General features: G+C 39.5%; 1 protein-coding gene across 2 annotated transcripts; it reads left to right on the top strand.

Moving 5' to 3' along the window:
* Positions 1–27426: 27426 nt before the first annotated feature.
* Positions 27427–70208, top strand: LOC111150110 (kelch like family member 24). Of its 2 annotated transcripts, none has more exons than XM_022507468.1 (9): positions 27427–27486; positions 32147–32277; positions 33790–33852; positions 41664–42640; positions 54915–55099; positions 56453–56571; positions 60136–60324; positions 61819–62007; positions 69810–70208. In XM_022507468.1, exons 4-9 carry the CDS (start codon positions 41721–41723, stop codon positions 70008–70010), a joined length of 1803 nt encoding a protein of 600 aa, XP_022363176.1. In that variant the 5' UTR covers positions 27427–27486; positions 32147–32277; positions 33790–33852; positions 41664–41720; the 3' UTR covers positions 70011–70208. The 2 variants fall into 2 exon arrangements, with proteins under 2 accessions (XP_022363176.1, XP_022363187.1); XM_022507479.1 differs by lacking the exon at positions 27427–27486 and adding an exon at positions 67250–67325 and having other exon boundaries at positions 31960–32277; positions 69810–69893.
* Positions 70209–72089: the final 1881 nt, after the last annotated feature.

The following is a 72089-nucleotide window of genomic DNA, read 5'->3' as shown; positions in this document are numbered from 1 at the left end:
CTCCAGAGTTGGGAAAGAAAATTCTAAACTGTTGAAACAAGTGGTCCTAAAAGCTCATTCCTGAGTGCTAAATAGAGCAGAAAGATTCTGAAGAAGGTGAATCCTGCAACTTCAGGAGACCACTTCCCAGAGAGGAGACTGAAGTCCAAGGAGCAGCCACACCAGGAGTGATCAGAGGAATGATATATAATAAATTTAATTTTTCTCTACTGAAATACAATAAATATATGGTTTCCAGGAGTTTTATTTTATTTTACAAATCCTGAGATAAATGTAGAAATATCAATATTGCCATCATGCTGTCACTAACGTGTACATGTGTTGCTGATTAATGTAATTGCATCACCAATTACAAAGGGGCCCAGGATGCCTTCACTACATGGAAGGCATGAATTTAAAATGCAACTGATGGGAGAAGAACTCTAGATTTTTAAACAGTGTCATCAGGAAAAGCCTCACATGCAGAATACTTCAGTGATTGATAATGCAAGAGAAAGGAGAGAATCTACCTACATTTACGTAGGACTCTTCACAAGACAGAGACAGGACTTGGTGACTTCAAATCTCTGGAAAAGTGTACCTTATAGAGGAGAAATTCACACTCTCTCACACCCCAGAAGAAGCAAAGGGCACCCACCCACACACACACCCACACACACACACACACACACACACACTGGACAATACTCAAGAGATAGAAACAGGAAATGGCTTTGTCTCCTAACAGCGTCTTTTAACCTTGCCTTTTTACTACCCTAGACAACCAACATCCCAGGATGATCTTGAAGCTTTCCAGGGCCTCCAAAGCTTATAGAATAGCTTCATCTGGGGCCATTAAAGAAACAAAACAAAAACAGTCCATAGTGAACAACAACAACAAGAAAACAAAAAGCCTCACATCCGATTCAATACTTCCCACACCTCAGGCCCGATCTGTGGCATATGTAGTCTGCCGTTCCTCTGGCTCCCTCGTCCACCCCTCCTGGCTCCTGCGGGATTGGGTCAGGGGGAAGGGAAAGGTCTTTTAACCTAGGCTGGTACAGTCTGTGATCTCTTGACTATAGGTGGACCGATGTTCAAGGGTTAGGTCTTTTTTCCTTGCCTTTTCTTTCTTTTTTCAGGCCAAGAACAGCGCTGGGCCCCACCTGGCAGGAGGACTCCTCAGCGGAAGCTAGGGGCTCGGCCCACAGCCAAGGGGTAGTGGTGGGTGGCGATATCCACGTAGGAGGGGCGGCGCTGGGGAGTCTGGCACCCCGGGGCATGCATGCCATGCCGTTAGGTCCTCAGAGAAGACTTTCTCAGAGGGCATGTCACTGCCACCGACTGTCCCGACCGGCGGGAAGGCATTCAGAGGCGCCGGGGCATGGGGCGAGGGAGCGGTATGGGCAAGCCTAGGGCCTAGCCCTGTGCTGCCACAGTCTCGTCCACTTGCCTCCCTCGGCCCCTCGAAGTCCCACTGAGCATCCCGTGTCGCCTGGAAGTTCGCTTTTCGGGCAGGAAGAGAACCCAAGCGTACACACACATAGGCCACAGGGTAGCTCTCAAAGATGGCCAAAGCGCCGCGTGGCTGGCTCTGCTCGCCATCATCACTCACGCGGCCGCAGGCAACGCGGCAAGGGCGACACGCGGTGCGCCCGGGAACAGCAGGACCACGAGGCAGCTCCCAGAATACGACCGGTGTGCCACCCTTACCTACTCCACCCGGCTCCTCCGTCGCTCCACCACCGCCGCCGCCTCAGCCGGTAGCGGGAAAGCAGAAACCACGCCTCCGCTCAGCCTCCCTCACCTGGGCGCCCCCCAGGCTTCTAGCGCCAGAGGGCCACCACAGAGGGCCAGGACAGACACGCGCCTGCGCCAAGGCTGCGCGTGCAGCTGCACAGCCCTCGCCGCCACACACCTCCCGGAGGGCGACGCGCGGTGCGGAGGCCCAGAGAGAGCGCTGCGAACGAGGAGGCCACGGAGGCAGAGGGCGCCCGACTCACCACCCCCACTCGCTGCCTGTACCCGAAGCCCCACCTCCTCCTTCCACAGGCTACCAGCATGGGTAGCATAAGGGAGGAGTGGTGGGCAGAGCGGGAAGAGCAGCACCATTGGCCTGAATGCCGGTGCCAACAGTGGTGTGGCTTAGGCCCAGCAGAGGAGAGTGTCATGACATCCATGAGTACTTTATGAGTACCCTAAATGCTAGGTCTTCAGAAGGGAAGCATTTGTGGGTTCGACAGAGGGCCCCCTGGTACGTTTGTAGTGCATGGTACCCCGATGTGGGTGATGTATTCTCTCACTAATTTATTATAATCCATCCTCTTGGCTCCTAACCCCTAGAGGGAACCCGCACCTTGTCATACTGCTAGAGTCCTGGCAGATAACCCTGTGGGACAGGATCCCATCAAGGCGCATCCCTTACTGCACAGTCCACTTCAGTGAGGAGCTCACATATACTTACCCTACCAAACTGTTGCCCTCTCTCATTGACCCTCCATCAAGGTCTGCTCTAGCCTGCTTTCTTCTTTCAGAATTCTCCAAGCAAGAAGAAAATACCAATGTTTATTTCATTAGGACCAGCCCTAACCCCACCACCACCTTCCGCCTCACTTCAGGGTCTGTATTTCAGGCTTCCCCAAAACTCTCCTAGCCCATAGCTCTGTCTCCGTGGAAGCACAGGAGCTGTGATTACTTGTCAGCCCATCACTGAATCACATCACATCCTTATTTCAGATTCTGAAATAAGCCACCTTTGAAATTCTAGTTTCCTATGAGGCTGGAGGTAAATGGCAGGCTGATAGCCAAAGGCCAGCTCTGTCATCTTTTTAGGAACCCCTGAAGGTATGTATAATGACATTCTTTAGAAAAGGAGAGGTACTTATCCTTATCACCAGCTTTGAGAATTCAGCCACAATTCTGAGACACTAGAAAAATTCCATTCCATATCCTTTTACATTAACAACAATTCAGTTCTGTTTCTTGACGCAGTTGCTGGTTACTTGGGTGTGTTCACATTGGGAAAAATTCATTGAGCTCTGTGTTTATGCTCTGTGCACTTGTCTTTATGTAGGTTATACTTGCATAAGAAGTTTACTTACAGGAAACAATTCTGAATCCATTGTGCATTGAATTCTTGGCCAGGTGTTTTGCATATCTTATTTAATCATTTATTATAAAATAAATTTAATATTTATTAAATACCAACTATATGTCAGCATTTTGTTACATTCTTTCTTTAAATTTGTATTGTGATAATGTAACATAAACCCAGAATATGTCCAGTTTAACAAATAGTTATAAAGTAAAAATATAACCATTACCCAAATCAAAAAATATATTTGCCAAAGCTCCAGAAGTCCCTCATGACCTCCTGATCATAACCTCCTGCAATATTCTGATCGTATGCATTATTTAATTTAATCCTCATAACAATCTTTGGAAATTATAATCAATGACTGCCACCTGAATAACTCCCAAAGCTTACCTAGATCTGGGACACATTTGAGTTTTGATCAGTCAGAGTGCAGAAACCACACAGAGCACCTGAGACATTCAGGAAAAACCCCAAAGAGTTACATCCCACTAACAGGACATCAGTCTGTGAATAAAGGCTACTCTAGACCTATAATAACAAAACTTTAAAATAAGCTTCAAGGGGTGGCTGGGTGGCTTAGTCAGTTGAGCAACCAATTTGATTTCAGCTCTGCTCATAATCACAAGGTAGTGAAATCAGGCCCCACCAGACTTTTTGCTGGGCACAGAGCTTGCTTAAAATTCTGTCTCTCCCTCTCCCTCCAGCCCTCTCTTCCTCCACTCATGCATGAGTTCTCGCTCTCTCTCTCTCTCAAATAATAAAAATAACAATAGAATAAGCTTCAAAAAATCAAACTGATCTTCTATTAATTCTACTCCTGCTAGAACAAAGGTCAACATTCTTTAAAGGAAGAAAGGAAACTCCTGTGCTCAACAAAAGTCAAAATACCCAACATCCAATCATATATTACAAGATAGGCAAAGAAACCAATAAAAGAAAATTAAACCATGGGCCATCTGGCTGGCTTAGTCAGTAGAGTGGGTGAGTTTTGATCTCACGGTTGTAGGTTCAAGCCCCACGTTAGGTGAGAGATTACTTAAAACAAATAAAATCTTTAAAAAACAAAATTGAACCATGACAAGAAGAAAAATTAGTTAAAAACAATTTAGAAATAACAACGGTAATGGAATTAACCAAAAATGTATGCTAAAACAGCCATTATAGAGGCATCTGGGTGGCACAGTGGGTTAAGCCTCTGCCTTCGGCTCAGGTCATGATCTCAGGGTCCTGGGATGGAGACCCACATCGGGCTCTCTGCTCAGCGGAGTCCCTGCTTCCCATCCCCTCTCTCTCTGCCTGCCTCTCTGCCTACTTGTGATCCCTGTCTGTCAAATAAATAAGTAAAATCTTTTTAAAAAAAAAATAAATAAAATAAATTTTTAAATGACCATTATAGTATTTAAAAGAAGAATGAACATGATACAGAGAGAAATGGAATATATAAACAAAACCAGATGGAAATTCTAGAGATAAAAAACACAATGTCTGAAAGAAAATTTAATAAACATCCGAAAGGGATTAGCAAAAGGGGGCACCTGGGGTCCTCCGTCTGTTAAGCATCCAATTTTTTATTTCAGCTCAGGTCATGATCTCAGGGTTGTGAGATCCAGCCTTGAGTAGTTCTCCCCACTCAGCAAGGAGTCTGCTTGAGATTCTGCCTCTCTCTCTACCCTCCTTCCCCTGCTTGCTCTCTCCAAAATAAATAAATAAATGTTTTTTTTAAAAAGGATTAGGCAGTATGGAAAAAAAGATCAGTGACCTTGGAGACATAATAATGAAAGCTATCTAAACTACAGCACACAGAGAGAAAAAGGCTAGAAAAAACTGAACAGAGCCTCAGTGACCTATAGTAGCAAGTAGTCTAACATAAATATAATAGTAGTACAAGAGGAAAAAGTGGGGGAGTGACAGAAAAAATATTAAATGGAAAAATTGGTGAAATTTTCCAAATTTAATGAAAACTCTAAACCCATAGATCCAGGAATCCCAACAAACCCCCATGCAGGATAAATGCACACACACAGATGCCCCACACACACACATCTAAAAAAATAAAAAATAAAAAGCAAGGCATACCATAATCAAGTTAATGAAAAAAAGAAGAAGAAGAGGATATTAGAAGTAGACAAAGAGGGGCACCTGGTTGGCTCAGTCAGTGGAGAATGAGACTCTTGATTTCAGGTTTGTGAGTTCAAGCCCCACATTAGGTGTAGCACTTATATAAATGAATGAATGAATGAATGAAAAAACAGATATTCTTTAGGCAAAAGGAAATTATATCATATGGAAATTCGGATTGACATAAAGAATGAAGAGTGCCAATAATGGTAAATATGTGGGTAAATACAAAAGACTTTTTTTCTCATGTTTTCTTATAAAAGATAAATAACTATTTAAAGCAAAAATCCACAAGTTATTGTAGACTTTATAATATGTAGAAGTACAGTGTATGACAACAGTAGCACAAATGACAAAAGGGGGGAATGGAAGTATACTCTTTTAAGCTTCTTACATTATACATGGAGCAGTACAATATAATTTGAAAATAGACTGTTCTAAATCAAAGATGGATATTATATATCTTATAGCAACCACTAAAAAATAAGCCAAAGAGATATAGATAGCAAGCTTATTGTGGAAATAAAATACTCAATTAATCCAAAAGGAAAGAGGAAAAGACGGGGAAATGAGCAAAGAAAATGGGACAAACAGGAAATGAATGGCATATTGGTAGATTAAAACACAACTGTATCAAATATTACATTAAACGCAAATTATCTACCACTGTACTTAAAGGAATAGAGATTATCACACTGATAAAAAAGCAAGACTCAACTCTCAACTATATGCTGCCTATAAGAAACTGACTTTAAATATAAGGATACAAGGATGTCTGGCTGCCTCAGTCGGTGGAGCATGCAACTTCTGATCTCTGGGTTGTGAGTTCAAGCCCATTGGGTATAGAGATTACTTCAAAAGAAAATCTTTTTTAAAAAATAAATAAATAGGGATGCCTGGGTGGCTCACTCCATTAAGCATCTGCCTTTGGCTCAGGTCACGATGCCAGCGTCCTAGGATTGAGTCCTGCCTGCATCAGGCTCCTTGCTCAGTGGGGAGCCTGCCTCTTCCTCTGCCTGCTGCCACCACCGCCCCCCTCCCCGGCTTGTACTCTCTCTGACAAATAAATAAATAAAATCTTATTTTAGAAAGTTTTTAAAAATGCTACTTGAATGTTTAAATAAATGAATAAATATAAGGAGACAGAATGATTATAAGTAAAAGGATGTATCTCAATAAAGCTGTTTTTTAAGAAAATCAAAGGTAAAAACATTATGCCATAAAACACTAACCAAAAGAAAGTTGGACAATGGAATGTCCTAAAATTGGGTTTTATTGATGATTGCACAATCTAAATACACTAAAAAGCATCAACTGTACATTTTAAGTGGGTAAATTGTATGGTATATGAACTATATCTCCTTGAAGCTGTGGTTTTTTTAAAGATTTATTTATTTGAGAGAGAGAGTGTGTGTGCCCTGGGGGGAGGGCAGAGGGAGAGAGAGAATCTCAAGCACACTCCCTGCTGACCATGGAACCCTGCTCAGGGCTCCATTTCAGGACCCTGAGATCACAACCTCAGCCCAAATTAAGAGTCTGATGCTTAACTGACTGAGCCACCCAGGAGCCACTCAATAAAGCTGTTTTTTTAAAAGAAACTCAGAGAGACTATGTTAATATCAGATATAATACACCTCAGAACAGAGGAACATTTCATACTCATAAAGAGATCGATTTGTCAAAAATACATAACAAGCCTTGATATGTGTGCAGCTAACATAGCTTCAAAACACATGAAGCAATGGGCTGCGTGGCTGGCTCAATCAGTTAAGCGTCCACCTTCCGTTCTGGTGATGATCCCAGGGTCCTGTGAGTCCATCAGGCTCCTTGCTCAGCGGGGAGCCTGCTTCTCCCTCTGCCTGCTCTGCCTGTCGCTCCCCCCTGCTTGTTCTCTCTCTCTTTCTGACGAATAAATAAATAAAATCTTCAGAAAAAAATACCTGAAGCAAAACTAATTGAACTGAAAGAAGAAAGACAAATCTATAATTATACCTGGAGTTATAAATACTTGTCACTCATATAATTACAGAACAAATAAACAAAATCAGGAAGGACATCAACAATTTCAACAACTCTATTGATTAACTTAGCCTAATTGACATTTATAGAACATGCCACTCAACAATGGAAGATACCGTCCTTTCAAGTGTACATGAAATAGTAATCAAGAGAGACCATATATTTGGGTCATCAAACAAGAATGGGACCAATAATGTTTTAAATCCTATTTTTTGGATCAAGCATCTTTTTTAGGGGGGGAGCTCCATGGTTTAATGGGGTGTATATTGTATCTCTCTATACAGCAGAAAATGGAAATGCCAAATACTACAAATTTTTAAATATTTAAAGGTAAATGAAAATCCTCTCAAATGATGTTAAACACAAAAGACACCACAAATATCCTTTACTCAAATCAATGGGAAGTCCCAAGTCCCAGATAACAATGTCCAAACTTAGTGACATATTATATATAGTATATATAATATATATATTTTTTTTTCTTTTTATCTTTTGACCTCCTTTACCCATTTCTCCCACATCACCTCCACCTCCCAGTAACCACTAATCTGTTCTTTGTACCTATATACCTGGGGGTTTTGTTGTTGTTGTTTATTTTTGTGTTTTTCATTTTTTAGATTCCACATATAAGAGAGATTATATAGTATTTGTCTTTCTGCATTTGACTTACATCATTTCATATAATGCCCTTGAGGACCATCTATAGATCAACTGTCTTAATCAGAAATGGAGTCTTAAGTGCCTGCTCAGTTTCTATCATACTGGGTTCTGCCCTGTTCTCCATAGCCCAGAGGGTGGACCAAGCTCCTAAGGTCCTAACCCCTGCAATGCTCTGCTTATCTCCCGGATACTGAATTCCTAGATTGCATGACCATTGGCCACTAGAACTTATTCCCATTACCTACTTCACCCTCATGAGTCCCTAGGCTCTGGTTCCAATTACCCAGATTCACACTCACTCATTTATTCAACAAGCATTTATTGAGCACCTACTATGCACCAGATACTGAGGAAGGTCCTGGAGATACAACCATGAACAGGGCAGATATAGTCACTTTTCCAAAGTATTTAGTGTCTAGTGGGAGATACAGACAAGCAGTAAGACAATGACAGAACATTGTGATAAGTCTTATGAGCTAGCAAGCCCAGGGAGCTTTGAAAAGACAGAAGATAAATGCCTAAATTGGACTTTAAATTTAAGAAAGACTTTCTAGGGGGGGTGCCTGGGTTGCTCAGTCAATTAAGCGTCTGACTTCAGCTCAGGTCATGATCTCAGGGTCTTGGAGTGGAGCTCCGTGTTGGGCTCCCTGCTCAGCAGAGAGTCTGCTTGTCCCTCTCCTTCTGCCCATCCCTCCTGCTCATGTGTGAGCTCTTTCTCTCTCTCTCAAATAAATAAAATATGAAAGAAAGAAAGAGAGGAAAAAAAGGCTTTTTAGGGGCACCTGGCTAGCTCAGTTGATAGAGCATGTGAGTCTTGATCTTGGGGCCATGAGTTGGAGTGTTGGATGTAGAGATAACTTAAAAAATAAAGCATTAAAAAGAAGACTTTCTAAAGGTAATAAAATCAAAGCTGAGACCTAAAGGATGAGTAGGAGTTAGCCAGAAGGATAGGAAGAGTAATAAAATGTTTTATGCCAGCACTTCTCAGACTGTGTTTCCAGACCAGCAACAGCATCAGCTGAGAAACTGTTAGAAACACAAGTTCCCAGACCCTTCCCCAGACCTACAGAATCAGAAATTCTGTATACTGGGCCCACCAATATTTGTTTTAACAAATCCTCCCGGCGATTGTGGTACCTGGTAAAGTTTGAGAGTCACTATTCTAGGCTGAGGAACAAAATGTACAAAAGCCTGGAAAAAATGTGTCCTTCTTGTTGCACAAGTCAAACTCCAGTTGTGAGAATGTAATTCCAGGGCCTCATCTGAAATGGTAACTCCAGGCCCAACCTAGTCCCTTCATAACAGAAAAAAGAATGGGGAAGGACTACTATTTGTTAAATACATCATGTATACCAGGCTCTATACTTCATATTGTTTCTTTTATATAATCCTCGCTACATCCCTATTATTGTGACCGATTCACAGATATGGAACCTGAGGTTCAAACACATCAAAGAACTTTCATCAACATCACTCTGCCAGTTAAGTACCAGAACTGGGACTTGAATCCAGTTCTCTCTGACTCCAGAACCCAAAGATTTTTCTACAGCCCACACTTCCAGGGAAAAGAACTTAAGTTTAAGGGGTTAGGATAAGATCAGAACACGGGCTGGCCTCTTGACCAAACAGTACCAGCTAGGGTGGAGAAAGGAAATTCCAGTTGCTCCCTATGTTCCCATCTCTCAGACTCTCTACTCCACAGAAAGGAGATAACCAGTAGGCAAGAGCAAGGAGGTCAAGAGGAGCCTAGCTGGCTCAGTCAGAGGAGCGTGCGACTCTTGATCTTGGAGTCATGAGCTCTAGATCAAGAGTCTTACACCCCACCGACTAAGCCAGTCAGGCATCCCTTACACACAGTATTTTTGTGACCACAAGAATAATCATGATATAGGGACGCCTGGGTGGCTCAGTTGGTTGGACGACTGCCTTCGGCTCAGGTCATGATCCCGGAGTTCCCAGATCGAGTCCCGCATCGGGCTCCCAGCTCCATGGGGAGTCTGCTTCTCCCTCTGACCTTCTCCTTGCTCATGCTCTCTCTCATTGTCTCTTTCTCAAATAAATAAATAAAATCTTAAAAAAAAAAAAAAGAATAATCATGATATATTATTAAGGAAAAGAGTGGTATAAAAGTTATATATACAGTATGATTCCAATCATGTTAACATGCTTAACAAAAACACTAGAAAGAGGGGCACCTGGGCGGTTCAGTCTGTTAAGCATTCAACTCTTGATTTCAGCTCAGGTTGTGATCTCAGTGTCCTGAGACTGAACCCCCACGTCAAGGAGTCTGCCTGAGATTCTCTCTCCATCTCCCTCCTCCGCACTCATGCATGCATGCATGCTCTCTCAAATAAATAAATAAATCTTAAACAAACACAAAAACAAACAAACAAAAAGACTAGAAAAAAATGTACCAAAATGTTAAGGGGCGCCTTTGCTAAGGGGTGGCTCAGTCAGTTAATCTGCCTTTGGCTCAGGTCATGATCCCAGGGATGCAGGGGTCATGATCCCATGGGGCTCTCTGCTCAGCCAGGAGCCTGCTTTTCCCTCTGCCTGCCGCCCTGCCTGCTGGTGCTTTCTCTGTCAAATAAATAAATAAAATCTTTCCAAAAAATGTCAAAATAGCATCTTCCTCATCTGATATGACAATCCTATTATAATAATCATGTCCACGCTACAGATGCAGAAATAGAGTGATTGCCTCTGAAGAATAGACTTGTGGTTGGCTTATTCTACTTCTTTACCACCTCTTTCGACATTTTCTCTAATTCCACCCCTTGTACCTATTCTGAGTGGTAGGAGGCAGGGTCTGAAGGAAAAATCCAGTGATGATCCCTAAGGTTCAAATGAATCCCTTCTGCCCAATGACACAGCCTGTCGTCTGTCATGAACCTCTAGGGAAGTGAATGGAGGTGGGCATTTGGCTTCCCTGAGACATCTAGTCCCTAGAAGTTCTAGAAAGACTATCTTGTGGATGCAGTTGTGCATAAAATTTAATTTAAAATTTAAAAGCCCAAGCCATCCCTGATTAATTAAAATTAACTTGATTTCATTTTTTTTTTAAACCCTATCTAAGGCTATAGGGCTGTGACCTCCTCTCAGGGAAATTTGAAAATTTCCTGATGCCATCTCTGCTCCCCAGCCTCCATTTCTGTCTTACCCACTCCCCTGGTTCAGAATCTCTTTGTAAGCCAGAGAACCTACCTGGCTTCCCTCTGATTGTTTACTTATCTGATACCACTTTAGGCCCCAAGCTTGCCCGGATCCTGTCTGAACCTCTTGGAGACCCAGCCCTTGGCTTCCACAATGCCCCTGACTCCCTGTTCTCTGTCCCTACTGGCCACCCACCCAGCCAGCACCTTTGCAGCAGCACTTGGTCATGTCTTCATTACACTTTTATAGACACAACATTTGTTAGCAAAGGTAGCGATCCAGAGAAGAAGTCAGATTTTATTTCTGGTGGTGACATCAGCAGGCATTAGAGTAGCTCCTGGCTGTAGTGAACAACACAGAAACTAGCTCAGACAATACGAGTGCTCTCTATTTTTGCCATTTCTCTTTATCTGTACTTGCTGCTGCCTCTTTTCCCACCAAGCTTTGCTGTTACCATTAAATTTGTTTCAGGGGCGCCTGGGTGGCTCAGTGGGTTAAAGCCTCTGCCTTCTGCTCAGGTCATGATCCCAGGGTCCTGGGATTGAGCCCCGAATTGGGCTCTCTGCTCAGCAGGGAGCCTGTTTCCCCCTCTCTCTCTGCCTGCTTCTCTACCTACTTGTGATCTCCGTCTGATAAATAAATACATAAATTTTTTTAATTTTGTTTCAAAAAGAAGTTATCTGAAAAAAAAAAAAGTTCTCTGATTCTGAACAAAGTCAGATCCATCAACTGGACCTTAAGTGCCTAAGCTTCCAATGGTTCTTTTGATAAAATTTCAGTGCTCATGAAATAAGCGGAAGGAAATATCTCCAGCAGCACTACCCTGCTCCCTGTTCTGCAGTGCTTTAAATTTTTACCTCTCTAGGCTATGGCTTCAGCCTAACCTTGCACTACTGGGCAAATTTCATTCCTGGACAACTTGAGACACCTGGACCAGTAATTCAGCCCTCTGTATCCTATTCTGGTGGCCGATTCCATTCTGAACCTGCTCAAAGAATAGGAATAGCTTGTAACTTAGTCCCTGTCTTGAAACCTCAGGTGACCTTGATCTCCTGTCTGGGTCTCCAAGGCAAAGCCAGCCTGGCATCCCAGGAACATGAAGCCAGTTCTCTTGTAGGAAAACATTGTCCTCCTCAGCTACAATCTCAGGTGCAGTGATCGGTGCTGTTGTGAAATGTTGTGAGCAGAGGTTAAAGGACACAACCTGGGCTCTTGGCTCAGCTCAAGGCAAAAAGGATGGAATTTGGGTACGAACCAAGGGGTGTCAACCAGACCTCAGGGGGAAAGAAGCCTTAGAAGTTGATCCCAAGCCACCAGCTGCTGGCACTGTGCCCTTTTCCTGTCAGACTCTGAGATGGCTCCTAAATTAGCTTGGGATTAGTCAGCAGAGGACATCTAACATGACAGGAGAGATGGGATCAACCAAAGCCAGACTTTCTTCCCCTGTGTTACAGCCTGGTTTCCCATAGAACCAATGGGAGATGATAGATGATAGATAGAAAGATAGATGATAGATAATAAAAAATCAACTCACACTATTATGGAAGCTGAGAAGCCCCAATATTTGCACTTGGCAAGCTGGAGACCCAGGAGACCCAATGGTACAGTTCCAGTCTGAGTCTGACCCAATGGCAGGAGAAGACCAATATCCCAGCTCAAAGACAATCAGACAGGGAATTTTCTTTTACTTCATCTTTTGTTCTATTTAAGCATCCAACTGATTGAATGAAGCCTACCCACATTGAAGGGAGCACTCTGCTTCACTCAGTATACAGACTCAAATGTTAATCTCATCCAGTAACACCCTCACTGACACACCCAGAAATAATGTTTGACCAAATATCTGTCCACCCCATGGCCCAATCCAACTGACACTGAAAACTAATGATCAGACCCTCACTGGGCTTCGGTTTCCTCAATTTTACAATGAGAAGACTGGTTATGATGATCTTCAGTTTTATTGCTGGTTCTATGAACTTATCAGAAGACCTAGCCCATTCTGTAATCAGACAGGATAATATTACCTAAACATGTGTGTTGTAAAAAGCAAATTAGATAATATGTATGCAAGTGTAAAGCAGTGACATTGTTATTATTTACTGAGATTATTAAAGTGCTCTATAAGTTTATTAAATTATCGTTTCTATTATCTATCATAATTATCATGCCCTCGCCCTGGCTGTTACCCATTGTACCTTATAATTAATGCCACTATTCCTGTCAGTTACAACAGCCCTGCTGTTCCCCTCTGTTGTCACATATTTCAGCCACCATTATCTTTGTCATTGTCAACTTAAGTACCCTGTCTGAAAATGCAGTGGCTCAAAGGTGAGCGCCCGATAAGCCAGGTGATGGGGATATGGTCTTAGATTGGCTGGTTTACAAATGAAAAATACTCTCCCAGAGGAGTTGTTTGCTATCTGTAGGAATCTGTAGGCATTTACTAGCCCTGGGAGGGACAGCACCTTCTAGTAGGCAAGGCCCCCCAAAGCATCAAGATAGAAAGATTTAATACACACCTCAATACTTAATACATACCCTAGGAGGTATTGATCTTTACTATCATAGTTAATTTCATTGAAACAGGCTTCGCAGTTAAGAGAAATCCTTTCTCTCTCTATCCTTCATTTGTTCACTCAACAAGAATCTATTAAGTACTTACTATGCATTAGATATTATGTTAAGTTCTGGGTTCAAAGGAGGAAAACTGTCCTTTTCTTTAAGTGAGGGAAACATAATGAAATGTTAAAATGCTTGTGACAAATGCTATGATAATAGAAGTCCAGAGCTCCGTAACATGAGAGGCACCAAACACAGTCTGAATGGGATGAGATTCCTCAGTGCCATCTCCCTCCCCCACACTATAAAGTTGAGGGGCTCAGGGTCAGAGCCTGTGGCGAAAGAACTGAATAAATTCCCCTTGTCTTCTCTCAACAGCTCCTCCAATAAGGTCTTTTGGAACAATATTTTTGAGGAAAATTATTTTCCTTTTCCATTTCTGAGAACTAAGCATAAGGAAATCATGCAATAGAAGTAAAAATCTATATGCAGAAAGATGTCCATTGCAGAGTTATCAAAATTGGAGGAAAAAAAAAAAACTAGATGCAGTAAAAGTATCCAAAACCAGTGGAGTAGTTGAACGAAATGTAGAACATCTACCAATGCACATTATGAAGCAAAAAGAACTATAATGGTTCAGAAGGAGCTCAGACCCTGGAGTCAGATTTTCTAAGCTTCATTCTTTGGGCCAAGTACTTAGTGTACCTGAGTATCTGGGGCACCTGGGTGGCTCAGTCAGTTAAGTGTCTGACTCATGATTTAGGTTCAGGTCATGATCTCAGGGTCATGAGATGGGAGTCCGTGCTCAGCAGGGAGTCTTCCTGAGATTCTCTATCCCTCTCCCTCTGTCCCTCCCCCTACCTAAAATAAATAAATCTTTTTTTAAAAAAGGTAATTAGTGTACCTGAGTCTCAGCTTTCCCATTAAAAAATATTTTTTTAATTTCCCATTTAAAAAAGCTAAATGGGGCACCTGGGTGGCTCAGTCAGTCGAGCCTCTGACTCTTGATTTTGGCTCCAGTCATGATCTCAGGGTCGTGAGATCGAGCCCTATGTTGGGATCTGTGTTCACAAGGAGTATGCTTGAGATTCTTTCCCTCTCCCTCTGCCCTTCCCTCCTGCTCATGTGCACTCTCTCTTTCTAAAAACTAAATTTAGAAGATGGGGCTAGCTAATAATAGTTGCTATCTTACAGTGCTGTTGTGGAAACTAAATAGGATACTTCAGGTAAAGCACTTAACAAACACCCAGAGTAGTGCTCAGAAAATGTTGCTATTATTATCATTATTAATGTGAAGTTAATTGGGAGTACTTAATAAAGTGTAGAAAATGTTCCCAGTACAGTTTTAAGTGACAAAAATATTAAAATAGCATGTAAACAAATTCTGAGCCTATGAAAAATGCATATGAAATAGTTGTATTGACAGCATGACATTGTGAATTGTATTTTAATGAAAGATCTATTTTAATATTATTGCAAATTTCTCTCTTACTAGAAAGCGAAAGGGAGGAATATAAAAGTAAAATTTTAAATGTGATGACGGGGCCCGTGGATGGCTCAGTCAGTTAAGCATTTGATTCTTGATTTCCAATAAGGTCATCATCTCCGGCTTGTGAGATAAGCCCTGTGGCAAGCTCAGCACCCAGCGCAGAGTCGACTTCAGATCCTCTCCCCCCTCTCCCCTTCCCCACCCCTCCGCTTGCCTGTGTGAATGTGCAAAAGCTGTCTCAATGAATAAATAAATAAATAAATAAAACCTTTAAAAAATTCTCTTTAAAAAATCAAAAATAAATTTTTCCTGGGATTCATGTCTGCAGAGTTGATGAGCCTATATGACCTTCAGCTTGGGGAGAGACACCTTTCTTTTTGCACATAAAACTCCAATTGATCTCAGTATTTCATAATAACATACTGATGAAAGCTACATTCAAGCTATAGGTCAGCATCGTTGGGACTGTCAAGAGGTAGATTGAAACAGAGCAGAGAGAAGAAAATAGAAAGCCACATATTAAATGTTAATATATGAGTTTCTTTTGTATGTATAGCATTAATTCAAATATGCAAAAAATATGTATAAATAGCTACAGATATATTAATATAAACATAAAGAAGTAAAAGATTGGAAGTATATTGCTAAGAGTAGCTATCCTTGGGCTGGAAGATCACAAATAATACCCAATTTCTTCTTTGTCCTTTCTGAAGTTTTCTACTTGGCATTTAATACTTTTGGGGGGAAGGGAACTTTAAAAACTATTTGTTTCTTCTTTTTATAGCAAGGGACTCTTAATGAGAAGGTAAGAAGGGGCACGCAAGTCAGTAATGTCGTAAATTCCCTAGTGCATGTGATTGTTTACTCTAAAAAGTCCCCGAGTTGGGAGCTAAAAATAATAAGAGCTGGGGGCTGAATTTGGAAGAGACAACAAGTCCCAAAAGAAAGGCTGTGAGCAGGGCAAACTGGGGTTCAGCACAGGAACAGGGTGACTGGGAGAGGGCAGGTTGACTCAGGGCTCCCCATTAGGAGTGGGGACTATATGGGGAGGAGGTGCTCAGTCAGGGATGCATCTGGGAGAGGCTGTGTGGAGTGCACTCCTTCACCAATGGGAGTTGTTTCAAAGGTTCAAAGGAGGAACCAAGTTCAGTGTGATCCTCCCCAGTCTCATTAGCCTGTCAACCAAGTTTTCCACTCCCAGACCTGCAACCTGATTTTTGGTCACATGTATATGTCTGGTCATGTGTCTTATATTCATCCACTAGCTTCCCAAAGAATTTTTTATATCCCCAGGTATGTCCTGATATGGGTGCTTCTTGAACTAAAAGGACTAAAAGAACTTTACCTGGGTGGCTCAGTCCGTTAAGTGGCTGCCTTCGGCTCAGGTCATGATCCCAGGGTCCTGAGATCGAGCCCCACATCAGGCTTTCTGCTCAGTGGAGAGCCTGCTTCTCCCCCTCCGTCTCCCTGCTGTTCTGTCTACTTGTGCTCTATCTCTCTGTCAAACAAATAAATAAAATCTTTAAAAAAAATAATAAAAGAACTTTTCCAGTGAAGTCTTTTCAATAAAGAAATATGCAGACTTCCTGTACTTCTAAAACTAGACAGGCCTTTGAAAACACTTTAGCCAAATGCCCTCAGGGACTCAAGCTACTTTGCTCCTTTTAGAAATGAGGAAACCAGGGCCTGAGGGGTTTAGGTGATTTGTCCAGGGCGGCTGAATAAGCTATGGCAGGACCGCCCCAGGATCCCTCTTTTTTCTGTTATTTTTTTTTTTCCATTACTCCATGTTGTTCCTTGTTAAACAGGAAGAATCTTCCTTTCCTGGGATACATCAATACATTAGCTCCTGTCATATTGGTACTTATTATATCTTGACAAATAATACTTACCATTATGTCCTAACTGAATAACACTTACCATTTATTGAGCCCTATGTGTTCCTTTTATAAACTGTCATTTAATTCCCATAATAAAAAGGTATTATTAGAATGTATTTTCAGACAAAGCATCAAACCATTTAAATAAACCATCCACCATCACCCTGTTAATGGTAGCAGAGCCAGGATCTGAACCTAGTCCATCTGAATCCAAAATTACTTTCTTAACTCTTCATTAAAAACACTCTGGTTATGGGGCGCCTGGGTGGCTCAGTGGGTTAAATCCTCTGCCTTCAGCTCAGGTCATGATCCCAGGGTCCTGGGATCGAGCACCACATCGGGCTCTCTGCTCAGCAGGGAGCCTGCTTCCTCCTCTCTCTCTGCCTGCCTCTCTGCCTACTTGTGATCTCTGTCTATCAAATAAATAAACAAAATCTTAAAAAAAAAAACAAAACTCTGGTTAAAAAACAAAAACAAAACAAAACAAAAAAAACACCCTGGTTGAGGGGGGACCCAGGTGGCCCAGTCACTTAAGCACCTGACTCTTGATTTCAACTCAGGTCATGATCTCAGGATGGTGAGATTGAGCCCTGCATCAGGCTCTGCACTCAGCAGGATGTCTGTTGAGATTCTCTCTCTCTCCCTCTTCCTCTGCCCCTCCCCACAGCTCACTCTATCCCTAAAGCAAACAATTAGATCTTTTAAAAAAAAACACCCTAGTGGGTGTGTGAATGTGTGTGTGTATATACATGTTATATAGATATATATAATGGAATCTTATTCAGCCTCAAAAAAGAAGGAAATCTTGCCGTTTGCAACACCATGGATCCTCCTGGAGGATATCACGCTCAGTGAAATAAGTCAGACACAGAAAGACAATTATTGGATTATCTCACTTATATATGGAATCTAAAAAAAGTTGAAGCTATAGAAGCAGAGAACAGAATGGTGATTGTCAGGGGCTGGGGGACAGAAAAAAACAGGGAGATTTTGACCAAAGTACAAAGTTTCAGTTACAGAAAATGAATAAGTTCTGAGATCTAATGTACAACAATGTGACTATAGTTAAAAATATTTTATTGTAGTCTCCGGGGCACCTGGGTGGCTCAGTGGGTTGAGCCGCTGCCTTTGGCTCAGGTCATGATCCCAGGTCCTGGGTTCGAGTCCCGCAAAGGGGTTTCTGCTCAGCGGGGAGCCTGCTTCCTCCTCTCTCTCTGCCTGCCTCTCTGCCTGCTTGTGGTTTCTCTCTGTCAAATAAATAAATAAAAATCTTTAAAAAAAAATAAAAAAAAATATTTTATTGTAGTCTTGAAATTTGCTAAGAAGAGAGCTCTTAAGTGGTCTCACCAGTTTAAAAAAAAAAAAAGAAAGAAAGGAAGGAAGGAAGGAAGGAAAGAAGGAAGGAAGGAAGGAAGGAAGGAAGGAAGAAAGAAAGGAAGGAAGAAAGAAAGGAAGAAAGAAAGAAAAGAGAACAGTGGGGTGCCTGACTGGCTTAGATGGTAGAGCAAGCAACTCTTGATCTCAAAGTTGTAAGTTCAAACCCCGCATTGGGTATAGAGATTACATAAAAATAAAATCTTTAGGGACGCCTGGTTGCTCAGTCAGTTAAGCGTCTGCCTTCTGCTCAGGACATGATCCCAGTGTCCTGGGACAGAGTCCCACATTGGGCTCCTTGCTCAGTGGGGAGTCTGCTTCTCCCTCTGCCTGCCCCACCCCCTGCTTGTGCTTTCTCTCTCTCTCTCTCTCTCTCTCTCTCTGACAAATAAATAAAATCTTTGAAAAAAATGGTAACTATCTGATATGATTAGATGCGTTAATTTGCTTGATTATGGTAATCATGTTGCTATACACATATACATATACACATATATATGTCAAATCATCGAGTTGTATACTTCAAAGACATGCAATGTTAATTGTCAAATTAAATTGTAGAAATTTTAAAATAAATTAAAAAAATAATTTAATTTAAAAAATAAAATTTTAAAATAAATAAATAAAAATACTTTGTGCAAAAACAAAAACAATAACAAAAAAACCCTGGTGTAGCTGGCCTTTCAAGGAGCTGGTTCTTTATTAAAGAAAATTCATCATTTCCTTAGGTTCTTTCATTTCTGAAATTGTTTTTTCTTTAATGAAAATGACAACATTTAAGCATCTTGACATTATATGAGAACTGAGTTCCTAAATTGTATTAACTCTAAAGACCTCCATAGAGTTAAACCAGGATAAGAATTTTTACTCTGGACTTGTTTTTATTTCATTTGAGTGTGCACAGTATTACTATGATGCATTATTATAATATGGCAATGCTTTGGATACTTAAGTGAAAAAAAAAAAAAAAAAAAGGAGGGGCCCCTGGGTGGCTCAGTTGGTTAAGCATACAACTCTTGATTTCAGTTCAAGTCATGATCTCAGGGTCATGAGTTCGGGTTGTGTGGTGGGCATGGAGCCTTCTTGTGATTCTGTCTCTCCCTCTGCCCTTCCACCTGCCCACACTTTCTTGCTCTTGCTCTGTCTCTCAAATAAATTAATTAATTAAAAAAAAAAGAAAAAAAGGAATTCAGGGTAAAATTTTTGTGAGAACTGTAAAGGAGAAATCTTAGATACTCCCTGTGTTTTATTTTATTTTCCATTATTATGGCAGTCTTCATAAGTTTTATATTATGAAACATCTACTTTGGCACTTGACTTAATAAATAAAAAGCAAGGTGCCCTCCAATTCCTTGCTAGTCTTCAGGACAAAGAGCATCCAGAGTTCATCCTGAAAAGCATCTAAATTTAGAGATTTGCTGCCGGAGCAAAACTTTCATGTACCAGTAATAGAACCAGACTGGCTATCCAGAGTATGTCAGGCATGTGCTTGCAATGCTGTCACAAGCAGGGTCAAGAGTGTCTGTCCCTATGCACTGGTGACCTAGGAGTCCTGCTGTTTCTAGGCCAGTCACAAAGAGATCTGAGGCTGGAAGCAAAGGAGCTTGCACAATAGTGAGTACATTTGTGAGGCAAGGGTTTTTTTAAACATTTTTGTTTTATTTGAAAAGTAAACATATGCACATAGTGGTTTTGTTTTTGTTTTGATGTCAAAAGCTTACTGAAGAAGACATAGGTATCCCTCAACTCCTTACTACTAGCCCCTTGATCGGCAACTCAGAATCAATCTCAATTTAAGCTCGGTTATGTGGCCTTTGAGTGTGGATATTTTAAGAGCAGAGGAAAACTGCTTTCCTACATCCGGTAGTCAATCTCTCTCTTTTAATCTTACAAATGCCCACTGGCAAAGACAAAAGAAGTTAGAGGACAGGACCCTGGTGAGTAGTCAGAAAGCCTGCTTTGCCTTGTTTTTCAAATATAGATAACAGAGGTTGTAAGTTCTATTACTCTTCCTTTGTTTCCTTCTTTACCCCTCCTGTTCTGGAGCAAAGGACAAAGCACAGAGGACATAGCTAGAAATGGTGGGGGAGGGGACAATAAACATAACAGTAACAACTTTAGTTGTGATAGAGCACCTACTGTATTCCAGGCACTATAATATATTTTTTGCTTTTCTCATTTCGTCTTCATAACAATAACTGCAGTCATTTGGAAGGAGAGCAGTGCCAGGGACAGCAGAGAAAAATCAAGCTGGAATTATATATGCCCTTAAATGTCACAGGACAGCAAGAAACTGGAGATGGAGTAAAAATCCACTGGGGCCAGCAGCAGGAATTCTATATGGACGCACAGCCATCTGTGAGACAGATTGCTGAGCAGAGCTGAGAGTGGGAAAGAGTCTTTTTTTTTCTTTAACTGGCCTAAGCCTGGGACCAAATGCCGTGAACAAGAGAAGATACTTTTCATGTGTTCAGACCTGAGAAGGGTTTGTAGCAGGTCATGTGAAAACGTGCTATGGGGTGCTACGGAGAATCAGATCTACCTAGGGCAGTCAGGGCAGGAGTAACTTAGGACAAAACTTTTCCAGAATGTCAGATTTCTTCATTTTGGGGGGCAGGGGGTGGTGGGGAAGAGAGAGAGAGGGAGGGAGGCAGAGAGAGAATCTTAAGCAGGCTGCACTCCCAGGACAGAGCCTGACACAGGGCTCAATCTCATGACTTGAGATCATGACCTGAGCCAAAATCAAGAGTCAGACACTTAACTGACTGAACCACCCAGGGGTCCCAAGGTTTCTTCTGAGACCAAAGAAAATATCTGAATTCTCAGTACTGGGGAATTAATAAAGGAGACAGAAAGTGAGGTGAAATCAGATGTCCTTGGGGCAGAAGAATGAAGAGCAGACCAGGGTTTGGCATCACAGAGCAGGAGGGTGCAAGTATGCCTCAGCCATCTGAAGTCAGAGCCCAGGACTCATGGCGATGACCAGTCACCCTTATCTGCATGTAAGTGTAGCAAGTTTGGTAACAAACAGGATCCTGAATCCATCAAGGCACCGACTACAGGCATCTCATTGACCTCAACCTGAGATAGTTCCAAGAAGAAAGCAAAGATTGCCACCCCACCCTACCAGCAAGAGATGGGTTTATTTCAATTGTGAGGGAAGATATCTTGTGGCAGGCAAGAAAAAGCTCATGAGGAAAAAGCTCAGGGAAGGCGAGAGGGAACTCACCTTCCAGATGACAGACTTAATGTCTTTTCCCAAATCCCAAAATGGAAACTTTTCCAGGCTATAGCTTCCCTTGTTGCATCTTTTTTTTTTTTTAAGATTTTATTTATTTGACAGAGAGAGATCACAAGTAGGTAGAGAGAGAGGGGAAAGAAGGCTCCCTGCTGAGCAGAGAGCCTGATGCGGGGCTGGATCCCAGGACCCTGAGATCATGACCTGAGCTGAAGGCAGAGGCTTAACCCACTGAGCCACCCAGGCGCCCCACCCCCACCTTGTTGAATCTTAATGCTACCATTTGATCTTATGCTTTAACTGACCTAGTGGGACTAGACTGTCTGGGTTGGGATGGGAGTGGGACCTCACCAGGTTAATTCAATTTTTTTCCGGTAACTATACAGCCAGAGAGAGTCAAACCTCTGCGTTCAAAGGGCTTCAGAAATGAGTCACATCTAACCTCACCAGAAAAGAAGGGAAGAAAGGGGTGGGCCTCAAGATTGGAGAGACTCCAGTGCCAAGAGAAAATAGTGTACTGTGTTTACTCTCCCCTTCACTCAACACTCTGAGTTGGTATTGTGTAATAGACTTGCTGAGATGTTAAATTGTCTGTGGAGGAAAATGAGGTGGGGGTGGGGTAGGCAGAAATCATTTGTTATTTATGCTATTCTCTGTCTTCTTTTTATATGTTTAAGTTTTATTTACTTAAGTAATCTTTACACACAACATGGGGCTTGAACTCACAACCCCGAGATCAAGATTTTCACACTCCTCCAACTGAGCCAGCCAGGTGCCCTGCTATTCTCCGTCTTCTGGAGAATGGAACTCTCTTGTTTGAAAGATAATGAGTGTAGGCACTTGGGTGGCTCAGTGGGTTAAGCTGCTGCCTTTGGCTCAGGTCATGATCTCAGGGTCCTGGGATCGAGTACCACATCGGGCTCTCTGCTCAGCAGGAAGCCTGCTTCCCTCTCACTCTGCCTGCCTGTCTGTCTACTTGTGATCTCTCTCTGTCAAATAAATAAATAAATCTTAAAACAAAAAAAAAAGAAAGAAAGATAATGAGTGTGTGGGGTGCCTGGGTGGCTCAGTTGGTTAATAGTACGACTCTTGATTTTGGCCCAGGTCATGATCTCAGGGTTGTGGGATCAAGCCCCAAGTTGGGATCTGTGCTCAGGCAGTCTGCTTGTCCCTCTTCCCTCTGCTCCTCCCCCTATTTGCTCTCTCTATTTCTAAAATAAATAAATAAAATCTTTTTTAAAAATTAAAAAAAAAAGAAAGATTATTAGTGTGAAAATGCTAATTTCAGAAAAAGAGATGGGGGTGTTCCAGAAGAAGGTGGCAGAGATCATGGAAAAGGAAGAAGCCCAAGTTTGTGGCTGGAGAGAGGCCCAGAGAGAGTGTGTCTGGTAGGAAAAGAGGAGTAGCTTGTACCAACAGAGAAGCTGAGATAAAGGAGCAGACATATTTGAAGGGAATTGTTATGTAGTTTTGTAGTGTGAAATGCCATATGATTATCATTGTGAAACCTTCAGTAAAATCTCCATTCTTCAGGGTTTTGCAGCTGGGATTTGCTGCAGGGGAAATCAAATGACCCAGCTGCATTCTGGGACTGGGTATAAACACAGTGTGAGTGTCACAGTCTAAAAGACCTGAGAGGGGCCCCTGGGTGGCTCAGCTGGTTAAGCACCTGCCTTCAGCTCAGTTCATGATCCCAAGGTTCTGGGATTGAGCCCCTCGTGGGGCTCCCTGCTCAGTGGGGAGTCTGCTTCTCCCTCTGCCCCACTCATGCTCTCACTCTCTCTCTAATAAATAAATACAATCTTTAAAAAATAAATAAAAGACCCAGCCTCACAGCAGTTCAGAGAGAGAGGAAAGAATCAGAGGAAGCCCCATAGGAGAGATGACCCTTACCCAATGACCAACATTTCTACTACAATAGTGTAAGGGGACTACAAGTGAGAGGCCAAGAGGGGAGGCAGAAAGTTCTCAAAGCGTTCCACTGATGATTTACTCTGTCCTGATTGTTGTCTGCATGAAGAAGGGGAGCAGGCTGGAGAGGGAAAAAAAAGAAAAGAATGGCCGGAAGAACAACGGATGATGGGCCACCTTCAAACCTTAAAGGCTGTCATGGATGCACTAGAGAGCAAAATACGGACTGGAATGGAATCAGGTATTTGCAAGAAGAGAATATGGCACAATTTGTTATATCCCTGAAAGGAGAGGAAATAGGTCTGAAGACCCTCTGATCTCCCCACTCCAAGTAGCTGCCTCCTTCATTGGATTGTAAACACTGCAGAAAATAAACTAAAAAATCACCTTACAGCTTAGTCTCGCTCAACTTCAATAGGCTCCCCTTAGTCTTGACAGCTCTGTTCCTATTCCAGTCCTACCTGAGGAAAAGACTGCCACCGGCCATGCTCACTGATTTGTGGGGTGGGTCTAACTCCCAGGACCCTCCACCAATGCTGAAACTACCTATATTCTGACTGAAACTACCTAAGGAGCTCCCACACTCACCAGAAGGCCTCTGCCTGTCTTCAGGGCTGCTTGTTCTAGGGGTACCCTCAATATCTTCCACTTTCAAAAGTGTGCTTGTTCACCCTGCACACCCACCTGTCCCAAGAGGAGTCTGAGGACCTCCTCATGTAGATAAGTCCAAGTGGATCCTAGGGCATCTGGTGACAACTTTTTTCCACTCCAGTCCCCATAACCTCAAGAAGTAGAGATTATTCCATCAGCTAAAAGATAAATATTGAACAACTACAAGGGAAGTTATGATACAAAATTAATTAGACACGATCCTTGGGGGGCCTGGCTAGCTCAGTTGGTGGAGCCTGTAACTCTTGATCTTGTGATTGTGAGCTCAAACCCCATATTGGGTGTAGCAATTACTTAAAAATAAAATCTTAAGCAAGCTGGTGCAGCCACTCTGGAAAACAGTATGGAGGTTACTCAAAAAGTTGAAAATAGAACTACCTTACGACCCAGCAATCACAAAGATATACATGTAGTGATCCGAAGGGGCACGTGCACCTGAATGTTTATAGCAGCAATGTCCACAATAGCCAAACTGCGGAAAGAACCTAGATGTCCATCAACAGATGAATGGATAAAGAAGATATATTATATATACATACAACGGAATACAATGCAGCCATCAAAAAAACCCCAAATCTTGCCATTTATAATGACATGGATGGAACTAGAGGGTATTATGCTGAGCTATATAAGTCAATCAGAGAAAGACAATTACATGATCTCTCTGATATGAGGAATTTGAGAGGCAGCATGGGAGGTTGAGGGGGGTAGGGAGGGAAAAATAAAACAAGATGGGATGGAGAGGGAGACAAACCATAAGAGACTCTTAATCTCAGCACAAACTGAGGGTTGCTGAGGGAGTGGGGGTGAGAGGGACAGGGTGGCTGGGTGATGGACATTGGGGAGGGTATGTGCTATGGTGAGTGCTGTGAACTGTGTTAAGACTGATGATTCACAGACCTGTACCCTTGAAGTAAATAATACTTGTTAATTTAAAAAAATAAAATAAAATAATTTAAAGAAAAATACAATCTTAAACAGGAAAAACAAAGGACGTGATCCCTGACCTCAGGGATCTCAGTTGAGACATGCAAATAAACATGAACAATTAGTGTGATAACTGCTGAGAAGGAGGTAAGGAAATGCTGCTGTGGGAAGACAGAGGGGAGATACTTAATCCAGATGGCAGTGAAGAGGAAAGGAGAGTTTCCCAGGATTCTTGGAAGGAAAAGCAGGAGTTAGCCAGTGATTAGGATGAAGGAATGGAGGTGGCATAAGAGGCATAGGGAATGGATATGGATGGGAATGGCCTGAGGAGCAAGTCCTTTGGACAACAGCGGGTAGTTCATTGAAGCTGGTGTTCATTCAGGCTGCACAGGTAGACCCTAGGGTGCATCAAGAAGGATCTTTTGGGGTGCTTGGGTGGCTCAGTAGGTTAAGCATCTGGCTTTGGCTCAGCTCATGATCCCAGGGTTCTGGGACAGAGCCCTGCCTCAGGCTCCCTGTTGAGCAGGGAGCCTGCTTCTTCCTCTCCTCCTTGCTCCTGCTCTCTGTGGCTGTCTCTGTGGCTATTTCTGTCACTTTCTATGTCTCTCAAATAAATAAATTTTAAAATCTTTAATAATTTTTTTCTTTAAAAAAAAAAAAAAAAGGAACTTGTATGCATTCCCAGGGAGTTGGGACTTTATGTAGGCAGTAAGGGCCATGGCCTCGTACTCTAGGAAAAAAACAAAAAATATATACAAGAAAGGAAATTGTATAATATTTGACTCAGCACTGAATAATAAATATACAGTCTTAATAACATAAACATTAAATAATGACTTAACCAGAAATTATAATATTGGAAGGATGGGGGACAGGGATAAGAGCTTTCTTAATAGGAAATAGCCATGTTATGTGAAAATACAGATATAAACAATGAGAATCGCTCAAATAATTGTGGTTTGCTTCTGGAGAATCAGGAGTGGGGAAGGATGGGAGATGGGACTGCTTTTCACCACTAGCTTTGTAATATGTAACTTTGTAAATAAGCTTTTTAGAAAGATAATCATGTGCCTATATTAATATAAATAAAAACGTTTTTTAAGTATCAGTGTGTGAACCTCAGCTTCACCATTCAATAACTGATGACCAAGGGACAATTCTTTGTCCTCTCTGTAGCTGAGTTTCTTCATATGTAAAATGGGATAACACCTATTTTGCAGGGTTATTAAGAGGACTAAATAATATATATAAAATGCTTAGCACTGAGTCTGGAGCTTAATAAATAATATTAATATTCTATAAATATTATTTAATATATAAACTTAATAAACAGCAGGCATCTTTTTAAAGTTTATTTATTTAAGTAATCTCTTCACCCAAGGTGGGAGCTGAAACTCACCACTCTGACATCAAGAGTCGCGTGCTCTTCTGACTGAGCCAGCCAAGCACCCCTGAGCACTTTTGTTTATAATGAAAGATGGAAAAGAGGCCTAAAAAGCATATTTTAAATGCTTTCTTTATTATTTCCATCACTGGTCATTGGAACACATTCCATTATTTAACAAGGGCATGGCCGTATTCATAAAGTATAGAAGAGAGAGAAGTTATAATTCCGGTATCAGAAGCCAAAAACTAGTTAAATGTTTCAAAATCAGGAGGTATATTCATCCTTGAAAAAAAAATATTTGTAGAAACAAAGGAACAAAATAGGCTTTAAGGAATCTAACTACCTTGGAAAATAGGGATTTGCAACATTATTACACTTGCATGCACGTTTAAAATTAAAAGGTAACCGAGGATTTGATATGACCGACATGAACAGATTTGCAGGGAAAGGCGGTTTCCCTGGGCTGTCTAGCGACCGGAGTTCTAGTCCTTTTCACCCCTCAGGCCCTCAAATTTCCCGATTGTTTATCAAGGGGTCAAATAAAAAGATCTCTGTGTCCTCGGCCCAATTCTGAGAATTCTTGGTAATGTGCTTTTGCCTTGGGACGTGGCAATGAATATACGACTCCGGTTTCTCACTAAGGCTCCTAACATGAATGGATTTCCTTAACCCGTCTCTAACTAAAGCAAATTGTTTCCCAATCAGCAACCCCTGGACTGGGTTTCCTCACACTCCGCACAGACGCCCGCGCTATAGCGGGAAACCCAAGCTGCCCCGGCGGGCGCCCCCGGAGTGGGAACTACATATCCCAGGGTGCCCCAGGGCGGGGGTCGCCCACTCGGATTGGCCAGGGGTCGGTGACGCTCAGTGTTTTGGCCCCGACGGTCACATGTTTCCTTTGTTGTGAGCTGCTGCAAACACTGGTGGTTGGAGGGAGACGCCGGCGCTGAAGAGAGCGCTGTGCTGCCAGCCGCTGAGGGAACGCAGGGGCTGCCGCTGCTGGCTCTTTCCAGCCTTCGCCGAGAGGTACCCGGGGATGACAGCTCCGGAACTATCCGAGAGGCGAGGAACCGACTAGAACCGAGGGCGGAGGGGCGGCTGAGGTCGCTACCATGGGGGTGTCTGCAGGAGGGAAGCCGGCGTTGGCCGGCGTCTCGGAGCCAGACGTGGGGTCTGAGGAGAGATTGAGGCTGGGACTTGCAGCGTCTCTGTCTGGGGCACGAGGTCTCCAGGGCACCCCGGGGTGGGGGGGCTCTTCAGTGCCGGCATGGTAACGGCAGTCCTGAAGGGAGGGCACCCCCGCCTCCTGGCACTACCGCCCCGGAACCGCGGCGTTGCTGGCGCGGCACTCCGGGGGCGGGTTGGGAGGAGCATGGCCGCCGGGGCTGGGGGTAGCAGGTGCGGGTCACCGCACTGCCCCAGGGGCAGGGGCAGGGGCAGTTGGTGCACAGGGCTGGGCGGACGGTCCCCGCATGTTGCCAATGGGCTTTGAACCAGGCGCTGCTCTTTTTTAATCGAAGGAAGCCCTAAGAATGCGAAGGTCTCGAGCCAAGCCGTTTCGTTTGGTGGGGGCAACCCCTGGTCCTGTTCGGGAGGGCTGACGGGGTCAAGGTGGGTCTCAGGGCATCGGGCCAGAGAAGCCCCATTAAAGCAGTTGCGAAATGTGCCAGGCACCGTCACCTGACCGTTACCCCCCCCCCCCCCCCCCGCGCGCCTTTGTCTCCCACGGATGGCGGCTGAGCCAGCGCCGGGAACCCGGCCCTAGAGCGACCGTCCCCGGGGAGTCGGGGCGGGCGGGGGCGCAGGCTTTCAGCCGGCAGAGTCTCCGCCTAACCTCCCCTCCTTCCTACCAGTCCCGGACGCGGATTCTTAATTTAGTTCCTAATGTTCCCGCCCCCAAGTTCTGGACGCTCTAGGCGCAGACGGTTACTACAGCTGGGATTGGGCGCCTGCGGTGGACTGCGGGCGGGACGACGGGGCAAGTTCCGAGTGTTTATTGGCGGATGTCTAGTCGCTGCGCCCTTAGCTGTTCTCCCCCGCCCCCTTGAAGGTGATCTGGAGGACGCGCGGAAACGCGCGCTCTCGCCTCTGGGGCGGCTGCGGCCCAACTGTAGCTAGCGGCGCGCGTTCCCGCGCGGAAGGACTGGGGTTCTAGGACGAGCCATCCTGTTGTCCCTCGATGACCGCCGCAGCTTCTGCCCGAGCCTTAGGCAGTTCTGGGACTGCCGCGGACAGCAGCCGCTATCCGCCCTTCGAAGACCGGAAAATTAGCCCCCTTTAACTAGTGTCGCTTTATTACCGAGATGGTGGGAAGGAAGTTCTCTTGCGAAATTGTCTTTGCTGGTTCTGTAAACAAGGTTTAAGTAGCGAAATAAGGACTTTAAAGCCATATTTTAGGATGCCTCACTCACCCCTGAGGCAGTGACTATTCACAATTGAGTTTAGTAGTTAATCACTTGCTTCCAAGCAGCTTTTTAAGAAGTACGCTTAGTATTTGCAGCTATATAGCCTTTTAGGTCCACCAGCTGAGTTTGATTTTTATAAGGAGTGTAAAATAGATTTAAAATCTGCCTTGCGTCGACCAAGATTAAAATTAGAATTCTACTTTTAAAAAAATATAGCTTAGGGGCGCCTGGGTGGCTCAGTGGGTTAAAGCCTCTGCCTTTGGCTCGGGTCATGATCCCAGGGTCCTGGAATCGAGCCCCACCTCGGGGCTCCCTGCTCAGCAGAGAGCCTGCCCCCCCCCCCCCGCCTGCCTCTCTGCCTACTTGTGATGTCTGTCAAATAAATAAATAAAATCTTTAAAAATATATTTAAAAAAAATAAAAGTAAATAACTTAAGGATATTTTACTAAAAGTCAAAAAGTCTCTACCCCAGTTTAGATGAAGTGTGTGTGTGTGTGTGTGTGTGTGTGTGTGTAAGAGGACTATGGCACACTCTTACATATTTACCCCGTGGTGATTCAACATTTGAGTGAATTTCAAATGTATTTTTAAAATTGTAAATTAAGAGGACGTTAGTAAAATCTCCAAGAAAATATGATGCAGTTTGCCAAATTTCGTAAGTTAATAGTGTACTTGGGCTTTATCAGATTTTCTTTCCCTGTAAATTTGTAGGAATTCACCCAAGACCTAATGCATATTTGCAGAAGGTAGATGGAGTTCCCTGGGTGAAGCAGGAACTGAATATGAACAGCTCTCATTTGTTATGCATTCTTAATATATTTTTAATGTTCAAGTGGAGATGACTACACCAGAAGGGGAGCTTCTGTGATCCCAAACTGTCTCATCACTTGTGCATTGAGGGCACTTAACATATCTAAATAAGTACAAACTGCAAACCTCTTTTTTTTAAATCAACACTCAGAAGCCTGCTTATCTAGACAAAGCCTGTAACTTTGTCTCAGAACAGGAAAAAGAAATGCATTAAGGCTCTTAAGCTTTAATTTAAACTTTCCTAGCTTTTGTTCAGGTTGCTAAAACCTTAATGCTTAAAAAAAAAAAAATTCCTTGTTTTTCTGCCATTTCATTAAAACCCAAAAGTCAAGCCTGTGAAAAATAAATACTATTAAATAAATAACAGCAGTTTTTTTTTGTATATACTTTAAAAAAAAATCTGTACACTCCACCTCTTTAATGATGGGACTTTTTTTTTTTTTTTTTTTAAACTTACTTATTTGACAGAGAGAAAGAGAGACAGGAGGAGCAAGAACACAAGCAGGGGGAGTGGGAGAGGGAGAAGCAGGCTTCCCGCTGAGCAGGGAACAGGAGGCCTCAGCTGGGCTCAGTCCCAGGACCCTGGGATCATGACCTGAGTGGAAGCCAGATGCTTAACGACTGAGCCACCCAGGTGCCCCTGTATATACTTTTGCCTAGAAATTTGAGACATCCTTTTTCAATAAATATTTAGGTATGGACTGTATGCTGACAAATGTAAATAAAATAGCCTTATAAGTATATCCATCTAACTAAATGAAGTTTTATATGATCCTAATTGTGTGACTGAAACAAAATGTGGCCATCTGACAACTTGATATTTTAAAACCTTTATTCTTTCTACTATTAAAAACACAATAGCTAAACTTTTAATTGATGAGTTTGTCATTCTGCCTAAATTCATCACCCAAGGGTTTATAATTTTTAAGCATTTGGCACATCTTAAAGTCTACTAAATTGATGTTTAAAAGTGATTAGGCCTGGGGCACCTGGGTGGCTCAGTTGGTTAAGTGTCCGAGTCCGACTCTTCATTTCAGCTCAGGTGTCGATCTTGGGGTTGTGAGTTCAAGCCCCACATTAGACTCCACGCTGGGCTTGGAGCCTACTTTTAAAAAGAGTGATTAGGTTTTATTCTTTACTCAATAGTTTCTAAAAGTTATTTCTGTAGATAATTTGTCACCCCTAAGGTAAATAAAAATCACTAACAAAGATACTTTTATACATAGAGAAGTCATCCAAAATACTAGATCTTAAACTTGGTCTGGTCGAGTGGCAGAGCAGGAGGTAGTGTCCTTGCAGATTTAATTTGATTTTAATATGGAACAATGTATTAAATACCATGTTTCTAAAAGAAACATGTTAGCAGGGTAAAACCAAATGACATTAAGACATTAAGGTTAAGTCTAGTGAGAAGCATGAATAGGCTCAACAGGCAACTTGATAGTAGGTGTGATGTTTGATAATTAACATTTTTTTCCTCCTTTGTGGGTTGGGGAATATTAGTATGCAGAAGTTTTAAGGCAAGGGAGAGAAACACTGAATGAAGATATTTGATTATTTTGTTCTGTGATTTAAGATCATATTCTTTTTTAATTACAGAACCATATTAAGTCTGACACATTGTTTAAGCATTGCTAAATTTTTCATTAGACACTTATTTTTTTTCTCTCTCATTAATCAGAATGTATTCACCATTTGAATTCTAGTCAACAAGGGATAACCACTTGTTGCTCTAATCTTAGGGAAAGAAATTTAAGTGTCAGTTGGTTTCTGATGTCTGTCTTGGTTCAACATTTAAAATGTTGAAAATAACATCTTGTTTATTTACTGTTTCTTATTTTTTATTTAGCTGTGTAAAATAAACATTTATTTAGCTATGTAAAATAAACTCTTCTTCCTCCCCTCAAAAGAAAAGAACACCTTGAAGACTGGACTTTAAATACTGAATTTGTAAAACTTGGTTCAGTTTTACAAATGCTCCCAAAGTAAATTTTAAGAGTGTAAATTTATAGTTTTTAAAAAGTCATTAAATAGAATGGTTCAAATAAATAAACTAGCTTTTGAGAAAATCGGGTGAAAGTATTTGAAATGTATAAGAATGTATAAAAATGTATAAAAACTGCATGATTTTATGTAGTACCATGTTAAGTATAATTTTCTAGTCCTTTTTAAATAATGGACTTACTATGTTGTACTTTTCTGGCTTTCTTTTGCTTTATATCTATATAGCTTTATATTAAAAATAAACCTCTTCTTGGTTAGTCTTCTCATTGCTGTTTTCTGCACTCAAAGTTAAATTTGCAAAAATGTAGTGTAGAGCATAGTATGTGACAGTTCACTATCACTAGTTATAGGGACCACATTAGTGAAAATGTTGGTTTCCTTTGATATATGGTATGTATTGTCTTAAAAGCTCCTCCTTAATCCACACAATCTTTAAGACTGATGGTAATTTCTTTATTTTATATAGGATTCCTGCATTCTGAAGAAAAATTAGGCTTGGTTGCAGTACAGCTACATTCTAGATCAATTCTGATATTATAACTCCTTTGGGCTTTGTACACTGACCTCCTCTGTCCTTTGCCTTTACCTATTAGGCTGGTAAGTATTTCCTTAAAACTTCACTCAAAATGCCCTAGTGAATTGCCTTGCCCTTCTACTCCTTAAGGTAATAATTCTAGACCAGGTCAATCATGAGAAGAATCTATTCCAATCTGTGTTTTCTACTAGCAAAACACTAAAATTTTGAATCTATTTTAGCATCAGTCCTGGAGTAGTTGTTGTTCTTCTCCTTTTTTTGTTTGTTTGTTTAAAAAAACTGTATACCCAGTGTGGGGCTCAAACTCACAACCCAGAGATCGAGCCACATGCTCTGCCTAGCCAGCTAGGCACCCCAGCCCTATAGAGTCTTGAATTGGATCTGAATCCAGTATTTATGATCCCAGTGCCAGACAAAAAAACATTTCTTCAGTTGACTTGGATGCCTGCATTGGCTCAGGATTTTATTGTCTATTGGGAAAAAAGCCACTTACTTAGCTAGGATTAACAATCTCCTAATTTGAACAAGTTGAAATATTCTTTACCAGGGGTACACACAAGTTATACTTACTTCTGGGAGTAAGGAAACATTCAAAATAACTTTTATTTTACAATTGTAGCATAATCAGGGCATAGAGATGTGTTTGTGTACATATGTAGGGAAAAATGAGTAGTTCATATCTTTGTTTTCATGATCAACTTTTTTTAATTTGCCTTTTTAACACTTTATGAGTTCTGTTTGTAGATATCTGGGCCAGACACCAGAACCACTTGTGTTAAATTACTATTGCTGTTCTCTGCACAGTTCAGGGTTCTAGTACTTTCTCTTAAGCATTCCTCTCCTTCCCATCCACCAAAAGAAAAAAAAAAAAACTGTGCTGAATTAATTGGTTTTCACAGGTACTAAGTTTATAAGGTTTAACAAAGCAGAAGAAATAATATATGTTAATGCATTAAAATGCATGTATAATAATACATTTATATATTCTAAAATAATTATTTGAGATTCTATATGGATAATCTAGATAACTAAGGATTAAAAACTAATTTTTTCTTGAATTACCAAGACATTTTCTGATTTTCTCAAACTGATTCCATAGTTTTATAATACATAATGACTAAACTGTCAGTTTTTGTAGTTTTGATAGACAAACTCAGAATTATTTAATGGCCCCAAACTCAGATGAGACCTCAACTACCAGCTACTCTTCAAAGAGCCATTGTGGAATAGTCACAGGATATATATTTTGTCATCTCAGTGCCACCAATTAGCTTGCTATTGACACAAATCTTTGTTTACTCATCTTTCAAGAAACTTTACTCCAAGATAATATTGTCAAGTAAGGAAGTTGCCCAATAAGGAAACTAATTTGTATGTAAAAGAGCATAAAATTATTAATTTGCTTTAAGGAATTGTTATTCAGTAGTGATTTCCTATGCAGAAGTAAACTTTTAAACTATGTAGAAGTCAGAAACTGAAGGCTAAAAACTTCTTTAACATATTAGCAAGTAAAGCCAACTATGCTTTAAGTGATTAGTATCCGATAATACATTGCTGTTCTCCATTTATTTTAGGTGTGGAAATTAAAACAACACAAATATTTTGACTGGGGATTTGGTCAAACAAATGCTAAAAAGGTATTATTTATATTATATTTACATTTATAATATTTATAAAATACCTAAGGGGTGCCTGGGTGGCACAGTTGGTTGAGTTTCTGACTTTTGCTTAGGTTGTGATCTCAGGGTCCTTGAGATTGAGCCCTGTGTCAGGCTGTGCATTCAGTGAGGAGTCTACTTGGGATTCTCTTTCTCCTCCTCCCTCTACCCCTTGCACTTGCATGCTCTCTCACTCTCTCTCTCTCAAATAAATCTTAAAAAAAGAAAAACACAACTAAACATCGTTATTGGAGAATCCTAACCATTTTCCTTTCTTTAACCAGGGATTTCTTAAGCCAGTCAGAGTAATGGGAAACACTTCTATCCTCAAGATCATAAAAGAAAACAGACCCTCTTCTACATTTTTCTGTAGCCTTAGAGATATTAAGGAAATTCTCCTCATTTTTCTGAGACATAGGCCAAAAATAATTTTAAATCTACCTAGCAGTCAGGAACTAGGTCTACAACATGCTTGAGTTCTGCAGTTGGAAATAAACCCTAGAGTATCTTTAACCAGAAAAATCCTTCTGTTAAAAATCTTCCTTTCAAGTGAGAGTATTGCTTCAGGAATAAAGCTCCTGAAGAAATAAGCAAGGGAAAGAAAGATACTACCTTTTCTAGACAAATCATGCAACTGGCAGTCAGACACTGACATGACAGTCTGATCACCCTTGCATTTGCTACCTTTATCTAGATAAAACTTTGTCATTATATTTCTTTGGAACAAACATTTTCTCTCTACTTTGTTTAGAGATGCTTATTTAGTTGCTTACTTTTTCCTGAAAGGAATGATGATGCTTTGATATTTGTTAAATTTTTAGAAGAATTCTACCTGTAATTTACGTTTTGTTTGCTTGATTGTATATAAATTCATTTATTATAAATCTTGAACCTATATTAGATACTGTACTCTGAGATGTAGTTAAACTTGTCTTTACATTTTCAACCATTACTAGTTAAAATAAAATACTTTGTGTAAAATGGGAAAACAAAAGCTGGTAAATTAAATCTGGAAGCCCAAAAGATACACTTTGAAATACTTCTCCTATTTCTAAGATCTTCTTGCGTGAATTATTTACCCTGTCATCAATAGGAAGAGTTTACATTTTGTGTTGTGGACACTGGTTAATGGGAGAGTTGTCAGAAAGTCTAGCAAAAGTGAGGATGTACAAAAAGCTAGGCCAAAGCTGCTTGGAAGGAAACAGCCCAGATCTGTGAGATAGCCTCCGCACGTACAAAGCGGTAAACAAGTATCTTGTTGCTGTTGAATACTTTGTAATAGCAGCAGGTGATTTTATAGCTATTATAATTAGGATTTTCAGTTTTCCACTGGGCAAAAGCAGTGGAAGACCTTGTCAGTCAACAGTCAAGGAACCAGTTACAAGCATAAGAGGCAGAAAATAGCATGAAAAGACAAACCCTTAATTCCTATAAAGGTCTAATCAGCCTTATATTAATACATAACTTGCTCAATCTTTTATCTCCAAATTTATCAGATAGAGATACTAGATAACAAATACCAGACACAGTAAGATTATCGGATACAGAAAGCAGAGTATCTTTTCACTTGTTTTCTTTCTTGTCCCTTTTAGCCAAAAGGGAAGTTCTTAGTTCTTACAGTCTGTTATTTTGTTTTGCATTTTGTTTGTATTCTGTTGCATTATTTTGCTTCATTTAAACACTGAGAAGGGGCGCCTGGGTGGCTAAGTCAGTTGGGTATCTGACTCTTGATTTTGGCCTGGGTCGTGATCTTGGCTTTGTGGGATTGCACCCTGCTTCTGGCTCTGAGCTCGGTGCAATTCTGCTTAGGATTCTGTCTCTTCCTTTCCCTCTACCCCTCCCTTGGCTCATGAGCTCCTGCCCCCACAAAATAAGTGAATAAATTTAAAAAAAAAACAACTTCCGGGGCACCTGGGTGGCTCAGTGGGTTGAGCCGCTGCCTTCGGCTCGGGTCATGATCTCGGGGTCCTGGGATCGAGTCCCACGTTGGGCTCTCTGCTCAGCAGGGAACCTGCTTCCCCACCCCCCTCTATCTCTCTCTCTGCCTGCCTCTCTGTCTACTTGTGATCTCCCTCTGTCAAATAAATAAATAAAATCTTTAAAAAAAAAAAACAAAAACTTCCAATACTGAGAGAACAAAAATGTAGAACAGAAAAGGCATAAAGTTGAAAATTTTTGTTGTCAGTAATGCCAGTAATAATATCACTAGTCAAAAACAATAATTTATGAATTTTTTTGAATCTAAAACACAGTAAGAATTTAAGTAAGCTGATTTGAAGATAAATTCTTTATTTGGGAAGCTGTTTTATGACTGATTCAACCATAATTTGAATTTAGCTTGGTAAAGCATTAAGGTTAAAATAAGCTCTATTCCATATCATATTTATTTATGTTCATTATAATCAAATGGTTATCACTTGTGATATTACGTGCTTGAACTTTTTTCAGTTTCAACAACAAAAATTGGCATTCAGGCACAGTAGTGATCTCTCATCTATGGGAGATAGGTTTCTGTGTATTGAACCATTACTGAGATAACTTCATGTTAAAAGTGTATTTGAGGGGCACTGGGTGGCTCAGTCAGTTAAGCATCTGCCTTCAGCTCAGGTCATGATCTCAGGGTCCTGGGATCAAGCCCCACATCAGGCTCCCTGCTTTGCGGAGAGTCTGCTTCTCCCTCTCCCACCGCCCCTCCCCTGCTCGTGCTCTCTCTGTCTCTCTCTGTTCTCTCTCAAATAAATAAATGAAATCTTTTAAAAAAAAAGTGTATTTGAGATATGTGCACATGTCTGGGAGCTTGCAATTTAGAAGTGATATGTATTGTAAGGGAATTTTTAAAAAAGATTTTATTTATCCATTTGACAGCGAGAGGGCACAAGCAAGGGAAGCTGCAGGCAGAGGCAGAGGGAGAAGGAGATGCAGGTTCCCCGCTGAGCAGGGAGCCTGATGTGGGGCTTGATCCCAGGACCCTGGGATCATGACCTAAGCCAAAGGCAGACACTTAATGACTGAGCCACTCAAGTGCCCTGTAAGTGAATTTTTACATTTTAACCCATGTATATGTGCATGTATTTGTGGGTAGCACACACTTACATGGGCAGCCATAACCCAAGAAGTTGAATGACCTACAATAAGGCAAACTTGAACTCTCTAGTCAGGAAAATCTCCAGAGAGATGGGAGGAAACATCTCCCTTTTTTTTAGTTCTTGATAATACATTTAATACATTTATGTTCTTGATCATACATTTTAAAATATTTTAAATATGTAATTTTATTCATTTAGGTATTAAAATGAACAAAAAAAGATTTTTTTAAAAAAAGCTTTTCTTCTTAAATTTTATTTATCTGGCAGAGGGAGAGAGAATGAGCACAAGGAGGGAGAGCTGCAGGCAGAGGGAGAAGCAGTCTCCCTGCTGAGCAAGGAGCCGGATGAGGGACTCGATCCCAAGACCTTGGGACCAGGGCCCAAGCCAAAGGCAGATGCTTAACTGACTGAGCCACCCAGGTGTGCCTAAAACGAACAAAAGAAGATTTTTATTCTTAGGCAAATCTGTTACCTAAAACCTCCAAAACATAATTAGATTACAGTTCAAAATCTAGCTTTCTGGGACCATAATGTATATGTAGACAAATATTTCCTCAAATTTAAGAAAAACTAATTTTACTGACTAAATACCCAGTAATTGACATTGCTCCAAAAACCAGTTATTCATAAGCATTCTCTCAGGTTTATTTTTTTTTCTCTTAGGTTTATTTTTATTTGTGTGTTTATTTAAATAGGCCTTATACATGAGTTTCCACTGCTATATAGCAGTTTCATTATATTATAAACTTTGTTATACATTTAGAAAATAATATATAATATTTGAATACTTAAAATTATGTTCTTTTTCTTAAACTTAGAAGTGAGGGTAAAAATTATCCCTGTCAGTCTTTTGCTTGCTTTACAAATAGTTCCTGCCTATTTAGAAAAATCTGTCTTAATCCTGTGCATAAAGTCCTAAGGCTATAAACAACTTTTCTTGTTAATTGTAGTAACAACCTCATAAGATTGTTGGGAGGTTTAAATTAAATCTGTATGAAGAATTTAGACAGTTGGGGCACCTGGGTGGTTCATTGGTGAGGCATCCAACTCTTAGTTTTGGCTGGGGTTGTAATTTCATGGGTGGTCGAATCAAGCCCCATGTTGGACTCCACACTGAGAGGGGACTCTACCTGAGGATTCTCTCCTTCTGCTCCTCCCTCTTCAAATAAATAAGTAAATCTTACTTTTTTAAAAAAGATTTATTTATTTATTTATTTAAGGGAGCTCAGAGGAGGGGCAGAGGGAGAGGGACAGAATCTCAAGCAGACTGTCTACTGAGAGCCCCTTGTGGGGCTCTGTGACCCTGAGATCATGACCTGAGCCAAAATCAAGAATCAGTTGTTTAACCAACTGAGGCATCCAGGCACCCCAATAAATTATCTTTAAAAAAGAAAGAGAGGGATGGCTGGGTGGCTCAGTTGGTTAAGTGACTGCCTTCGGCTCAGGTGGTGATCCTGGAGTCCCTGGATCGAGTCCCACATCGGGCTCTCTGTTCAGCACGGAGTCTGCTTCTCCTGACCCTCCCCTTCTCGTGTTCACTCACTCTCTCTCTTTCTCTCTCTTTCAAATACATAATCTTTAAAAAAATAAAAAATAAGAGAATTTAGAAAGTGCCGGGCACATAGCAAGCAGTTTTTTAAAAGGATTAGTGTTCTGTTTTTTTAATGTATTTAAGGAAATATAGCCCCCATGGCATCGTCAAACCAGTTAATACACAATTAGTACACAGATTTGGCTCTTAATAGTTCCTACAGCCTTACTTGGTAGATTTCCAAGAACTTCCTTAGTTTTAGCCAGAATTCTTAGAGGGAACCAAAATGACCCTCCTTCGGTCATTTTAGGATGTTTTAAATCCACATAAACAAAATAGGAATGTCCCTATTAGCATACAGCCTCTAAATCCCCACCTGGTGATTGATCCCAAATAAAAATAGTGTTTATTTTACTTGCATCTTTATTCCATTTGACTGATAACATTGCTTTAATTTTTTTCTGACTTTACCTGCAAAATTAGGAGATGAAGAGAGGGATGGAAGAGAAAGGATTTTGTACATGCAAACATTTAGGTGTCCTTCAAATGTTATTACAACCAGGTACTTTTTCCTACTAATTAGAATAGCCTGGTGTACATCTGCCCAGGGAAAATCCTATCACTGGGACTTAAGAAAGATTAAGTGCTAATTTATATGAAGAGGTAAAAAATATTTAATAGAACCTTAAGTGGGAACTGTCTATACCAATGTGGTATCATATTGCCTGTGCTACCTTATTAATCTTTTCGTGAATATGCTTTGTCTCAACTATATATAAAAAAAAACAAACTCAGCAGCAAGATCTAGTAATATCCTACATCTCCGAAAACCATAGGCTAAGCACAGTATCCTGGCAATGGTAGACACACAATAAACATTTGTTGATAATGTTAGAAAATGGAAGTGACAAGGTTAAATACACTCAGTGAAGGAATTGATGAAAGTTGGAAGTATCTAGTGAATATTGTAACTAGGGTATCTGGGTCATTAGAGTGATGAGAAAAGAAGGCAAATGTAAGAACAAATTAGGGGGCGCCATGGTGGCTCAGTCGGTTAAGTGTCTGCCTTCAACTCTGGTCATGATCCCAGGGTCCTAGGAATGAGCCCCAAATCAGGCTTCCTGCTCAGTGGGAAGTCTACTTGTCCTTCTGCGTCCCCAACTTGTGTGCATGCACTCTCTCTCAAATAAATCTTGAAAAAAAGAATAAATTAGAATATGAAAGAGAATATAATAGCATGCGTTGCTTCTTGGTTTTGGTATTTCATATTTTCTTATTTCACATAAGGATTTTTAAAATGGGGTACAATTTAATATGTGAGGGTTATACAAAGAACAGGGTGTTTTTTTTTTTAATTTGTTTTTAGAGAGAGAGTGCATGTATGCACGAACATGAGTAGGGGGAGGGGCAGGAAGAGAGATTTGGTCAAGCAGACTCCCTGCTCAGCTTGCCCTGGCTCAGTCTCAAGACCCATGAGGTCATGACCTGAACTGAAACCAAGAGTCAGTGGCTTAACCAATTGGGCTACCCAGGAGCCCCACAAAACACAGTTCTAAATTTAGTTTGTTAACTCTCAGGTCTCCATTTTATTTGTGGCTTGTGAATGTAGGATGGCATTTCATTAGGGGGTTATCTTTGATCTTCTTAAACCTTCATTAGGCTTAGTTAAGCCTGGATATCTAACTGTTGAAATATTTCAGAAGGAAGCTGGGACCTTTAGAAGCAATTGTGTGTATGAGATTATGAGAGCATGGGAATAGTTGGGAGTTATTCTGAGTGCTCTTAAGCCAGTTACAGATACCTTTTGGATCACATATTAATTTATGGAGATATGAAAAGAGAGTGGCAGCAGAAGAACCACATTAAAAATCAAAACTTAAAGAGAATTGATAGCTATAGCCCATTGTCTCAGTCTGTTGGCTTAGTCAGTTTACCTATTCATTTCTGAGAGAAGTTTGGGGACGTTTCTTATTAGTGAAAGGGAGAAGGGCATAGATACATGTGTTTTAAAGATCTCAAAACAAGATACTGCATATTTATAGTGGAAACTGGGTGAAATAGAGGAAACCAGAAGATAAATAAATCACTTAACATTTTGGCATATGTGCCTCCTTTTTTCTATCCCTAGGATACACTGATTAATTTTTTCTATTTTGAGCATATGTTTTATGATCTGCTTTTCACTTATTATCTGATTAATAAGTCCCCCTGTCATTAAATAGTCTACATAATTTTAAATGGCTGCATAGACTGTCTTCGGTCCTTAAGATGTAGTGTGGTTTAACTCATCTCCTATTGTAGGGCATTTAGATTGTTATAAGTATTTTCTATTAATAGAGCATTGAATATCACTGTAGATAAATCCACATATTCCTATTTCCTTGGGATAGCTTGCTAGCAAGGGACTTGCTGGTCAAACAGTACACATTTTTTAAAAAAATAATCTCTGTACCCAACATAAGGCTCCAGTTTACAACTACAAGATCAAGAGTCACATCCTGTACTGACTGAGCCAGCCAGGAGCCCCAGTACCCATTTTTTTTTTTAAGATTTCATTTATTTATTTGACAGAGAGATCACAAGTAGGCAGAGAGGCAGACAGAGGGAGAAGGAGAAGCAGGCTCCCCACCGAGCAGAGAGCCCAATGTGGGGCTCAGTCCCAGGACCCTGAGATCATGACCTGAGCCGAAGGCAGAGGCCTAATGCGTAACCCCACTGAGCTACCCAGGTGCCCCCGCCAGTACACATATTTTTAAAGGCTACTGATAGGTATAATTGAATTCTTCTCTCACAATACTATATTAAGATAATAAACATTTATATTAAGATTCTGAATGTGGTCAAATTCTTTGTCTTATAGCACTCAAACTTAACTCTGCAGTCAGTAGATATAACCCAGTTGTGTAAAAGGAGAGAAAGAAGTTATTAGTAATTCAAAAAGTATATAGTATCTTTGGGGGGTGGGCTTAAGAAGTACTATTGGCAAATTGTACCCATAATGCAAATTTTTATTTGTCAATTCTTATTAAAAAGAGATAGTACTCTATACTACTTAAAAGATACATCAAGTGTGTGATTTTATTGTAATGTTTACATCAAAATGAGACTATGTTGTTTCAGTGCTGAATTTTTTATATATTGAAATGTTTTCTTTTTTTTCCCCCTATTTTTAGCCACATAAAGAAGAGCATTAACATTTCTCAACAATTATATAGTCAACTGATGTAACAATGGTACTAATATTGGGACGAAGACTAAACAGAGAGGATCTCGGGGTTCGTGATTCCCCAGCAACTAAGCGTAAAGTTTTTGAAATGGACCCTAAATCTCTGACAGGCCATGAGTTTTTTGACTTCTCTTCAGGATCATCCCATGCTGAAAACATACTCCAGATATTCAATGAATTCCGAGACAGCCGCTTATTCACAGATGTCATCATTTGTGTGGAAGGCAAAGAATTTCCTTGCCATAGAGCTGTTCTCTCAGCCTGTAGTAGCTACTTCAGAGCTATGTTTTGTAATGACCACAGAGAAAGCCGAGAAATGTTGGTTGAGATCAATGGTATTTTAGCTGAAGCTATGGAATGTTTTTTGCAGTATGTTTATACTGGAAAGGTAAAGATCACTACAGAGAATGTACAATATCTCTTTGAAACGTCAAGCCTCTTTCAGATTAGTGTTCTCCGTGATGCTTGTGCCAAGTTCTTAGAGGAGCAACTTGATCCTTGTAACTGCTTAGGAATCCAGCGCTTTGCTGATACCCATTCTCTCAAAACACTCTTCACAAAATGCAAGAATTTTGCATTACAGACTTTTGAGGATGTGTCGCAGCATGAAGAATTTCTTGAGCTTGACAAAGATGAACTTATTGATTATATTTGTAGTGATGAACTTGTTATTGGTAAAGAGGAAATGGTTTTTGAAGCCGTCATGCGTTGGGTCTATCGTGCTGTTGATCTGAGAAGACCACTGTTACATGAGCTCCTGACACATGTGAGACTCCCTCTGTTGCATCCAAACTACTTTGTCCAAACAGTTGAGGTGGACCAATTGATCCAGAATTCTCCTGAGTGTTATCAGCTGTTGCATGAAGCAAGACGGTACCACATACTTGGGAATGAAATGATGTCTCCAAGGACTAGGCCACGCAGGTGAGAGAACTATTTATAAATGAACTACAACATAATTAACAAAAGTTTTTATTTTTTAAATATTTTTAAACCTCCTCAGTGAAATCTCAGTGTAGTCATTTATATGCATTGTCTACATATGGCTTTCCATAATTTAAGATTTGTTTTGGATTACATAAATCATTAAAATTTCTCTCCCCCTCAAAAAAAAAAAATTTTTTTTTAAAAGTCTTTCTCAGTGAAGACTAGATTCAACACTATCATTCTTTGTTATTCTGAGCTGTGAAAGGTTATTGCAGAGTGTCTTCACAACTGTGAACATCTCAGCATATTTCTGCTTATTTCTTTTAATCTTTGTAGGATCCCAAATAATTCCACTTTTCTTTCTAAAGGGTCTTTGGATATAAAGTAGACTAAAGACTGTGGTAGACTCAGACTCTCTGTACTGCTTCTGCATATAAAAAACAATTGGCAGGGGTGCCCAGTTGGCTTGATTTCAGCTCAGGTCATGATCTCAGAGTCATGAGATCAAGGGCTGCATTGGGCTCTGCACTCAGTGGGGAGTCTGCTTGAGATTCTCTCTCCCTCATATAAGTAAGTAAATCTTTAAAAAAAAAAAAAAAAAAAAAAATCTCAGCGTCCTGGGATCAAGCCTCACATTGAGCCCCGCATCAGGCTCTCTGCTCAGCGAGGAGCCTTCTTCCTGCTCTCTCTCTCTCTGCCTGCCTCTCTGCCTACTTGTGATCTCTGTCAAATAAATAAAATCTTAAAAAGACAACAACAACAAAACTACACACACGCACACATACACGCAATTGGCAAATTCACAGCCTTCCTTTTTTCCTAACAGGCAACTTGAAATATAAAGGTGAAGTAAGTAAACTAGTATACATTGAGTGGATTCTTGATGTAAAACCCAGGTTTCAGATCTCTTCTTATTGCCACAGTTACTTAATGTCAATCTTAATTTTTAAATTTTTTTCTGATTATAAAAATTATATCATCATTAGGGAGAATTTGGAAAATATATTTAGAGGTAGGAATTCAATTCAGTATTAGACTTGTATCTTTTTATAGTGCGTTATTTCAGTAAAACAGATTTTAATTTATAAGCTATAGAAAAATATTCATGTTAATACTTGAAGGAATAATATTAAATGTACTATACTGTGACTAAGCGAGAAATGGCTATTGTGAGATACATAGTAAAGAATCTTTCAGGATACCTGCGTGGTTCAGTTGTTTAAGCATCTGCCTTCTGCTCAGGTCATGATCTCAGGGTCCTGGGATCGAGTCTCACATTGGGCTTCTTGCTCAGGAGGGAGCCTGCTTCTCCCTCTGTTTGCTGCTTCCCCTGCTGTGCTCTTTCTCTCATGCTCTCTCTGACAAATAAAATCTTTTAAAAAAAAAAAAAAGGGAACCTAATATTTTTCTAACAAAGCTAATTTGTTTAAATTGTGATAAAAAACAAATGGCATAAATTTGTTATCTTAATTTTAATAATTGTACCACTCAGTAGTGTTAAATATATTCACATTGTTGCAAAACTGGTATTTTTATTTTCTCATATCATCTCCACTTTTCCTATAAATTTATTAGAGCGTAGCTCTCAAACCAAAATTTTAGCTTTGCTTTTGATTATTATTGTTTTGGGATGTAATTAAAAATTTAGCATATGAAAAAAAAATTTAGCATATGATGAGATAGTATGTCTTTAAAATCTTCACTAATTTGAATATAGAAAGATATAATCTGTTTCCTCATATGTAAAGTAAGAATGATAATAAATAGTACTTACCTCACAGGTTCTGCCATTGAAACTTTTTTTTTAAGATTTTATTTGCTTATTTGACAGAGAGAGAGAGAGAAAGATGGAGATCACAGGTAAGCAGAGAGGCAGGCAGAAAGAGAGGGGGAAGCCTGCTCCCTGCTGAGCAGAGCCCAATGTGGGGCTCAATCCTAGGACCCTGAGATCATGACCCGAGCTGAAGGCAGAGGCTTAACCCACTGAGCCACCCAGGCGCCCCTGCCATTGAAACTATTAAGGTACTTACCATCGAAAGTGGTACATAGAAGTTATTAAAAATTAATAGCTGTTATTATTTATATAGTGTAGTGTAGGTCTGACCCACTTATAACTTCCAGCGGTGCCTGGTTGGTGTGGTTGGTTAAGCATCCAACCCTTCGTTTCAGTTCAGGTCCTATCTCAGGGTCTTGAGATCAAGGCCTAAGTGGGGCTTCTCTTAACTCAGAGTCTGCTTAAGACTCTCTTTCCCTCTCCCTCTACTCCCCCACCTCACTTGTGTGCTCACATGCATGTGCACATGTGCACTCGCTCTCAAATAAATAAATCTGTAAAGAAAACTCCTAGTACTTGACAGTCTGAACTTTTTTTTTTAAGATAGATTTATTTATTTATTTATTTATTTATTTATTTGACACAGAGAGGTCACAAGTAGAGAGGGAGGCACGGGGGGAGGGGGAAGCAGGCTTCCTGCTGAGCAGAGAGCCGAATGGGGGCCTTGATTCCAAGACCCTGAGATCATGACCTGAGCCCAAGGCAGAGGCTTAACCCATGAGCCACCCAGGCACCCGACAATCTGAACTTTTTATATATTAGATACAATATTGTGTAATTATTATTATAAAAAATTAATACTTCTTTGTATTAAGGTTAGAGCACATTCTTTTCTTCAAAGTCAACTGACTTTAGTGAAAAATAATTGCTTTGTAAGAAAGAAATGTATTTGACTCTGTTTTTTAACAAAGAACAAAAAAAATTTTATTATATAAATATACTAATTTTTTTAAGTTTTTTTTTTTTAATAAAGATTTTTATTTATTCATTCGACAGAGATCACAGGTAGGCAGAGAGGCAGGCAGGGGGTGGGGAAGCAGGCTCCCCACTGTGCAGAGAGCCCTACAAGGGGCTTGATATCAGGACCCTGAGATCATGACCAGAGCAGAAAGCAGAGGCTTAACCCACTGGGCCACCCAGGTGCCCCAGTTGTTGTTGTTTTTGTTTTTTTGTTTTTTTTTTAAGGGCTATTAAGAAACATGGGCTGAGCTTAAAAATGTGAAAGAACAGGGTTTGTTTGTTTTTTTAAGATTCTGTTTATTTATTTGACAGAGACACAGTAAGAGGGGCAACAGAAGGAGGGAGAATGGGAGAGGGAGAAGCAGGCTTCCCACCGAGCAGGGAGCCCCATGCGGGGCTCAATCCCAGGACCCTGGGATCATGACCTGAGCCAGAAGAATGCTGAACAGGAGGTGCCTGGATGGCTCAGTCAGTCAGTTAAGCTCTGCCTTCAGCTAAGGTCATGATCTCAGGTACCTGAGATCAAGTCCCACATGGGGCTTCCTGTTCATCAGGGAGTTTGCTTTTCCCTCTGCCCCTTCCTCCTGCTCACTTTGCTCTCTCGCTCTCTCTCAAATAAATAAAATCTTTAAAAACAAAAAAAATGTTGAACAGTTTTGGGGCTCTTCCAGAACTTTTCTGGAAACACAGTATCCCTCTAAGGGGAAAAGTGTGTGTTTTATTCAAGCAGACTCGTTCCCTTTTAGCAGACAGAATGGCTTTGGGTCAAATAGGGCTAATAATAACTTTCCAGCATGTATCTCCTATATACGTACAGGTTAGAATTAGGAACCAAAGGATGTATGTTGTAAAATCAAGTAAGTTATTATTAACATTATTTATAAAAATATGAACTAAGTGAAATCAGATTGCTCTCTAAAGGTAATTAGGCTTAGATAATACAGGGATAATTTTCTACTTTGCTTAGTTATTTGATTGGTAAAAATGTATTTTACATCCAATTTTTTTTTTTTAAGATTTTTATTTATTTATTGAGCGAAAGGCAGTGAGAGAGAGCATGAGCGAGGAGAAAGTCAGAGGGAGAAGCAGACTCCCTGTGGAGCTGGGAGCCTGATGCGGGACTCGATCCTGGGACTCCGGGATCATGATCTGAGCCGAAGGCAGTCATCCAACCAACTGAGCCACCCAGGCGTCCCGATTACATCCAATTTTTAAGAGAGTCAATCCATTTCATACAGTGAAGCACATCTATATATAAGATTTCGATATTATCTTTCTTTAGGAGGCAAATAAGAAAAAAAAAACTATAGTTATATTGAGCTTGCAGACTGTTGTGAATATAATAAAAGATAGTTATTTTATGTAGGCATTGCATAAGGAATATAAAGATAAATCCTTTGTTTTACAACTCTTATCATCACCTCCTGTTCCTTATATTCCTTCACTTACCTGTTACTGCATATTAGTACCAGTCACTAGGAATTTCATTATCTGAACAATGTGTATTGTTTTTCAGGTTCTCATCTTTCTGAGAAATTCCAAACTTCTTTGAAAGAGGAGTGATATCTCCACTTCAATTACAGTTCACTCCTCTGCTTCCTCTCCAGTCACTTAGCTGAAACTCCTCTCAATCAGGCCATCACTGACCTTCTATTTGTTATTTCTTTTTTTTTTTTTAAGATTTTATTTATTTATTTGACAGAGAGAGATCACAAGCAGGCAGAGAGGCAGGCAGAGAGAGAGGAGGAAGCAGGCTCCCTGCTGAGCAGAGAGCCCGATGGGGGGCTCGATCCCAGGACCCTGAGATCATGACCTGAGCGGAAGGCAGAGGCTTAACCCACTGAGCCACCCAGGCGCCCCTATTTGTTATTTCTTAGCCTCTTTTCAGTCTTTATTCACCTTGATCTCTCTTTAGGATTTGACTTTATCAGTTGCTTTACTTTTTCTTGAAAGTCCTCCCTTAGCTTCCAGAACACCGTTTCCTCATGGTCCTCTTCAACTGCTCTTTTTCCATTTGATCGTTCTCTCTCTGGCCTTTGAAATGTTGATAGTCCCCTCGGTTCACACCTCTTTGTCTTGCCTTATATCCCATCTTCCTAGGTGATCTCATCTGTTGTCTTGATTTTAATTACCATACATGTTATTGGCTATCAGACCTAGAACTCTAGCCCAGACTTTCTCTTTCATTTATTCATCCATTCATTCAGCCATTTTAAAAAATTTATTTGTTTGTTTATTTTTACCTCAGGACACATCTTTAAAACAATAGCATAGGCTAAATAACATCCCACTTGAAGTTAATAATATTTCTTTCATATTAACTAATACCCAATCTGTATTCATATTTCCCCAGTCTTTTCCAAACTGTTCTTTAATGAACCTTGATCCAATTCAGTACCACTCATTGCATCTGGTTATTCCCATGAAGTCTCTAAATCCAGAACAGTTTTTTTTTTCATGATTTTAACTTGTTAATGGGCAAGTTGTCCAGAAAAATAGTCTACCTTCTGTATTAGGTTGCTGCCTTACGCTGTCACTTAGCTGAATTTAGCTGTGTTTTCTGAAAACTGGAAGTTAGCTCTATAAGCTTCCACTTAATGGAGACAAGTTAAATATTTTTGGCTAGAATTCATCCTAGGTAAGTGTATATTGTATTGCATTACATTAGGAGACACACAATATCTGATGGTCCCACCATTAGTGATACAAAGATTAACTCTGGATTAGGGTGATAACAGCCTGTTACCACCACTGTTAATTAGGTTATAGTCCTCACATGAGCCAGTATTTCTTCAGTGTTTATCCTGTGCCAAGTGTTCTCCACAGTTCAATCCATACTGAATATTCTACCTATACATACCCACATATCTCTTAAGAGAGAAAACCTCAACATATGTTAAAAACAGAGTATGAGTGGTGCCTGGGTGGCTCCATTGTTAAGGGTCTGCCTTTGGCTCAGGTCATGATCCCAGGGTCCTGGGAGTGAGCCCCGTATCTGGCTCCCTGCTTGGCAGGAAGCCTGCTTCTCCCTCTCCCACTCCCCCTGCTTGTGTTCCCTTTCTCGCTATGTCTCTGTCAAATAAATAGATAAAATCTTTTTAAAAAGAAAAAAGAAAAAAAACAGGGTATGGTAGCGATTACCTAGAAAGAGGATATGGGCTGATCTAAGAGCACAAAAGCTTTGGTAATCTGCACTCTCAGTTGTAAACCCTCGGGAGAAAAAAAACAGTAGAAATCAATCATAGGACCAAATCTTACGAATAGTTGTCTTTTGATTAATATATATTATGCAACTTTAAATCTCTGTACTACTACATGATGACTATTTTTAAATAAATGACGAGTAGAAGTACCATGATGTGTTCAGAGTACTAGCTTCAGAATCAGGTCTGGACTGGGATGTGGCTCCGTACAAATAGTTAATACCGTGACCTTAGACAAAACATTTTAACTTCTGTATCAATTTTCTCACCTGCAAAATTAAGCATAATACCACCTTGTAAGATTGTGAGGATTGGAAATATGATATGAAAAGTATATAACCTAGTATTACACACAAAAATGCACAATAAGGGGGCGCCTGGGTGGCTCAGTGGGTTAAGCCTCTGCCTTCGGCTCAGGTCATGATCCCAAGGTCCTGGGATCGAGCCCCGCATCGGGCTCTCTGCTCAGCAGGGAGCCTGCTTCCCTCTCCCTCTCTGCCTGCCTCTCTGTCTACCTGTGATCTCTGTCTGTCAAATACATAAATAAAATCTTTAAAAAAAAAAAATGCACAATAAGAATTTTTGCTGGTTTCATAAAGAAAACATCAAAGTACATTGTAAATTTGTGCTCTACTTTTACAGAATAGGAAATTTGGTTTGAAAGACAGATAAGCTTTATATAAAATGGTTTAAGAATAATTTATTCAGTTCTATGGGAAAAAATGATGCTCTTTGCCACATTCCATTGAGCAACAGAGATAGCTAAGATTTAATAAGCTTGTCATTTTGAGGTTGGAATTAAGTACTTTTCTAATACTTTCTACTACCTCTTGTCTAACAGTTACTATATAATGAAAATTATGTCCATAAGAAAGACAAAGTTCAAGTTCCTATTGAAAACCAGTAAGAACATGAAGATTATAATTAAGATTTTTTTTTAAAGATTTTATTTATTTATTTGATGAGAGAAAGGGAGCACAAGCAGGGGGAGTGGCAGGGAGAAGGAGAAGTAGAAGCACGCTCCTGCTGAACAGAGAGCCTGAGGACTCAAGACCTAAGCCAAAGGCAGATGCGTAACCAACTGAACTATCCAGGTGTCGTTCATTTTTATTCTTAACTCAAACATTTTTCATGAACGTATACATGTAAGTTTCCCTCTACCTGATCCCTGATACATCAGTTCTCCCCAAAGGATACCACTGTTACCAGTTTCTTGAACTCTTTGAAAATATTCTTTGTGTGTATATATTATAGGTGTATGTGTATACGCACACATACCTCCCTGCTTCTCTTTATACACTCAGTTCTGCGCCTTGTTTTTATCATTTATAAGTATCTTGGAGATTATTCCACATCGACACATACAGATCTTTAAGCCAGTCTGTTCACCATATTCTTTTACTATGGACAGATCACTAAGCGGGAAGTCAAAGTTTTCCCAGAGGTTGTTTTGCAAGCATGGAATCCAAGCAAAGGGAATTAGTAGATCTTTAGAACTGGAGTCCTCTCAGCTAGTACAGCTTAAGGAAGTCTCACCCACCATAAAAATATTCTTACCAAAGAACCAGTAATGTTCAGGTTAGCTAAGCTAAGATTTTTTTTTTTTAGACAAGAACTTGAATGGGCACAGGAGATGTTTGTTCTTGTAAGACCTTCTGTGATTACTTTTTCATTCATTTACTTATTGCTTTTGTGATTAACCAGTCCCTCTTTTGATATATAGTTCTTTCTTTATTTTTATTTTTTTTTTTAATTTTTATTTATTTATTTGACAGAGAGAGATCACAAGTAGGCAGAGAGGCAGGCAGGGTGTGGGGGAAGCAGGCTTTCCGCTGAGCAGAGAACCCGACGCAGGGCTCGATCCCAGGACCTTGGGATCATGACCTGAGCCGAAGGCAGCGGCTTAACCCACTGAGCCACTCAGGTGCCCCTAGTTCTTTCTTTAGATATATTAATACATTAAGTTTAGTAACGGTCATACCTTACAGACTAAAGAGCCATGTGGCTCTCTCTCTTAGGGCTTCAAGTCTCATATCTCTATTCTACTTAATTATTTTGTTTGATGGCTCAGTTTTCAGATATTTTTGAGTCTTGGAATGGTGAATAGATTATATTACTAATATCATTCCTTTCTTTCGTCCAGATTCCTGCTATATGGAAACAATGGCTTTCCTATTGTGCTTTTTAAATACATTCAGTTATTCTTCCATTAGCCATTAGCCATTCCCAGTGACCCCTTTTATTGATGAGAATGAGTTTGGCCTATCTCTGGCATATTTGGCATTAATAATAACTGAGTCTATTATTTCAGCCAACAAGTCCTGTATTTTGCCTTTTGAGTTTTTTTTTTTTTTTTTAGATTTTTAAAATTTATTTATTAGAGAGCACACAGGGGGAGGGCCAGAGGGAGAGAATTACTTTAAATCTTTCACATAAATCAAAGAATGTAATCTTTTAATTTGATCTTTTCTTAAATTCATGATAAAAGAGGATGGTGATTTTTTTAAAAAAACAATACTTGTCATAGTAAAAAAAAAAAAAAAAAAAAGGATAATTTAGTTGTAATACTTTCCCAGGAACAAATGGTAAGATTTAATACTAAAATAGCAGATATTTTTTATTTTATCACAGCAGAATCTGGATTTTCACTTTAAAGCATTAATAAAATAATGTTCACTCTAAAAAATAGATTGAACTGGGGTATCCAGACTTTTATTCGTCCTATATTATCTTGACTGCCTTTTTGTTCCAATTGCCATTATTAGCTGGAATAACATATTTCCTTTAAGGTGGTCATCTCCCGGCCTTAGATAAAAGTTTTTCCAACCTCAAGAAATAAAGAATAACTTCTAAGAAAGATTTATTTATTTTAGAGAGAGAGCCCTCATGTAAGCATGAAGAGGGGCAGAGGGAGAGAAACTCAAGCAGACTCCCCACTGATCTGGGAGCGCAGTGCAGGGCTTGATCCCACAACCCTGAGGTCATGACCTGAGCCACCCAGGCATCCCTAAAAATAACTTTTAGTGGATTCACAGTCTTTAATGAGAACACCAGGCTTGTCTCCAATTAAGTTAAAAGCCATTTTGTTGCAAATAAGACCTTTAGTACAGGCAAAACTACCAGTTTATTGATCTTTTCAGATAAAAACACATTTCCAGTAGACATTGAAAAGATCCTTTATTTAGTGGGGCTACTTGTTTTAGCCATTAGTTTTTGGTGCTATTCTCTCTTCTTATTCAAAGGTACAAAAACAGACAACATACGTTTATTAGGCTAAGAAGTCTTGAAAAAAGCAAGCAAGTTTAAGCAAAGAGAAGCTATAACATAAATCAAATGTGGGACAGCTGAGTGGCTCAGTTGGTTAAGTGTCTGACTCTTGGTTTTGGCTTAGGTTGTGATCTCAGGGTTTTGAGATTGAGCCCCATGTTGAGCCTGATGCTGGGTGTGGAGCCTGCTTAAGATTCTCTCTCCTTCTAACCTGCCCCCCGCCCAACCTGTGATGCCCCTTTGCTCTCTCTCTGTCTCTTCAGGAAAAAAAAGTAAAAATAAAATGTTATAAGGAAAGTGTATAAAACGCAATTCTTATAATATATAATAGTTACCTTGATTTCATATTAAAATAATCGGGAGTCGTTGAACCCTAGTGACAGTATTTAGTAACTTTTGATCAGTCAATAAGTAAGGCTTTGAGGAAAATCACATGGATTTGTTTTAGAGGTATTTTAAGTATAATTTTAGGAAATGGTAATTTTAGGAAGTGATACTTTTATGGAAAGAAGGATAAGTTAGTTATACCAAGTATCTGGTGTTACTCTCAATTTACTTTAATAGTTTCTTTATGGAATTAATGTGGAAAATGGTATTGATAATATTTCAGTTCTTCTGATGATGTCTTACTATATACTAGATTACGGTTATATGATTTGCTAGGCTCCTAAAAGTAATTTTTATTACATCTGTGAATACGATTCTTTTCTACAATATATTTTTCTGATTTTGTAAAGGAAAAGTATGCCTGGCCTGGAAGAGGTAAATGATTATTAGTTGAAAAAGCTATGAGTAAATGTAGCTAGAATATAGTATCTTTGTTAAAGTGACATACCAGTATTGCTTAATTTTTTTTTCTAGTGTAATTGTGAAACATCATACTGACTAAAACTACAAGTTAACGTTCCGATGTGGCCTTTTTTCCTTCCACATTTAAGTTAAGAGGGATTATTAGCATTTTGCATCGTGAGATTAAAATTGTAACAACCATAAAATGTAGTTACAGGACCTTTTTCATTTCAGTTATATTTGTGAAAAAATATAAAAGTCAAATAATTTTAAAATTACAAGCTTTCTATTGAGCCTTATGAACAACAAAAAACTTGAATAAGCTTTTAATTTTTCCTGTATCTGTCTTAACAATTTTTTTTTAAGATTTTACTTATTTATCTGACAGAGAGAGAGAGAGAGACAGCGATAGAGAAAATACAAGCAAAGGGAGTGGGAGAGGGAGAAGCAGTCTTCCCCTCCACCCCGGAGCAGGGAGCCTAATGCAGGGCTCAATCCCAGGACCCTGGGATTATGACATGAGCCAAAGGCAGACACTTAACAACTGAGCCACCCAGGCACCCCAACAACAAATTTTTTTAAGGCTTTTTTTGTTTTTTGTTTTTTTAAGATTTCTATTTATTTATTTGACACAGGGAGAGATCACAAGTAGGCAGAGATGGGGAAGCAGGCTCCCTGCTGAGCAGAGAGCGGGATGTGGGGCTCCATCCCAGGACCCTAAGACCATGACCTGAGCTGAAGGCAGAGGTTTAAGTTTAACCCTCTGAGCCACCCAGGTGCCCCTAAAGGTTTATTTATTTATTTATTTGACAGAGAGAAAGAAAGTACAAGGAGGGGGAAGGGCAGGCAGAGAGTGCACAGAACAGGGAACCCAATACGGAGCTTGATCCTAGGACCTGGGATCATGACCTGAGCTGAAGGCATAACCAACTAAGCCACCCAGGTGCTCTGTATCTATCTTAAATATAAACTACAAAATAAAAGAAGTCCATGATTAACATAAACCTTAAGATTCTCTTAATGCTGTAAATGTTGTTTTTTCCACTCTGAAAATAGTCCATGCTCATTATCATTGTGGAAATTTGTGTTGGTAAAAAGAAAGAAGCCATGCTATCCAGAGATAACCATCATTAGCCTTTGGTGGTATAGGTATATTCTTTCCACACACATTTTTTACATAGTATTGATCAGACCTTCTGTACAGTTTTTGGTCTTGCTTTTTTTCCTTTAACATTCTTTGTTATAAACTCTGTTAACACTTTAAGTGATTGCTCAGTGTTTTGATTTGGATTGCTTTAATGTACTTAACTTTAAAAAAACTATTTTAAGAAATAGTTTCCAGGGGCGCCTGGGTGGCTCAGTGGGTTAAGCCTCTGCCTTCGGCTCAGGTCATGATCTCAGGGTCCTGGGATCGAGCCCCGCATCGGGCTCTCTGCTCAGCAGGGAGCCTGCTTCCTCCTCTCTCTCTACCTGCCTCTCTGCCTGCTTGTGATCTCTCTCTGTCAAATAAATAAATAAAATCTTAAAAAAAAAAAAAAAAAAGAAATAGTTTCCAAACAAATACATACACTCCTTTAAAGGGTACTTAGATTATACTATGAATTAGTTTTTTTAGAACTAGCAATCTGGGGTGCTTGGCTGACTCAGTATGTTAAGCATCTGACTTCAGCTCAGATCATGATCACGGGGTCTTAAATCAAGCCCCTGCATTGGGCTCCCAGATAAGCAGGGAGTCTGCTTGTCCCTTTCCCTCTATGCCTCCTCCTATTCTTGTTCTTTCTCTTAAATAAATAAATAAAATCTTCAAAAAAAAAAAAAAAAGGATTAGCAATCTTATGAAAAATCACCATTTTTCTTCATTATCTTATCTTAGTATGGCTGCACACATCTGAATTACTACAAAACTACCTTTGGAAGTCATCCTTACTATTACCAGGATTCCAGTTGAGTTACGTAGGATCTTTGGACTGCTTTGTAATTTTTAAGGCAAAACTGATAGAAAAAAAATACACATAGAAGTTTTCTGTGGAAAACGACATCACTAAATCCCTTGCAAATGTCTCTTAAAGTCTTTGGCAGTCTGTGTTATTTGGCACGTCCTCAGGGAATAAACAACTGTTTACTTTCTACTTTCTTTACGTTCATGGTATGTTTTTAGAGTTTTCAACAATCTTGAGTGTATTTTATTATTTATACATTCTTACAATAATTGTTTTAGGTCAACTGGCTATTCTGAGGTGATAGTTGTTGTTGGAGGCTGTGAACGGGTTGGAGGATTTAATCTTCCGTACACCGAGTGCTATGATCCTGTGACAGGAGAATGGAAGTCTTTGGCTAAGCTTCCAGAATTTACCAAATCAGAGTATGCAGTCTGTGCTCTAAGGAATGACATTCTTGTTTCAGGTAAATAAAGAATTATTATTACTGTAGCTACTTTTTAAAAAAATTTTTAAATTTTTTTTTATAAACATATAATGTATTTTTAGCCCCAGGGGTACAGGTCTATGAATCGCCAGGTTTACACAATTCACAGCACTCACCATAGTACATACCCTTCCCGATGTCCATAACCCCATCACCCTCTCCCTCCCCCGTGCCCCCACCCCAGTTTGTTTTGTGACATTAAGAGTCTCTTATGGTTTGTCTTCCTCCCGATCCCATCTTGTTCCATTTATTCTTTTCCTACCCCTCAAACCCCACACGTTGCATCTCTGCTTCTTCATATCAGGGAGATCATATGATAGTTGTCTTTCTCTGATTGACTTATTTCGTACTGTAGCTACTTTTAATTTGAACACAGCTTGGCTATTTTAAACAATAGTAGTGTCTCAGAAGAAAACCATGAAAGTGAATAGGCCTGCTTTCAGCAGATCAGTTTATACAACAAATAAAACTGAGAATGACTTTTTCTCTTAAAAACAGGCTCAGGATGATCCAGAATGATTTATAAATGATCCACCAGAAAAATGCCTTTAATCGTCATATTTTAAGTGCCCTCAAATGCATATGGGATATGGCATAATTTTTAAAACTTGAACATGTTAACTTTGTTTTAAGGAACACTGTGAAGTATGCAAAGTGAAACTTACTCATAGAATTAATTAAGAAAAAAAAAAGCAAGCAAAAAAAAAAAAAGAATTAATTAAGGATTTCTGATCCACACAGGTTTTCTGAAATTCTCACCAAAGTTTATGAAATACATTTTTCCTTAAAATTCTTAACTTGAAATTCTTTTATGTTGATGTTATATCTAAAATCTGAGACAATAGAATGACAGACTTATACAGAGTATAACTACATTATCATTGGTCCTGAGTCTATTATTTGGTTAAAAATTTTACCAGCTTTGGAGTTATTCTATTACTACATGTTACACAATTTAACAAGACATAATTCATTTTGTACAGTGGTATGCTTTTGAATAAATGGGTGATTTTTTTAAATCTTTAAAATAATTCTGTTGTTTGGTTGCTTCTGATGTCTGATTCAAATTAATAGCCTTATACATATGTAAAATTTGTATTTTGCATTTTATTATTTAGGGCCTATGATTCTCAAGATAATAATCAGCAAGGTTTAAATCTGCTCTGTAGAACTGTTTTCATTAAGCTTTAAGAGGGTCATTCTTTCATTCATTGAACTAAATTCACAAATTCTTAGACTGGGTAAATAAATCCTGTGTTACAGTTATCTATGCCTTGAGCATAAATCCCTTGGTGACATACATACTGTGTGTACATTATTTTGCATTTAAAGGTGGAAGAATCAATGGCCGTGATGTGTGGATTTATAACTCACAGTTAAATATTTGGATCAGAGTTGCTTCTCTAAATAAAGGCAGATGGCGTCACAAAATGGCTGTCCTCCTTGGTAAAGTAAGAGAAACCACTTTTTATTATTATTGCTGGCACATTTCCAAAATAAATACCACAGTTAAATCCTTCATCTTACTCAGTCTCAGGGTATTTTGGATTCAAATTGTATTTCCTTCCATTTCTAACCTCAGTAGATAAACTGAAGATATAAACAATTTGACACTGTACTTTTGAATGGATATTTTGTTCTCCCAATTTGGAATTTGTGGCAGTGCAGCACATTTCTCTTTTCATGCTCCATTGCTGTCTGAAAGCTTAAGAAGCATTGGAAAATAAAGGAGTTACATCGAGTACAAAAACAGGCCAATGTCTAATCCAAGCAGTCTTTTTCCCTTTACTGACTTTGGCAGTCTGGCAAAGATATATTTATCTAGACTGATGTTATTTTATCTTTTTTCTTTATACAAGTTAGGGACAAAACAAATTTTAAATAGTGTTAAAATAAATTCACCAGTGTATTTTAAAGAAAACTGATTATTGACTGTGGCTAATAAATATTTTAAAAATATATAATTTGGGGGGTGCCCAAGTGGCTCAGTCAGTTAAGCATCTGACTCTTGATCTCAGCTCCAGCCTTGATCTCACAGTTCAAGCCCTGTGTTGGGTTCCATGCTGGTTGTGGAGGCTACTTTAAAAAACAAATAAATAATTATATGTTGGTTTTGAACCATTCTCTGTCCTTAGGAACTTGAGAAACACTTGTAGACTTGTGGTTTCCAAGCTTTTTAAAAGCAGCTACATCCTTTTTAAAGTTAAAAAGTTAAATCTAACATAAAAACCCATTATGTAGAACAGATAAAAATACAGCAGTGTATACCAAGGACCCTTTAGCTTTTCTTTGCCACCATCTCTATTAGCTCCTTCAAAGCTACCTTATATTAATGGGCAATCTGAATAAAAGCAGTATACTTGCTTACATATGTATTTCTGACTGGTTCCCTGATACCCCCTTCTAAAAAGATTGCTACCTCTTGAGCCCTCATGGGGAGACATTTTAGAGCCACCAATGAGGAAACAGAGCTGCCCTAATAGAAACAGAGATGGTACAGGAACCCTTCCCACTCAGCCTGGTCCCTCCCCGTTTCCCCATGGAGCCTTCTTGAAATTTCTATACTACGGAATATTAAGAGTTTCTCAAAGCACAGCTGGAAAACTTCTGTTACTTCCTAAGGCTATTGATCTATTGTGCTGCTGCTCTCGACAAGGTCACTGAAATAATGGGGACCTTGAGATAGATGTAATGGAAATAAACTAATTCTATTTGGCTATTTTCTGAAATCACTAGTGTGTCAGTAATTACTATATTATATATAGTTTTGGTAGCCATCCCTTAAGAATGATAAAATATTACTGAAAGGGCAGCTAAAATATTGAAGTGGTTGGAAAGAGAAGAGATCTGACTAAAAAAAATTGTAATTATTTAGTCTGGAAGTACAAAGGCAAATGCAAATGATTGATGTCTCAAATATCATGTATGGATTGGTGAACATAGATTTATTTGACAAATATTAGTATACTTGACTTGAAGTTACCTAAAACTTAGAAGCAATAAATCAAGACATGAAAGGAATCTTTCATACCTTAAAAAGCAAGTACTCACGTCATGGAAACTGTTATCCTAAAAAATTACAATATAAACTGAATTCAAACCTATAAAAGTATTTAAATTTATAAATGGTCTCTATTAAGAAAACCTAGGTAAGATGATTTGGAATAGAGAATCTAAGAGTAGGAAAGAATCTTACAGAAAATTTTGTATAACTTTTTCAGTTTTTAAAGAAACCTAATTCAGAGAAATCAAGTCACTTGCCTAAGGTTACACAGAAAGTAATAAAGCAGGGGCAAAGCAAAGTTCAAGATTTTCTTAATCTAGAGTACTTTCATTTTGGTGCTCACAACACCAAGAGAATGGTAAAAAAAAAATTTTATGAATGCAAGAGAATGGTAAAAAAAAACTAATCCTCAAAATTATGTCATGTGATAGGTACTATTACTGTCTACATTTTTATTGAGGAAATGAAGACTGACTCTCAGAAGATAAGTAAACTGCCCAAGGTTTACATTTCATAGCAGTGCTAGATACTGAACCCTGCTTCTACTAACTTCAAAGCCATGCCCTTAATTGCTACATTGTGCCACAGTTTCCATATACTCTTCCAGCTGGGTGACCTTGAGTTGTTACTTAACCTCTCTGAACTTCCTAGTGTTGGGAGAACAAACCCACCAAGAGATCATTTTAACATAATATGAGAAGTGCAACATTGAAATACAAAATAGCATTGGCTGCTCTAGAAATTTGGAAGCATACAGAAAGATAAATTATGGATAGACTTGAATGTAGGTGTATAATGTTTGGCCTTGACCACTTAGGCATCTGTTGCTGAAATATTAAAAGGAGTTGATGAAGTATTTTAGGAAGATTAATCTGTGGTTGAGGGAGCACAAGAGTGGAGACCAGGAGATTAATTGAGAAGTATAAAATGGTATGGATCCTGAAGTAGGATAGTGGCAGTGGAAAACAAAAAGGACAGATGTGGGATGCTGTGAAAGAAGACTCAGTGGGACTTAATAGTTACTTCATATGGAGGGAATAGTTGATAATGACTGTCAAAGGAATTGTGGATGTTAAATTGAAGAACCTCGTTTAAGTTAAAAGTTTCTTTTTTTTTTTAAGATTTTATTTATTTATTTGACAGAGAGGGAAATAACAAGTAGGCAGAGATGCGGGCAGAGAGAGGGGGAAGCAGGCTCCCTGCTGAGCAGAGAGCCCGATGCAGGGCTCGATGCCGGGCTCGATCCCAGGACCCTGGGATCATGAACTGAGTCGAAGGCAGAGGCTTTAACCCACAGAGCCACCCAGGCACCCCAAGTTAAAAGTTTCTTATGTATCTCATTATTATTAATGGATTATCTACATGTAGGTAATTTAATAAATGACTTGTTGATTATTTCAGCTGTCACATAAAGATTAATATGTCTGCCTTCCTTAGATTTGTGGAAGCCCTTTGAAATATATAGTATAGAGTTAATTGTGTGTTAGATACTTAGCTAAGCACACTTGATACTAAAATGAAAAACAAGATAGGCACTGCCTTCAGTGGTCTTACAGTCTAGCATTCCTTATCTAATATTTTAGATTTGTAGCTTTATTACTTCATAATAATCAAACATTTTCATCATCCATGAGTGTGAGCATTTAAACAATCATGTAATTCTCCGTGCAAGCAGTATCGCCCTTAAGGGGGTGAAGATTATTTTGGGGGGGTGAAAAAAACTGTACTCTTCCATATGTAAAACACAGATATACATATAGGACATAAAAGGATATACAATATATGGTGGTATTAAAACTTCATCGACGGGGGCTATTATGAAAAAAAAAGTCTAAAAAGTCTCCTCTGTGGTGAGAGGGTGCTAATGAAAGTTTCAAAAACTAAGCTAAATTTATTGCAGTTATAGTTATCAAGGGCTTTTAAAGGGAACAGATCCTTTAATTCCTTAGCCAACTAGTTAAAAAATTCAGATTTTTGACAATTAAGATTTTTCCATGTATTTCACATATAGGTATATGTTGTTGGAGGCTATGATGGACAAAACAGACTTAGCAGCGTAGAATGTTATGATTCCTTTTCAAATCGATGGACTGAAGTTGCTCCCCTTAAGGAAGCAGTGAGTTCTCCTGCTGTGACTAGCTGTGTAGGCAAATTGTTTGTGATTGGTGGAGGACCTGATGATAATACTTGTTCTGATAAGGTAAGCCATGTTCTCTTACAGAAATTACCAATTATGTATACGGGAAGAAAAATACAGAAAGCTTATCAAATAAATAGCAAGGTCCCTTAGTTTGAGGAGCCTTTTAAAAATTGTCTAGTACTTTATACTTTGGGGGGAAAACACAAAGTTTCAAGTTACTGAAGTGAAGTCCTAATATATCTAACAATTTTTTGTAAAAAGCATTATTTAATCTTTTTGAAACAAAACTAATCTCAGCATGGGATATTCTACTAAATAGTTTTAAACCTTTTCCTGCTACAGTCTGTAAAATCAAAAAATTACTCACAAAAAACACAGTTGGGAAGTGAATTAGCAGAGGATAAGATACAGTAACTACACTGCTTCTACTGGGTCATCTTCTGCATACTTTATAAGTATTTTTTAGAGCAAAAAAGAGGAAGAGAAACATCTATAATGTCAATAGAGGACAGCTCAGAGTTGCTGCAGTTCATTGAATCCCTGGGACAAAAGAATATTTGCCTTCCTGACACCTTAGAAAATACTGTTATTCTGGAAACTACTGTCTGATGCCAAACTGTTTAGCAATTGTTAACTAAATTTTGTCAATCAATTATTTATTGATTTTATTTATTTGAGAGAGGACACGGGGAGGAGCATGGGGAGAAGGACAAGCAGACTCCATGCTGAGCACAAAGCCCAGTGCAGACTCCATCTCACAACCCTGAGATCATGACCTGAGCTGAAACTAGGAGTCAGACACCTAACTGACTGAGCCACCCAGGCGCCCAGTCAGTTATCTTTTTAATTAAATTTAATATAATGTGGTAAAATGTTACTATTTTAGAATTCAGAATTTGTGATCATTCAGAGTATACTGAAGTTTCCTGTGTTCTTTTGCAGAAAGGACTTCCTAAAAGCGTAAAGAAATTGTATTCAGATTGAGGCATAGTTATCCTGTATGACACAATTTTTTAAAAATCTGGACTGTTGGGGCACCTGGATAGCTCAGTTAAGTGTCCAGCTCTTGATTTCAGCTCAGGTCATGATCTCAGGCTGTGAAATCAAGCTCCACATTGGGCTCCATGTTCAGCAGGGAGTCTGCTTGAGATTCTCTCTCTCCCTCTGTTTTTCCCTCTTGCACCCCAACTCATGTACATTCTCTCCTCTTTTCTCTCTCTAAAATAAATCTTAAAAAAAAAAAATGTAGACTGTTTAGTGGAAATAAGTAAAGAAAACCTACCATGATAGTGTAGTATCCATTCATCCTGGAAACAACTTGTGTTTATTATTCTATTCTGCTTGATAGTAATAAATTTGCATTTCTTTTGAAAATTTTATAATTCAGGCATTTCTCTATCAAGCTAACCTCTCTTAATTCTGTGAATTAATGTGAATTAATGTAATTAATGGGATTTCATTTTTAATTGTGTTTCTATATATTGGTAGACTTTTATTAAGTAAATTAGCATTTTGGTTTAGAAATTTCAATAAAATATTTCTATATATTACTAGGTTCAATCTTATGATCCAGAAACCAATTCTTGGCTACTTCGTGCAGCTATCCCAATTGCCAAGAGGTGTATAACAGCTGTATCCTTAAACAACTTGATATATGTTGCTGGTGGGTTGACCAAGGCAATATACTGCTATGATCCAGTTGAAGATTACTGGATGCATGTACAGAATACATTCAGCCGACAGGTAATGACATAAAATAGTCCAAAAGAGAAATCAAACTAGGAGGGACCAAATACATGACCATTATAAATATACTGTAATTTCACTGTTAATATCATTCATGCATGCTGGAATTATTTCATAATTTTTAAAACCACATAAAGCATATGGTATTCCTGTTTTAAACTTGTTTCAGGGAATTGTTTTATTGAAATACCTTATTTTCTACCATCCCATGGTGAAGCAGCCATTGCACTTGGGCTGGTAGTTTTTTTTTTTCCCTTGACCTCTTTCAGAATCTACTCCAGTCCTTATCCCTATCTCTTACATATTTTCAAAGAGAAGAAATGCTCCCAAACTGGTTTCTTTCCTTCTGTGGTTTTATTGTGAAAGAAATGGTTGGGGGCACCTGGGGGCTCAGTCATTAAGTGTCGCCTTCAGATCAGGTCATGATCCCAGGATCCTGGGATCGAGCACTGCATTGGGCTCCCTGCTCAGCAGGAAGCCTGCTTCTCCCTCTCCTGCTCCCCCTGCTTGTGTTCCCTCTCCCACTGTGCCTCTCTCTGTCAAATAAGTAAAATCTTAAAAAAGAAAGAAAGAAATGGCTGGACTTAGGTCTCATCCATGCACACTACCTATACCCCTACTCCACCTCCACCCCTTGCCTCCCAAAAAGCCTCTGCTCAGCCTTTGATTCATGGCCCTACCCTCCTCCTAACCACCAAAATGCTTGATGGCTCTAATGCTGGAAATCTAGATCTACCAATGTACTAGTCTAGAGTTATTTTCTCAGAGGTCATTACTAATAATCTCCTCAGTCTCATCCATATTCTCTTATTTTTTCTGTCCAGCCCTTAAATATGGGTATTCCTTGAGTCTCTTTTCCCTGCCTGCTTCCTAGTTTATACTCCATTCCTGAGCGGTCACATTTATTGCCCAGTACTAATTTCAAATCTTTTATCTTCATTAAAGCCTCTCTCTCGTGCTCCAGACTCAAATTTCCAACTGCTTATTTGATTTTTTTTTAAAGATTTATTTTTTATTTATTTGACAGAGAGATCAGAAGTAGGCAGAGAGAGAGAGGCGGAAGCAGGCTCCCTGCCGAGCAGAAAGCCCAATGCAGGGCTCGATCCCAGGACCCTGAGATCATGACCTGAGCCGAAAGCAGAGGCTTAACCCACTGAGCCACTCAGGCGCCCCTATTTGATATTTTTTTTAAAGATTTTTTTATTTCTTTATTTCACAGACAGAGATCACAAGTAGGCAGAGAGGCAGGCAGAGAGAGAGGGGGAAGCAGGCTCCCTGCCGAGCTGAGAGCCCGATGCGGGGCTCGATCCCAGGACCCAGGGATCATGACCTGAGCAGAAGGCAGAGGCTTCAACCCACTGAGCCACCCAGGCGCCCCAGCTTATTTGATATTTTTTATGATGTCCCAAGAGTTCAAACTTAAAACAGAATTCACCTTCTTCCCTGAGCCTACTTTTTCTGTTTCTAAACAACCTAGTGAATGGAAAACCTAGTGAATGGAAAGGAGTAATTCTACTCCTCTTTGAAGGACCACTTCATAGTTACAACAAACTGCAGTTTCCTGTTTAGGATTGATCTTCCTTACTCACACAACACTTCTGGCACTAGATATGTGGATTTATTCCCACACCAACCAATTCTCCATCTCCTGCCGAATGTCTTACAGTTCAGTTCAGTTCCAACACTATCTGCCTGGAGTTAGCGCCAGATTCCACAGGTTGAGGGCTCCATTCTGCTCCGTTCTCCAGCAGACTGCCACTGCTTCTGACGCCAACCACTAGTTACAGCTTGTGCCCCAGTACTTTTGACTGACTGGCTCTAAATTAACATTCCCACAACCCCCTCCCTGGGTTCAGTAATTTGCTAGAACAGCTCACAGAAATTAGGGAAATACTTGTGTTTATCAGTTTATTACATAATAAAGGATATCATAAAGGATACAGATGAAGTGGCACATAGGGTGAGGTCCAAAAGAGTCCCAAGCACAGGAGCTTCTGTCCTGGAGCTGACGTGTACCACCCTCCTAGCACATGGATATGTTCACTAACCCAGAAGCTGTTTGTATCCTGTATTGGGGGAATTTTTATGGAGGCTTCATCATGTAGTTATTAATGTAATTTCCAGCCCCTTTCCCCTCTCCAGAGAATGGCAAGTGGGGATGAAAGTTTTAAGATGATAATTATGGCTTGATCTTCTTGGTGACTAGCCCTCCCATCCAGAAGCCTACCAACAATCGCCTCCTTAGAACAAAAGACTTATCACTTGGGAAATTCCAAGGGATTTAGGAGCTCTGTATCAGGAACTAGGAGCAAGACCAATATGTATTTTTCTATTATTTCATACCTAGACTTAATTTCTTAGAGATACCTCACTTTCTCCTAAATTGAATCCAGTATATCAGTTCTGTGTCCTCAAGAGTGTTTCCTATTCTTTTCCATTCCTGTAGTTCCTGCTTTTGTTCAAGTTCTTACCAGTTCTCCCCTAAACAAAAATAATAATATTCTAATTAGTGTTCTTTAATGTCTTGCTTCTCTCTCCCATTTTGCCACTGGTTATTTTCCCATAATTCTTATTATGTTTCTCCTCTGATTGGAAACATACTGAATAAAATCCAAGTTTCCCCCACTTCATTCTAGGCCTTCTATCGTCTGACCTCTGCTTGTCTCTTCAGATTCACTTTCTGCAACTTCATCCCAATTATGTTAAGTGTCTGTTAAATTGCATTTGCTCTATAGAGCCTACGTGTTCTTGCCTTGGTTCATGATGACCTCTCAGACTCTAATGTCTTTTCTATCTTCTCTACTTGTAATTCTACTCCTCTTCAAAAGACCATTTCATAGTTACAACAAACTGCAGTTTCCCTGTTCAGGATTGATCTCCTTCTTTTCTGATCTGTCACTGCACTTGCATTTATATTATGGCAGTCATAATCTGTTATGGGTATAAATGTTTATTTCCATACCAGAATTCCATCTTCTTGAGAATACTGTTTTTTCTAACTCATTTTCTATGTATCTTGCATTAATTGGTGCTCAGTAAATATTTATTGAATAAGTAAACAAATGAGACAGTGCAGTAACAAGGGACCTGATTTTAAGAGTCTTATATGCAAGATGTGTAAGAGATATAGACTGTAAAGAAAATGAATAGGGTTTGAATGTAACACCGGTTTTCCAAAGTTTTTGACATTGAGGTATAATCTCTAATTAGTAATGTATTCAAAGTAACATTGCCTCAGCCAATGAAAGGGACATAATAAGACCTTCATGGTACAGAGGGAATATAATATGACCTTCAGCTTCATGGTACAGAGGGAATATAATCTTCTATCCCTCATATATCACAGTTAAGTAAAAATGAATCACATTTCTCTAGCTGAGTGGCCTCTCCTGGAAAGGACAGTCCGTAGAGCTGAGGTGTGCCCTACCATATAGAAACCCATATTATAGTCACATTCATCTGTGTGACAAGTGTTTACACTTATAAATTTTTTTTAAGTAAACTGTACCCCCAACATGGGGCTTAAACTCCCAGCCTTGAGATCAAGAGTCACATGCTTTGCTAACTGAGCCAGCCAGATGCCCCAATTTCTGAATTCTTTAATGAAAGCTAATCTTTATTGGCTTATAGTGGGTATTTTTTTAAAGGATTTTATTTATTTATTTGACAGAGAGAGAGACAGCGAGAAAGGGAACACAAGTGGGGGAGTGGGCAAGGGAGAAGCAGACTTCCCACTGAGCAAGGAGCCTGATGTGGGGCTTGATCCCAGGACCCTGGGATCGTGACCTGAGCCGAAGGCAAACACTTAACGACTGAGCCCCCTAGGTGCCCCTTACAGTGGATATTTTAAAGTACAATGCATTTTCTTTTTTTTTTTTTTTTTTAAGATTTATTTATTTATTTATTTGACAGAAATCACAAGTACGTGGAGAGGAAGGCAGAGAGAGAGAGGAGGAAGCAGGCTCCCCGCTGAGCAGAGAGCCCGATGCGGGGCTCGATCCCAGAACCCTGGGATCATGACCTGAGCCGAAGGCAGAGGCTTTAACCCACTGAGCCACCCAGGTGCCCCAAAAGTACAATGCATTTTCACCAAGAAGTACTGTTCATTCAGAACTTGACTATGCTATAGAAAATGATAACAATTTAGGAAGATAATTTCCAGCATCTATCATAATGCAGGGTATATAATGAATATATTTCTAACTACATGGTTGAGATAAAGCTATGAAAAAGCAACAGGACAAATGGTACATTTTTTTCTAATTAATAACAGTGACTTTGAAAATTTCAAAGGAAAAACACTTAGCTCAGAAGTATATTAAATCTATGATGACAAAATCATTGAAATCCAAATCAAATATTCTACGTCAAATTTCTTGAAGCAAAAAATACTGAGATTTCTGGGATTATCTTTTCTCCTCAGTCCATTCTTACTACCAGTACCCCTAAGTATATCTGTGTAGGGGCGCCTGGGTGGCTCAGTCAGTTGAGCGTCTGTCTTCGGCTTAGATCATGGTCCGAGGGTCCTGGGATCCAAGGCCCACATCGAGCCATGAATCGGGCTCTCTGCTCAGCAGTAAGCCTGCTGCTCTTTCTTCCTCTGCTGCTTCCCCTGCTTGTACTCTCTCTCTCTGTCAAATAGGTAAGTAAAATCTTAAAAAAGATCTTAAAATCCTTAAAAAAGAATCGAAGAATATCTTTGTAAGCATTATTGATAGGTAATTTTTGAACCATCTTTAAGTGTTTGCCTACCATTTAATGCTATAGGTGAAAAAGGGAAAATCAACTGTAATTTCCTATTAGACAGGTTTTTGAGTCAAACTTTTTTCTTTTTTCTTTTTTTTTAAAGATTTATTTATTTATTTGGCAGACAGAGATCACAAGTAGGCAGAGAGCCAGGCAGAGAGAGAGAGGAGGAAGCAGGCTCTCAGTCGAGCAGAGAACCCGATGTGGGGCTCAATCCCAGCACCCTGAGATCATGACCTGAGCCGAAGGCAGAGGCTTTAACCCACTGAGCCACCCAGGTGCCCCAAGTCAAACTTTTTTCAAATGCTTAGAATATTAAGTGGCAAAAAAAGCTGAAAAAAAAAAATGAACTCTTTGTTGCAGATCTAATGGACCTAATGCAGCCTTTTTCTGTTTCTGTCCCTTACTGTGTCCATGCCTCTTGACTCTTCATAATCCCCAAAAGCCACAGCTTGCTATTTTCAACATATTTTGCTTTTTAAACTTTTTTCAGGAATATCCTTGGAAAAATTGTGGAATTTTTTTTAGGTCCGTGATAAAGTTTGTTCAATCCCTCTTCAGCAGCCCAGGTATTTAAACTGTCATTAAAGTTTAGAATAATAAATGAAAAAATCTGACTTTGTTTATTGTTGGAATTTTAACATTTAATCATTAAGCATTATAAAAAATAATAATTAAGGGGAGGGCTTCTCTTTTTTTTAATACTAGGATCATGTCTCGTTCCAATCTTGAAAAATAACATTAAAACTTCATGTGGTGGGGCACCTGGCTGGGCTTGGTCAGGAGAGTATTCAACTCCTGATCTCAGGGTTGTGAATTCGACCCCCATGTTGGGTTTAGAGATTACTTAGAAAAATAAAATCTTAAAAAAAATTTTTCATGTAAAAGGGCGCCTGGGTGGCTCAGTGGGTTAAGCCTCTGCCTTCGGCTCAGGTCATGATCTCAGGGTCCTGGGATCGAGTCCCGCATCAGGCTCTCTGCTCGGCAGAGAGCCTGCTTCCTCCTCTCTCTGCCTGCCTCCTCCTCTCTCTGCCTGCCTCTCTGCCTACTTGTGATCTCTCTCTCTGTCAAATAAATAAATAAAAATCTTTAAAAAAATTTCATGTATTGATAATTTTTCCATTTTTTTAAAAGATTTTATTTATTTATTTGACAGATCACAAGTAGGCAGAGAGGCAGGTAGAGAGAGAAGGGGAAGCAGGCTCCCTGCTGAGCAGAGAGCCCAATGTGGGGCTCGATCCCAGGACCCTGAGATCATGACCTGAGCCAAAGGCAGAGGTTTATTAACCCACTGAGCCACCCAGGCGCCCCAATTTTTCCATTAAAAAAAAAAGACTTTATTTGACACAGAGAGAGAGAGCACACAAGCAGGGGGAGCAGCAGAGAATGAGGGAGAAGCAGGCTTTCTGCTGAGCAGGAAGCCCAACATGGGGCTTGATCCCAGAACCCTGGGAGTTGAAGGCAGACGCTTACTGACTGAGGCACCCAGGCGCGCCCCAATAAATTAGTTTTCTTTCTAGCTGTCACAACTTTTGAGATTCTAATAGAGTGAAATAAGCTACTGTATCTAATACAAGTAATTTCCTGATATGAAGGAATAACTGATTTCAAGGTTGCTTGCTTCATTTATTTCTGAGCATTATTACCTGAAATGACATTGTAATAAGATCCTATAATCATAATAGTTTAAGAATCATCATTAAAGTGACTAAGGTTCAATACTGTAGGCTAGGTTCCATCTGAAAACTGAGGATGATACAGTTTTTTATTGTATTCAGAACTTTTTAGAGTTTATAGAAAGAGCTCACTGTGCTTTAGATGAAAAATGTAGTTTGGCACATAATTGGTATAATTCATGGGTGTTATTCCAGATAAAAGTTTGTCATTCATTAATGATAATGGGGCAAGTTATTCTGGGTATGTGTAAACTCTCATATAGGTACTTTCAAGTACTCATGAATTCTTTTAGACCTGAAGATACTACCTTCTGTTATATAAGTCTACCAAGATTTAATTTCTTCTTTAGGAGCAAAACTTAGGGGTTCCTGGGTGGCTCAGTCAGTTAAGCATCTGCCTTCAGCTCCAGTCCTGATCTCAGGGTTCTGGGATCAAGCCCCATGTTGGGTTCCCCGCTCACCCAAGAGTCTGCTTCTCCCTCTCCCTCCACTCCCTCCCCACCTGCTCATGCTCACTCTTTCAAATAAATAAATAAAATCTTAAAAAAAAAAAAAGAGCAAAACTTATATACACAGCAAATCTAGTTAAGTAAAAATGTTTATTGTACTGATTGGTAGAACCCATCTCATTGTTATATAGGAACAGGATGATAGTAATTTGCAATAACTTTCTGAATTAAAGTAATTGAATAATTAAAATAATGTAAATAGAATGTTTGACCTGCAGCATAACCAGATCCAGGAAATAGGGAGACAGTTTTAGTGTAATTTCTTTCTTGGAAGAATCACCCTCATCCTTGCAAGAATATTTGCTTCTTATAGTAATTATGTTATTGACAGAGAAGAGTAAATTTCAGCTAAGAATCCCATTTTGTGCAAAGGTAAAATATTATTGGGGGAGTTTATATAACCCAGCCAAGGCCCCTAATAACAGTGCTTTGTTAATTTGTTTTTGAGTCTTTCTCTCATTCATTCATTCAGCTTGTGGGTAATCCCACATAATGAATAATGTTCCTACTCCTTGGTCATGTAATAGCCACTTGCTGTAATAAAGGACCTCCCTGTAATAGGAGAAGCAAGCCACACTCTTCAAAAATATTTTTGTTCAACTACTGTTAAGTTAAAACCCTTCTTTCAGTCCACTACTCCCACTTCACCTCCTGCGTCTTGGCCCCAGTCATAACATATATTTTATTTTAACATTTCATTCATGCAAAATTATCTAGCACTCACACACAGAGCAGGAGTTCAACAAAAGGGAGCTTATTTCATGACTTTTGTCTGCTAAAGCATGTCTTATTTTACTTTTCAGCTTGCTACTAAATCCCTTGCCTTCCAGAGTTAATTTTTTTTTTTTTTATGTATTTGGTTCAACAGGAAAACTGTGGTATGTCTGTGTGTAATGGTAAAATATATATCCTGGGTGGAAGACGGGAAAATGGAGAAGCCACAGACACTATTCTCTGTTATGATCCTGCAACAAGTATCATCACAGGGGTGGCTGCAATGCCCAGGCCAGTGTCCTATCATGGCTGTGTGACTATACATAGATACAATGAAAAATGCTTTAAGCTCTAAAGCCAGGATACCTCACCCAAGAAGCCACACTGATCCAAGATAAGAGGTTTTAAGAACTCCAGAGTGGGAACTTGACATATCTCCTTTTGTGCCATGTACACAAAAAAGTAAAGATAATAATTGTGGTGCCTTTCCCCCTGAAATATCGATCTTTCAAACTATAAGAAAGTCTTTCCTGTAATTGGAAAAAAAAATTTTGTTGTTGAAGGTAATAGTGGTTATTTGCTTGGGTTTTGAGAGTGTACCTTTGTAAGTATTTGTAAGAAATTCATGTGGAATAGGAAATAATGTCTGCCTGTGTAACCTTTAGGAATTTCTGAATGGTTTCTCCATTTATATACGTTTATCTGTAAGCCTGTATATTCCTTATTTTGTCATATATGTATAGAAAATTGCATGACTTAGGCTTCATTTAGGTTAAATCACATAATGCTTAGAATGCTTACAAAGGGGAGAAATCAGTTTAAAAAATCTTTTTCACTAAAAATACATCCAAACTGATAAATTTTATTGAAGGTTTTTTTCAATAACTGATAAAAATTTAATGACAGCAATTTGAATATGATAAAATACTGAATTATCATGACTTCTTAGAATTGCTGTCTTATATTAAACCTATTTTTGGAAGAACATTGGGTAGGAGATAGAAAAGCCAGTGCCCCTAAAGTGGGGAGTAAAATTATAGGTTAATTCCTAAGAAAAATTATGTAAGACCTTGAAGGGAAAAATAACCCACTGTGGCTCTCAAAATACCTCTGTATCATCTCTAAATCCTCTTAAGGAACACCTTTTTAGAACCTGGCAAGAGAGTTGAAATCCATTTTGCAATATTATTTTATGGAAAACAGGGAAAAATTTTCTCCCTAGCCCAGTAGGGTTTGACTTCATTAGTATGGTGCTTTGGGAGAGGACCTCTTCCCTCATTATCCTCCTTTCCAGTGAACAGGTAAAAATCTTGGAGTCTCCACGCTTGAGTTATCTTTAAAGGATAAAGGCGGGACCACCTGTCAATGGGTCCATTTTTCTTTTAAAATTAGCTATCAAAAAAAACCTAATAGTGGTATTTGCAGTCTTTGAAGATAAATCTTTCAGTTGGTACCCATTGTGGAAAATACTGGTCAACATTCTCAAATTGCCTTTGTCTAGATTTTTCAACTCTAGTTGATAAGCTTACTAGTTTTCAGTGAGGAATGTAAAATGTTTTCTAAGGCAAATGGAATGACAGGAACTGTAGAATAAGTGATTACTGTTATTCCTGGGTGAACAGACATAATTTACAACATTTTAGGGATATTCCAGGGATGTTCCGGGTAGCCTGCTGGATTTCGACTGCCCAGGCACTATTGTTGTCTCAGATCATAATTATATACTCTTTGTCACAGGAGAGATGATGCAAATGTGTGATCACAGTACCACCAGATATCTGTTAAAACTAAGTTAGTAATAAAAAATCTAACATAGATAAATCATTTTGTTTTCTCATCTTAGGATGATACAGAGATTTCTAATAAACTGTATGGCATCAGCATCAGTTTAGCTGGAATCTGAATTCTGAGGAAAACTCTAAAGATCTTATAAATGTTTAGGGAATTAAATTTTTCAAATCATAATTTGAAATGACATGTACCTTTTCCTGATAATTATCAGAGCAATTCAGGAAACAGTTTTCTATTGTTTTCATTGAAAAGACAATTGTAAATACAATTGGGATACTTGTTTTAATTCTGAAGTAAACATCTACTTCTGCATTATACCTTTTGTAGATAATGGAACCTATTTAGTCAGAGATTCTTTGCAGCAGATGGGATAACGTATGAGAAGTGTTTTGTAAATGTTGAGGATTATACAAATGATACTTGTTATTTTCATGTGTATTCGTAAGATCATGCCCATACATAAATAGACACCGCACACACACAAAAAACTCTCAAGATCACTTGTATTGTAGTACTTACGTACTTAGTATTGTAAAAATATTAACTAGTTACTTGTATTTCTTTATACATTTATTTTTACTATCCGTGTGTTGTACTAAATTTGAAATGAAATCCTATAAAACAGTTTGTTTAAACATAGACC

This window comes from Enhydra lutris, unplaced genomic scaffold (assembly GCF_002288905.1).
Source record: "Enhydra lutris kenyoni isolate GAN:26980312 unplaced genomic scaffold, ASM228890v2 scaffoldscaffold2, whole genome shotgun sequence".
In the NCBI taxonomy this organism is placed as follows: domain Eukaryota; kingdom Metazoa; phylum Chordata; class Mammalia; order Carnivora; family Mustelidae; genus Enhydra; species Enhydra lutris.
This window is presented reverse-complemented; position numbering and strand designations above follow the sequence as displayed.

Bases quoted from the DNA above. Each gene is read 5' to 3' on its own strand.
- LOC111150110 (XM_022507468.1), top strand. From the start codon at position 41,721: ATGGTACTAATATTGGGACGAAGACTAAACAGAGAGGATCTCGGGGTT. The intron at 56,572-60,135 runs GTAAGAGAAACC...TTTCACATATAG, and splicing joins TGGCTGTCCTCCTTGGTAAA to GTATATGTTGTTGGAGGCTA. The intron at 60,325-61,818 runs GTAAGCCATGTT...ATATATTACTAG, and splicing joins ATAATACTTGTTCTGATAAG to GTTCAATCTTATGATCCAGA.